Below are 70,735 nucleotides of genomic sequence, written 5' to 3'. Positions count from 1 at the left end.
CACGCGCCGTCGCCATTTGCGCCCAGGCAAAAGGTGGCAGCCTTGGGCTCTCAGGTGCCAATGATTGGGCCCCGTTAACACTTGCTTTCTGTCCTGGCACCTTTCCCAGGGAGGAATCTTCGTCCGTCTGGAAATCTGGCTTCAAAAATGGCACTGCCCAAACCCGCACAAGGTATACACCATCGAGCTTTGCGCCCAGGGAAATGGTGGCAGCCTTGGGCTCTCAGGTGCCAATGATGGTGCCCCATTCCCCCTATAAAAGGCACAATGGCTTTCTGTCCTGGCACCTTTTCCCAGGGAGGAATCTTCATCGGTTTGGAATTCTGGTCTGAGAATCGGCACTTTTCTGGACTCGCAAGTGGAACACACCATCGAGCTTTGCGTCCAGGGAAAAGGTGGCAGTCTTGGGCTCTCAGGTGCCAATGATGGGGCCCCATTACCTTTACAAAAAGCACAATGGCTTTCTGTCCTGGCACCTTTTCCCTGGGAGGAGTCTTCATTGGTCTGGAATTCTGGGCTGTAAAATGGCACTTTCTGGGACCAGCACGTGGCACGCACTGTCGTGCTTTGCGCCCAGGGAAAAGGAGGCAACCTCTGGCTCTCAGATGCCAATGACGGGCTCCCTTTAACACTAGAAATGGAACAATCGCTTTCTGTCCTGGGAGTCCTTTCCCTGGGAGGAGTCGTCATCCGTCTGGAATCCTGGGCTGAACAAAGCACTTTCTCTGACCTGCACGTGGCAGGCACCATCTAGCTTTGCGTCCAGGAAAAGGTGGCAGCCTTGGGCTCTCAGGTGCCAACGATGGGTCCCCGTTAACACTAGATAAATAACAGTCACTTTCTGTCCTGGCACCTTTTCCCAGGGAGGAATCTTCGTCCGTCTGGAAATCTGGGTTCAAAAATGGCACTGCCCAAACCCGCACAAGGTACACACCGTCGAGCTTTGCGCCCAGGGAAAAGGGGGCAGCCTTGGGCTCTCAGGTGCCAATGATGGTGCCCCATTCCCCCTACAAAAGGCACAATGGCTTTCTGTCCTGGCACCTTTTCCCAGGGAGGAATTTTCGTCCGTCTGGAATTCTGGTCTGAAAAACGGCACTTCCCCAGACCTGCAAGTGGAACGCACCGTCGAGCTTTGTGCCCAGGCAAATGGTGGCAGCCTTGGGCTCTCAGGTGCCAATGATGGGGCACCATTACCCCTAGAAAAAGAACAATCGCTTTCTGTCCTGGCACCTTTTCCCTGGGAGGAATCTTCAGTGGTCTGGAATTCTGGGCTGAAAACGGCTCTTTCCCTTACCCGCATGTGGCACGCACCGTCGAGCTTTGCGCCTAGGGAAAAGGTGGCAGCCCTGGGCTCTCAGCTGCCAATTTTGGGGCCCCATTAACCCTAGAAAAGGCACAATCGCTTTCTGGCCTGGCACCTTTTCCCAGGGAGAAATCTTCGCTGGCCTGGAATTCTGGGATGAGAAACGGCACATTCCCGGACTTGCAAGTGGCACGCACCGTCGACATTTGCGCCCAGGGAAAAGGGGGCAGTCTTGGGCTCTCAGGTGCCAATGATGGTGCCCCATTACCCCTACAAAAGGCACAATGGCTTTCTGTCCTGGCACCTTTTCCCAGGGAGGAATCTTCATCGGTTTGGAATTCTGGTCTGAGAATCGGCACTTTCCTGGACCCGCAAGTGGAACGCACCATCGAGCTTTGCGTCCAGGGAAAAGGTGGCAGTCTTGGGCTCTCAGGTGCCAATGATGGGGCCCCATTACCTTTACAAAAAGCACAATGGCTTTCTGTCCTGGCACCTTTTCCCTGGGAGGAGTCTTCATTGGTCTGGAATTCTGGGCTGTAAAATGGCACTTTCTGGGACCAGCACGTGGCACGCACTGTTGTGCTTTGCACCCAGGGAAAAGGAGGCAACCTCTGGCTCTCAGATGCCAATGACGGGCCCCCATTAACGCTAGAAATGGAGAAATCGCTTTCTGTCCTGGGAGCCCTTTCCCTGGGAGGAGTCGTCATCCGTCTGGCATCCTGGGCTGAACAAAGCACTTCCTCTGACCTGCACGTGGCAGGCACCATCTAGCTTTGCGCCCAGGGAAAAGGTGGCAGCCTTGGGCTTTCAGGTGCCAACGATGGGTCCCCGTTAACACTAGATAAATAACAGTCGCTTTCTGTCCTGGCACCTTTTCCCAGGGAGGAATCTTCGTCCGTCTGGAAATCTGGGTTCAAAAATGCCACTGCCCAAACCCGCACAAGGTACACACCGTCGAGCTTTGCGCCCAGGGAAAAGGGGGCAGCTTTGGGCTCTCAGGTGCCAATGATGGTGCCCCATTCCCCCTACAAAAGGCACAATGGCTTTCTGTCCTGGCACCTTTTCCCAGGGAGGAATTTTCGTCCGTCTGGAATTCTGGTCTGAAAAACGGCACTTCCCCGGACCTGCAAGTGGAACGCACCGTCGAGCTTTGTGCCCAGGCAAATGGTGGCAGCCTTGGGCTCTCAGGTGCCAATGATGGGGCACCATTACCCCTAGAAAAAGAACAATCGCTTTCTGTCCTGGCACCTTTTCCCTGGGAGGAATCTTCAGTGGTCTGGAATTCTGGGCTGAAAACGGCTCTTTCCCTTACCCGCATGTGGCACGCACCGTCGAGCTTTGCGCCTAGGGAAAAGGTGGCAGCCCTGGGCTCTCAGCTGCCAATTTTGGGGCCCCATTAACCCTAGAAAAGGCACAATCGCTTTCTGTCCTGGCACCTTTTCCCAGGGAGAAATCTTCGCTGGCCTGGAATTCTGGGATGAGAAACGGCACATTCCCGGACTTGCAAGTGGCACGCACCGTCGACATTTGCGCCCAGGGAAAAGGGGGCAGTCTTGGGCTCTCAGGTGCCAATGATGGTGCCCCATTACCCCTACAAAAGGCACAATGGCTTTCTGTCCTGGCACCTTTTCCCAGGGAGGAATCTTCATCGGTTTGGAATTCTGCTCTGAGAATCGGCACTTTCCTGGACCCGCAAGTGGAACGCACCATAAAGCTTTGCGTCCAGGGAAAAGGGGGCAGCTTTGGGCTCTCAGGTGCCAATGATGGTGCCCCATTCCCCCTACAAAAGGCACAATGGCTTTCTGTCCTGGCACCTTTTCCCAGGGAGGAATTTTCGTCCGTCTGGAATTCTGGTCTGAAAAACGGCACTTCCCCGGACCTGCAAGTGGAACGCACCGTCGAGCTTTGTGCCCAGGCAAATGGTGGCAGCCTTGGGCTCTCAGGTGCCAATGATGGGGCACCATTACCCCTAGAAAAAGAACAATCGCTTTCTGTCCTGGCACCTTTTCCCTGGGAGGAATCTTCAGTGGTCTGGAATTCTGGGCTGAAAACGGCTCTTTCCCTTACCCGCATGTGGCACGCACCGTCGAGCTTTGCGCCTAGGGAAAAGGTGGCAGCCCTGGGCTCTCAGCTGCCAATTTTGGGGCCCCATTAACCCTAGAAAAGGCACAATCGCTTTCTGTCCTGGCACCTTTTCCCAGGGAGAAATCTTCGCTGGCCTGGAATTCTGGGATGAGAAACGGCACATTCCCGGACTTGCAAGTGGCACGCACCGTCGACATTTGCGCCCAGGGAAAAGGGGGCAGTCTTGGGCTCTCAGGTGCCAATGATGGTGCCCCATTACCCCTACAAAAGGCACAATGGCTTTCTGTCCTGGCACCTTTTCCCAGGGAGGAATCTTCATCGGTTTGGAATTCTGCTCTGAGAATCGGCACTTTCCTGGACCCGCAAGTGGAACGCACCATCGAGCTTTGCGTCCAGGGAAAAGGTGGCAGTCTTGGGCTCTCAGGTGCCAATGATGGGGCCCAATTAGCATTACAAAAAGCACAATGGCTTTGTCTCCTGGTACCTTTTCCCTCTGAGGAATCTTCATAGGTCTGGAATTGTGGGCTGAAAAATGGCCCTTTCCCAGACCCGCACGTGGAACGCTCCGTCGAGCTTTGCGCCCAGGGAAAAGGTGGCAGCCTTTGGCTCTCAGGTGTCAATTGTGGGGCCCCATTAACCCTAGAAAAGGCACAATTGCTTTCTATCCAGGCACCTTTTCCCTGGGAGAAATCTTCATGGGCCTCGAATTCTGGGATGAGAAACTGCACATTCCGGGACCCGCAAGTGGCACGCACCATTGAGCTTTGCGCTCAGGGAAAAGGTTGCAGCCTTCGGCTCTCAGGTGTCAATGATGGAGCCCCATTAACCCTAGAAAAGGAACAATCGCTTTCTGTCCTGACACCTTTTCCCAGGGAGGAATCTTCATCGGTCTGGAATTCTGGAATGAGAAATGGCAATTTCCCGGACCCTCACGTAGCACGCATGGTCGAGCTTTGCGCCCAGGGTATAGGAGGCAACCTTGGGCTCTCAGGTGCCAATGATGGGGCCCGATTAACCCTAGAAATGGAACAATCACTTTCTGTCCTGGGAGCCTCTTCCCTGTGAGGAGTCTTCATCCGTCTGGAATTCAGAGCTGAAAAACGGCACTTTCCCGGACAAGAAAGTGGCACGTGTCGTTGATGTTTGCGCCCACGGAAAAGGTGGCAGCCTTGAACTCTGAGGTGCCAATGATGGGGCACCATTGACTCTAGGAAAGGACGATTCGATTTCTGACCTGGCACCTTTTCCCTGGGAGGAGTCTTCATTGGTCTGGAATTCTGGGGTGTAAAATGGCACTTTCTGGGACCAGCACGTGGCACGCACTGTTGTGCTTTGCACCCAGGGAAAAGGAGGCAACCTCTGGCTCTCAGATGCCAATGACGGGCCCCCATTAACGCTAGAAATGGAACAATCGCTTTCTGTCCTTGGAGCCCTTTCCCTGGGAGGAGTCGTCATCCGTCTGGCATCCTGGGCTGAACAAAGCACTTTCTCTGACCTGCACGTGGCAGGCACCATCTAGCTTTGCGCCCAGGGAAAAGGTGGCAGCCTTGGGCTCTCAGGTGCCAACGATGGGTCCCCGTTAACACTAGATAAATAACAGTCGCATTCTGTCCTGGCACCTTTTCCCTGGGAGGAATTTTCGTCCGTCTGGAATTCTGGTCTGAAAAACAGCACTTCCCCGGACCTGCAAGTGGAACGCACCATCGAGCTTTGTGCCCAGGCAAAAGGTGGCAGCCTTGGGCTCTCAGGTGCCAATGATGGGGCCCCATGACCCCTAGAAAAGAACAATTGCTTTCTGTCCTGGCACCTTTTCCCTGGGAGGAATCTTCAGTGGTCTGGAATTCTGGGCTGAAAACGGCTCTTTCCCTTACCCGCATGTGGCACGCACCGTCGAGCGTTGCGCCCAGGGAAAAGGTGGCAGCCCTGGGCTCTCAGCTGCCAATTTTGGGGCCCCATTAACCCTAGAAAAGGCACAATCGCTTTCTGGCCTGGCACCTTTTCCCAGGGAGAAATCTTCGTTGGCCTGGAATTCTGGGATGAGAAACGGCACATTCCCGGACTTGCAAGTGGCACGCGCCGTCGACATTTGCGCCCAGGGAAAAGGTGGCAGCCTTGCGCTCTCAGGTGCCAGAGATGGGGCCCCATTACCCCTAGAAAAGGCACAATGGCTTTCTGTCCTGACACCTTTTCCCAGAGAGGAATCGACTTCCGTCTGGAAATCTGCGTTGAAAAACGGCCCTTTCCCGGACCCGCACAGGGTATGCACCGTCGAGCTTTGCACCCAGGGAAAAGGTGGCAGCCTTGGGCTCTCAGGTGCCAATGATGTGGCCCAATTAGCATTACAAAATACACAATGGCTTTGTCTCCTGGTACCTTTTCCCTCTGAGGAATCTTCATAGGTCTGGAATTCTGGGCTGAAAAATGGCACTTTCCCGGACCCGCACGTGGAACGCTCCGTCGAGCTTTGCACCCAGGGAAAAGGTGGCAGCCTTGGGCTCTCAGGTGTCAATTTTGGGGTCCCATTAACCCTAGAAAAGGCACAATTGCTTTCTGCCCTGGCACCTTTTCCCTGGGAGAAATCTTCGTTGGCCTGGAATTCTGGGATGAGAAACAGCACATTCCTGGACTCGCAAGTGGCACGCACCGTCGAGCTTTGCGCTCAGGGAAAAGGTTGCAGCCTTGGGCTCTCAGGTGTCAATGATGGAGCCCCACTAACCCTAGAAAAAGAACAATCCCTTTCTGTCCTGACACCTTTTCCCAGGGAGGAATCTTCATCGGTCTGGAATTCTGGAATGAGAAACGGCAATTTCCCGGACCCTCACGTAGCACGCATGGTCGAGCTTTGCGCCCAGGGTATAGGAGGCAACCTTGGGCTCTCAGGTGCCAATGATGGGGCCCGATTAACTCTAGAAATGGAACAATCGCTTTCTGTCCTGGGAGACTCTTCCCTGTGAGGAGTCTTCATCCGTCTGGAATTCAGAGCTGAAAAACGGCACTTTCCCGGACAAGAAAGTGGCACGTGCCGTTGATGTTTACGCCCACGGAAAAGGTGGCAGCCTTGAACTCTGAGGTGCCAATGATGGGGCACCATTGACCCTAGGAAAGGACGATTCGATTTCTGACCTGGCACCTTTTCCCTGGGAGGAATTTTCGTCCGTCGGGAATTCTGGGCTGAAAAACGGCACTTCCCCGGACCTGCAAGTAGAACGCACCGTCGAGCTTTGTGCCCAGGCGAAAGGTGGCAGCCTTGGGCTCTCAGGTGCCAATGATGGGGCCCCATTACCCCTAGAAAAAGAACAATGGCTTTCTGTCCTGGCACCTTTTCCCAGGGAGGGATCTTCATCGGTTTGGAATTCTGGTCTGAGAATTGGCACTTTCCTGGACCCACAAGTGGAACGCACCATCGAGCTTTGCGCCCAGGGTATAGGAGGCAACCTTGGCCTCTCAGGTGCCAATGATGGGGCCCGATTAACCCTAGAAATGGAACAATCGCTTTCTGTCCTGGGAGCCTCTTCGCTGTGAGGAGTCTTCATCCGTCTGGAATTGAGGGCTGAAAAACGGCACTTCCCCGGACCTGCAAGTGGAACGCACCGTCGAGCTTTGTGCCCAGGCAAAAGGTGGCAGCCTTGGGCTCTCAGGTGCCAATGATGGGGCCCCATTACCCCTAGAAATAGAACAATGGCTTTCTGTCCTGGCACCTTTTCCCAGGGAGGGATTTTCATCGGTTTGGAATTCTGGTCTGAGAATCGGCACTTTCCTGGACCCGCAAGTGGAACGCACTGTTGAGCTTTGCGCCCAGGCAAAAGGTGGCAGCTTTGGGCTCTCAGGTGCCAAAGATGGGTCCCCGTTAACGCTAGATAAATAACAGTTGCTTTCTGTCCTGGCACCTTTTCCCAGGGAGGAATCTTCATCCGTCTGGAAATCTGGGTTCAAAATTGGCACTGCCCCAAACCCGCACAAGGTACACACCGTCGAGCTTTGCGCCCAGGGAAAAGGGGGCAGCCTTGGGCTCTCAGCTGCCAATGATGGTGCCCCATTACCCCTACAAAAGGCACAATGGCTTTCTGTCCGGACACCTTTTCCCAGGGAGGAATCTTCAGCGGTTTGGAATTCTGGTCTGAGAATCGGCACTTTCCTGGACCCGCAAGTGGAACGCACCATCGAGCTTTGCACCCAGGGAAAAGGTGGCAGCCTTGGGCTCTCAGGTGCCAATGATGGGGCCCAATTAGCATTACAAAATACACAATGGCTTTGTCTCCTGGTACCTTTTCCCTCTGAGGAATCTTCATAGGTCTGGAATTGTGGGCTGAAAAATGGCACTTTCCCAGACCCGCACGTGGAACGCTCCGTCGAGCTTTGCGCCCAGGGAAAAGGTGGCAGCCTTTGGCTCTCAGGTGTCAATTGTGGGGCCCCATTAACCCTAGAAAAGGCACAATTGCTTTCTGCCCTGGCACATCTTCCCTGGGAGAAATCTTCATGGGCCTCGAATTCTGGGATGAGAAACTGCACATTCCGGGACCCGCAAGTGGCACGCACCGTTGAGCTTTGCGCTCAGGGAAAAGGTTGCAGCCTTCGGCTCTCAGGTGTCAATGATGGAGCCCCATTAACCCTAGAAAAGGAACAATCGCTTTCTGTCCTGACACCTTTTCCCAGGGAGGAATCTTCATCGGTCTGGAATTCTGGAATGAGAAATGGCAATTTCCCGGACCCTCACGTAGCACGCATGGTCGAGCTTTGCGCCCAGGGTATAGGAGGCAACCTTGGGCTCTCAGGTGCCAGTGATGGGGCCCGATTAACCCTAGAAATGGAACAATCACTTTCTGTCCTGGGAGCCTCTTCCCTGTGAGGAGTCTTCATCCGTCTGGAATTCAGAGCTGAAAAACGGCACTTTCCCGGACAAGAAAGTGGCACGTGTCGTTGATGTTTGCGCCCACGGAAAAGGTGGCAGCCTTGAACTCTCAGGTGCCAATGATGGGGCACCATTGACTCTAGGAAAGGACGATTCGATTTCTGACCTGGCACCTTTTCCCTGGGAGGTGTCTTCGTCCGTCTGGAATTCTGGGCTGAAAAATGGCACGTCCCCGAACCCGCAAGTGGCACGCGCCGTCGACATTTGCGCCCAGGGAAAAGGTGGCAGCCTTGGGCTCTCAGGTGCCAATGATGGGGCCCCGTTAACACTAGAAAAATAACATTTGCTTTCTGTCCTGGCACCTTTTCCCAGGGAGGAATCTTCATCGGTTTGGAATTCTGGTCTGAGAATCGGCACTTTCCTGAACCCGCAAGTGGAACGCACCATCGAGCTTTGCGTCCAGGGAAAGGTGGCAGTCTTGGGCTCAGGTGCCAATGATGGGGCCACATTACCTTTACAAAAAGCACAATGGCTTTCTGTCCTGGCACCTTTTCCCTGGGAGGAGTCTTCATTGGTCTGGAATTCTGGGCTGTAAAATGGCACTTTCTGGGACCAGCACGTGGCACGCGCTGTCGTGCTTTGCGCCCAGGGAAAAGGAGGCAACCTCTGGCTCTCAGATGCCAATGACGGGCTCCCATTAACACTAGAAATGGAACAATCGCTTTCTGTCCTGGGAGCCCTTTCCCTGGGAGGAGTCGTCATCCGTCTGGAATCCTGGGCTGAACAAAGCACTTTCTCTGACCTGCACGTGGCAGGCACCATCTAGCTTTGCGTCCAGGAAAAGGTGGCAGCCTTGGGCTCTCAGGTGCCAACGATGGGTCCCCGTTAACACTAGATAAATAACAGTCGCTTTCTGTCCTGGCACCTTTTCCCAGGGAGAAATTTTCGTCCGTCTGGAATTCTGGTCTGAAAAACGGCACTTTCCTGGACCTGCAAGTGGAACGCACCGTCGAGCTTTGTGCCCAGGCAAATGGTGGCAGCCTTGGGCTCTCAGGTGCCAATGATGGGGCCCCATTACCCCTAGAAAAAGAACAATGGCTTTCTGTCCTGGCACCTTTTCCCTTGGAGGAATCTTCATTGGTCTGGAATTCTGGGCTGAAAACGGCTCTTTCCCTTACCCGCATGTGGCACGCACCGTCGAGCTTTGCGCCTAGGGAAAAGGTGGCAGCCCTGGGCTCTCAGCTGCCAATTTTGGGGCCCCATTAACCCTAGAAAAGGCACAATCGCTTTCTGTCCTGGCACCTTTTCCCAGGGAGAAATCTTCGCTGGCCTGGAATTCTGGGATGAGAAACGGCACATTCCCGGACTTGCAAGTGGCACGCACCGTCGACATTTGCGCCCAGGGAAAAGGGGGCAGTCTTGGGCTCTCAGGTGCCAATGATGGTGCCCCATTACCCCTACAAAAGGCACAATGGCTTTCTGTCCTGGCACCTTTTCCCAGGGAGGAATCTTCATCGGTTTGGAATTCTGGTCTGAGAATCGGCACTTTCCTGGACCCGCAAGTGGAACGCACCATCGAGCTTTGCGTCCAGGGAAAAGGTGGCAGCCTTGGGCTCTCAGGTGCCAATGATGGGGCCCCATTACCTTTACAAAAAGCACAATGGCTTTCTGTCCTGGCACCTTTTCCCTGGGAGGAGTCTTCATTGGTCTGGAGTTCTGGGCTGTTAAAATGGCACTTTCTGGGACTAGCACGTGGCACGCACTGTCGTGCTTTGCGCCCAGGGAAAAGGAGGAAACCTCTGGCTCTCAGATGCCAATGAGGGGCCCCCATTAACACTAGAAATGGAACAATCGCTTTCTGTCCTGGGAGCTTTTTCCCTGAGAGGAGTCGTCATCCGTCTGGAATCCTGGGCTGAACAAAGCACTTTCTCTGACCTGCACGTGGCAGGCACCATCTAGCTTTGCGCCCAGGGAAGAGGTGACAGCCTTGGGCTCTCAGGTGCCAATGATGGGTCCTCGTTAACACTAGATAAATAACAATCGCTTTCTGTCCTGGCACATTTTCCCTGGGAGGAATTTTCGTCCGTCTGGAATTCTGGGCTGAAAAACGGCACTTCCCCGGACCTGCAAGTGGAACGCACCGTCGTGCTTTGTCCCCAGGGAAAAGGTGGCAGCCTTGGGCTCTCAGGTGCCAATGATGGGGCCCCATTACTCCTAGAAAAAGAACAATTGCTTTCTGTGCTGGCACCTTTTCCCTTGGAGGAATCTTCATTGGTCTGGAATTCTGGGCTGAAAACGGCTCTTTCCCTTACCCGCATGTGGCACGCACCGTCGAGCTTTGCGCCCAGGGAAAAGGTGGCAGCCCTGGGCTCTCAGCTGCCAATTTTGGGGCCCCATTAACCCTAGAAAAGGCACAATCGCTTTCTGTCCTGGCACCTTTTCCCAGGGAGAAATCTTCGCTGGCCTGGAATTCTGGGATGAGAAACGGCACATTCCCGGACTTGCAAGTGGCACGCGCCGTCGACATTTGCGCCCAGTGAAAAGGTTGCAGCCTTGGGCTCTCAGGTGCCAAAGATGGGGCCCCATTACCCCTAGAAAAGGCACAATGGCTTTCTCTCCTGACACCTTTTCCCAGAGAGGAATCGACTTCTGTCTGGAATTCTGGGCTGAAAAACGTCCCTTTCCCGGACCCGCACAGGGTATGCACCGTCGAGCTTTGCACCCAGGGAAAAGGTGGCAGCCTTGGGCTCTCAGGTGCCAATGATGGGGCCCAATTAGCATTACAAAATACACAATGGCTTTGTCTCCTGGTACCTTTTCCCTCTGAGGAATCTTCATAGGTCTGGAATTGTGGGCTGAAAAATGGCACTTTCCCAGACCCGCACGTGGAACGCTCCGTCGAGCTTTGCGCCCAGGGAAAAGGTGGCAGCCTTTGGCTCTCAGGTGTCAATTGTGGGGCCCCATTAACCCTAGAAAAGGCACAATTGCTTTCTATCCAGGCACCTTTTCCCTGGGAGAAATCTTCATGGGCCTCGAATTCTGGGATGAGAAACTGCACATTCCGGGACCCGCAAGTGGCACGCACCGTTGAGCTTTGCGCTCAGGGAAAAGGTTGCAGCCTTCGGCTCTCAGGTGTCAATGATGGAGCCCCATTAACCCTAGAAAAGGAACAATCGCTTTCTGTCCTGACACCTTTTCCCAGGGAGGAATCTTCATCGGTCTGGAATTCTGGAATGAGAAATGGCAATTTCCCGGACCCTCACGTAGCACGCATGGTCGAGCTTTGCGCCCAGGGTATAGGAGGCAACCTTGGGCTCTCAGGTGCCAATGATGGGGCCCGATTAACCCTAGAAATGGAACAATCACTTTCTGTCCTGGGAGCCTCTTCCCTGTGAGGAGTCTTCATCCGTCTGGAATTCAGAGCTGAAAAACGGCACTTTCCCGGACAAGAAAGTGGCACGTGTCGTTGATGTTTGCGCCCACGGAAAAGGTGGCAGCCTTGAACTCTCAGGTGCCAATGATGGGGCACCATTGACTCTAGGAAAGGACGATTCGATTTCTGACCTGGCACCTTTTCCCTGGGAGGAGTCTTCATTGGTCTGGAGTTCTGGGCTGTTAAAATGGCACTTTCTGGGACCAGCACGTGGCACGCACTGTCGTGCTTTGCGCCCAGGGAAAAGGAGGCAACCTCTGGCTCTCAGATGCCAATGAGGGGCCCCCATTAACACTAGAAATGGAACAATCGCTTTCTGTCCTGGGAGCCCTTTCCCTGGGAGGAGTCGTCATCCGTCTGGAATCCTGGGCTGAACAAAGCACATTCTCTGACCTGCACGTGGCAGGCACCATCAAGCTTTGTGCCCAGGGAAAAGGTGGCAGCCTTGGGCTCTCAGGTGCCAATGATGGGGCCCCGTTAACACTAGAAAAATAACACTTGCTTTCTGTCCTGGCATTTTTTCCCAGGGAGGAATCTTCATCCGTCTGGAAATCTGGGTTCAAAAATGGCACTGCCCCAAACCCGCACAAGGTACACACCGTCGAGCTTTGCGCCCAGGGAAAAGGGGGCAGCCTTGGGCTCTCAGGTGCCAATGATGGTGCCCCATTACCCCTACAAAAGGCACAATGGGTTTCTGTCCTGGCACCTTTTCCCAGGGAGGAATCTTCATCGGTTTGGAATTCTGGTCTGAGAATCGGCACTTCCTGGACCCGCAAGTGGAACGCACCATCGAGCTTTGCGTCCAGGGAAAAGGTGGCAGTCTTGGGCTCTCAGGTGCCAATGATGGGGCCCCATTACCTTTACAAAAAGCACAATGGCTTTCTGTCCTGGCACCTTTTCCCTGGGAGGAGTCTTCATTGGTCTGGAATTCTGGGCTGTAAAATGGCACTTTCTGGGACCAGCACGTGGCACGCACTGTTGTGCTTTGCGCTCAGGGAAAAGGAGGCAACCTCTGGCTCTCAGATGCCAATGACGGGCCCCCATTAACACTAGAAATGGAACAATCGCTTTCTGTCCTGGGAGCCCTTTCCCTGGGAGGAATTTTCGTCCGTCTGGAATCCTGGGCTGAACAAAGCACTTTCTCTGACCTGCACGTGGCAGGCACCATCTAGCTTTGCGCCCAGGGAAAAGGTGGCAGCCTTGGGCTCTCAGGTGCCAACGATGGGTCCCCGTTAACACTAGATAAATAACAGTCGCTTTCTGTCCTGGCACCTTTTCCCTGGGAGGAATTTTCGTCCGTCTGGAATTCTGGGCTGAAAAACGGCACTTCCCCGGACCTGCAAGTGGAACGCACCGTCGAGCTTTGTGCCTAGGCAAAAGGTGGCAGCCTTGGGCTCTCAGGTGCCAATGATGGGGCCCCATTACCCCTAGAAAAGAACAATCACTTTCTGTCCTGGCACCTTTTCCCAGGGAGGAATCTTCATCGGTCTGAAATTCTGGAATGAGAAACGGCAATTTCCCGGACCCTCACGTAGCATGCATGGTCGAGCTTTGTGCCCAGGGTATAGGAGGCAACCTTGGGCTCTCAGGTGCCAATGATGGAGCCCGATTAACCCTAAAAATGGAACAATCGCTTTCTGTCCTGGGAGTCTCTTCCCTGTGAGGAGTCTTCATCCGTCTGGAATTGAGGGCTGAAAAACGGCACTTTCCCGGACAAGAAAGTGGTACGCGCCGTTGATGTTTGCGCCCACGGAAAAGGTGGCAGCCTTGAACTCTGACGTGCCAATGATGGGGCACCATTGACCCTAGAAAAGGACAATTCGATTTCTGACCTGGCACCTTTTCCCTGGGAGGTGTCTTCGTCCGTCTGGAATTCTGGGCTGAAAAATGGAACTTCACAGGACCCGCAAGTGGCACGCGCCGTCGACATTTGCGCCCAGGCAAAAGGTGGCAGCCTTGGGCTCTCAGGTGCCAATGATTGGGCCCCGTTAACACTTGCTTTCTGTCCTGGCACCTTTCCCAGGGAGGAATCTTCGTCCGTCTGGAAATCTGGCTTCAAAAATGGCACTGCCCAAACCCGCACAAGGTACGCACCGTCGAGCTTTGCGTCCAGGGAAAAGGTGGCAGCCTTGGGCTCTCAGCTGCCAATGATGGTGCCCCATTACCCCTACAAAAGGCACAATGGCTTTCTGTCCTGACACCTTTTCCCAGGGAGGAATCTTCAGCGGTTTTGAATTCTGCTCTGAGAATCGGCACTTTCCTGGACCCGCAAGTGGAACGCACCATCGAGCTTTGCGTCCAGGGAAAAGGTGGCAGTCTTGGGCTCTCAGGTGCCAATGATGGGTCCCCATTACCTTTACAAAAAGCACAATGGCTTTCTGTCCTGGCACCTTTTCCCTGGGAGGAGTCTTCATTGGTCTGGAATTCTGGGCTGTAAAATGGCACTTTCTGGAACCAGCACGTGGCACGCACTGTCGTGCTTTGCGCCCAGGGATAAGGAGGCAACCTCTGGCTCTCAGATGCCAATGACGGGCTCCCATTAACACTAGAAATGGAACAATCGCTTTCTGTCCTGGGAGCCCTTTCCCTGGGAGGAGTCGTCATCCGTCTGGAATCCTGGGCTGAAAAAAGCACTTTCTCTGACCTGCACGTGGCAGGCACCATCTAGCTTTGCGTCCAGGAAAAGGTGGCAGCCTTGGGCTCTCAGGTGCCAACGATGGGTCCCCGTTGACACTAGATAAATAACAGTCGCTTTCTGTCCTGGCACCTTTTCCCAGGGAGGAATCTTCGTCCGTCTGGAAATCTGGGTTCAAAAATGACACTGCCCAAACCCGCACAAGGTACACACCGTCGAGCTTTGCGCCCAGGGAAAAGGGGGCAGCCTTGGGCTCTCAGGTGCCAATGATGGTGCCCCATTCCCCCTACAAAAGGCACAATGGCTTTCTGTCCTGGCACCTTTTCCCAGGGAGGAATTTTCGTCCGTCTGGAATTCTGGTCTGAAAAACGGCACTTCCCCGGACCTGCAAGTGGAACGCACCGTCGAGCTTTGTGCCCAGGCAAATGGTGGCAGCCTTGGGCTCTCAGGTGCCAATGATGGGGCACCATTACCCCTAGAAAAAGAACAATCGCTTTCTGTCCTGGCACCTTTTCCCTGGGAGGAATCTTCAGTGGTCTGGAATTCTGGGCTGAAAACGGCTCTTTCCCTTACCCGCATGTGGCACGCACCGTCGAGCTTTGCGCCTAGGGAAAAGGTGGCAGCCCTGGGCTCTCAGCTGCCAATTTTGGGGCCCCATTAACCCTAGAAAAGGCACAATCGCTTTCTGTCCTGGCACCTTTTCCCAGGGAGAAATCTTCGCTGGCCTGGAATTCTGGGATGAGAAACGGCACATTCCCGGACTTGCAAGTGGCACGCACGGTCGACATTTGCGCCCAGGGAAAAGGGGGCAGTCTTGGGCTCTCAGGTGCCAATGATGGTGCCCCATTACCCCTACAAAAGGCACAATGGCTTTCTGTCCTGGCACCTTTTCCCAGGGAGGAATCTTCAGCGGTTTGGAATTCTGGTCTGAGAATCGGCACTTTCCTGGACCCGCAAGTGGAACGCACCATAAAGCTTTGCGTCCAGGGAAAAGGTGGAAGTCTTGGGCTCTCAGGTGCCAATGATGGGGCCCCATTACCTTTACAAAAAGCACAATGGCTTTCTGTCCTGGCACCTTTTCCCTGGGAGGATTCTTCATTGGTCTGGAATTCTGGGCTGTAAAATGGCACTTTCTGGGACCAGCACGTGGCACGCACTGTCGTGCTTTGCGCCCAGGGAAAAGGAGGCAACCTCTGGCTCTCAGATGCCAATGACGGGCTCCCATTAACACTAGAAATGGAACAATCGCTTTCTGTCCTGGGAGCCCTTTCCCTGGGAGGAGTCGTCATCCGTCTGGAATCCTGGGCTGAACAAAGCACTTTCTCTGACCTGCACGTGGCAGGCACCATCTAGCTTTGCGTCCAGGAAAAGGTGGCAGCCTTGGGCTCTCAGGTGCCAACGATGGGTCCCCGTTAACACTAGATAAATAACAGTCGCTTTCTGTCCTGGCACCTTTTCCCAGGGAGGAATCTTCGTCCGTCTGGAAATCTGGGTTCAAAAATGGCACTGCCCAAACCCTCACAAGGTACACACCGTCGAGCTTTGCGCCCAGGGAAATGGGGGCAGCCTTGGGCTCTCAGGTGCCAATGATGGTGCCCCATTCCCCCTACAAAAGGCACAATGGCTTTCTGTCCTGGCACCTTTTCCCAGGGAGGAATTTTCGTCCGTCTGGAATTCTGGTCTGAAAAACGGCACTTCCCCGGACCTGCAAGTGGAACGCACCGTCGAGCTTTGTGCCCAGGCAAATGGTGGCAGCCTTGGGCTCTCAGGTGCCAATGATGGGGCACCATTACCCCTAGAAAAAGAACAATCGCTTTCTGTCCTGGCACCTTTTCCCTGGGAGGAATCTTCAGTGGTCTGGAATTCTGGGCTGAAAACGGCTCTTTCCCTTACCCGCATGTGGCACGCACCGTCGAGCTTTGCGCCTAGGGAAAAGGTGGCAGCCCTGGGCTCTCAGCTGCCAATTTTGGGGCCCCATTAACCCTAGAAAAGGCACAATCGCTTTCTGTCCTGGCACCTTTTCCCAGGGAGAAATCTTCGCTGGCCTGGAATTCTGGGATGAGAAACGGCACATTCCCGGACTTGCAAGTGGCACGCACCGTCGACATTTGCGCCCAGGGAAAAGGGGGCAGTCTTGGGCTCTCAGGTGCCAATGATGGTGCCCCATTACCCCTACAAAAGGCACAATGGCTTTCTGTCCTGGCACCTTTTCCCAGGGAGGAATCTTCAGCGGTTTGGAATTCTGGTCTGAGAATCGGCACTTTCCTGGACCCGCAAGTGGCACGCACTGTTGTGCTTTGCGTCCAGGGAAAAGGAGGCAACCTCTGGCTCTCAGATGCCAATGACGGGCCCCCATTAACACTAGAAATGGAACAATCGCTTTCTGTCCTGGGAGTCCTTTCCCTGGGAGGAGTCGTCATCCGTCTGGAATTGAGGGCTGAAAAACGGCACTTTCCCGGACAAGAAAGTGGCACGTGCCGTTGATGTTTGCGCCCACGGAAAAGGTGGCAGCCTTGAACTCTGAGGTGCCAATGATGGGGCACCATTGACCCTAGGAAAGGACAATTCGATTTCTGACCTGGCACCTTTTCCCTGGGAGGTGTCTTCGTCCGTCTGGAATTCTGGGCTGAAAAATGGCACGTCCCCGAACCCGCAAGTGGCACGCGCCGTCGACATTTGCGCCCAGGCAAAAGGTGGCAGCCTTGGGCTCTCAGGTGCCAATGATGGGGCCCCGTTAACACTAGAAAAATAACATTTGCTTTCTGTCCTGGCACCTTTTCCCAGGGAGGAATCTTCATCCGTCTTGAAATCTGGGTTCAAAATTGGCACTGCCCCAAACCCGCACAAGGTACACACCGTCGAGCTTTGCGCCCAGGGAAAAGGGGGCAGCCTTGGGCTCTCAGGTGCCAATGATGGTGCGCCATTAACCCTAGAAAAGGCAGAATTCCTTTCTGTCCTGGCACCTTTTCCCTGGGAGAAATCTTCATCGGCCTGGAATTCTGGGATGAGAAACAGCACATTCCTGGACTCGCAAGTGGCACGCACCGTCGAGCTTTACGCTCAGGGAAAAGGTTGCAGCCTTGGGCTCTCAGGTGTCAATGATGGGTCCCCATTACTCCTAGAAAAGGAAAAATCGATTCCTGTCCTGGCATTTTTTCCCAGGGAGGAATCTTCATCGGTCTGGAATTCTGGAATGAGAAACGGCAATTTCCCGGACCCTCACGTAGCACGCATGGTCGAGCTTTGCGCCCAGGGTATAGGAGGCAACCTTGGGCTCTCAGGTGCCAATGATGGGGCCCGATTAACTCTAGAAATGGAACAATCGCTTTCTGTCCTGGGAGACTCTTCCCTGTGAGGAGTCTTCATCCGTCTGGAATTCAGAGCTGAAAAACGGCACTTTCCCAGACAAGAAAGTGGCACGTGCCGTTGATGTTTACGCCCACGGAAAAGGTGGCAGCCTTGAACTCTGAGGTGCCAATGATGGGGCACCATTGAACATAGGAAAGGACAATTCGATTTCTGACCTGGCACCTTTTCCCTGGGAGGAATTTTCATCCGTCGGGAATTCTGGGCTGAAAAACGGCACTTCCCCGGACCTGCAAGTAGAACGCACCGTCGAGCTTTGTGCCCAGGCAAAAGGTGGCAGCCTTGGGCTCTCAGGTGCCAATGATGGGGCCCCATTACCCCTAGAAAAAGAACAATGGCTTTCTGTCCTGGCACCTTTTCCCAGGGAGGGATTTTCTTCGGTTTGGAATTCTGGTCTGAGAATCGGCACTTTCCTGGACCCGCAAGTGGAACGCACCGTTGAGCTTTGCGCCCAGGCAAAAGGTGGCAGCCTTGGGCTCTCAGGTGCCAAAGATGGGTCCCCGTTAACGCTAGATAAATAACAGTTGCTTTCTGTCCTGGCACCTTTTCCCAGGGAGGAATCTTCATCCGTCTGGAAATCTGGGTTCAAAATTGGCACTGCCCCAAACCCGCACAAGGTACACACCGTCGAGCTTTGCGCCCAGGGAAAAGGGGGCAGCCTTGGGCTCTCAGCTGCCAATGATGGTGCCCCATTACCCCTACAAAAGGCACAATGGCTTTCTGTCCGGACACCTTTTCCCAGGGAGGAATCTTCATCGGTTTGGAATTCTGGTCTGAGAATCGGCACTTTCCTGGACCCGCAAGTGGAACGCACCATTGAGCTTTGCGCCCAGGCAAAAGGTGGCAGCCTTGGGCTCTCAGGTGCCAAAGATGGGTCCCCGTTAACGCTAGATAAATAACAGTTGCTTTCTGTCCTGGCACCTTTTCCCAGGGAGGAATCTTCGTCCGTCTTGAAATCTGGGTTCAAAAATGGTACTGCCCCAAACCCGCACAAGGTACACACCGTCGAGCTTTGCGCCCAGGGAAAAGGGGGCAGCCTTGGGCTCTCAGGTGCCAATGATGGTTCCCCATTACCCCTACAAAAGGCATAATGGCTTTCTGTCCTGGCACCTTTTCCCAGGGAGGAATCTTCAGCGGTTTGGAATTCTGGTCTGAGAATCGGCACTTTCCTGGACCCGCAAGTGGAACGCACCATCGAGCTTTGCGTCCAGGGAAAAGGTGGCAGTCTTGGGCTCTCAGGTGCCAATGATGGGTCCCCATTACCTTTACAAAAAGCACAATGGCTTTCTGTCCTGGCACCTTTTCCCTGGGAGGAGTCTTCATTGGTCTGGAATTCTGGGCTGTAAAATGGCACTTTCTGGGACCCGCAAGTGGAACGCTCCGTCGAGCTTCGCGCCCAGGGAAAAGGTGGCAGCCTTGGGCTCTCAGGTGTCAATTTTGGGGCCCCATTAACCCTAGAAAAGGCACAATTGCTTTCTGTCCTGGCACCTTTTCCCTGGGAGAAATCTTCATCGGCCTCGAATTCTGGGATGAGAAACAGCACATTCGCGGACCCACAAGTGGCACGCACCGTTGAGCTTTGCGCTCAGGGAAAAGGTTGCAGCCTTCGGCTCTCAGGTGTCAATGATGGAGCCCCATTAACCCTAGAAAAGGAACAATCGCTTTCTCTCCTGGCATCTTTTCCCAGGGAGGAATCTTCATCGGTCTGGAATTCTGGAATGAGAAACGGCAATTTCCCGGACCCTCACGTAGCACGCATGGTCGAGCTTTGCGCCCTGGGTATAGGAGGCAACCTTGGCCTCTCAGGTGCCAATGATGGGGTCCGATTAACCCTAGAAATGGAACAATCGCTTTCTGTCCTGGGAGCCTCTTCCCTGTGTGGAGTCTTCATCCGTCTGGAATTGAGGGCTGAAAAACGGCACTTTCCCGGACAAGAAAGTGGTACGTGCCATTGATGTTTGCGCCCACGGAAAAGGTGGACGCCTTGAACTCTCAGGTGCCAATGATGGGGCACCATTGACCCCAGGAAAGGACAATTCGATTTCTGACCTGGCACCTTTTCCCTGGGAGGTGTCTTCGTCCGTCTGGAATTCTGGGCTGAAAAATGGCACTTCCCTGGACCCGCAAGTGGCACGTGCAGTCGACATTTGTGCCCAGGCAAAAGGTGGCAGCCTTGGGCTCTCAGGTGCCAATGATGGGGCCCCGTTAACACTTGCTTTCTGTCCTGGCACCTTTTCCCAGGGAGGAATCTTCGTCCGTCTGGAAATCTGGGTTCAAAAATGGCACTGGCCCAAACCCGCACAAGGTACGCACCGTCGAGCTTTGCGCCCAGGGAAAAGGGGGCAGCCTTGGGCTCTCAGCTGCCAATGATGGTGCCCCATTACCCCTACAAAAGGCATAATGGCTTTCTGTCCTGGCACCTTTTCCCAGGGAGGAATGTTCAGCGGTTTGGAATTCTGGTCTGAGAATCGGCACTTTCCTGGACCCGCAAGTGGAACGCACCATCGAGCTTTGCGTCCAGGGAAAAGGTGGCAGTCTTGGGCTCTCAGGTGCCAATGATGGGGCCCCATTACCTTTACAAAAAGCACAATGGCTTTCTGTCCTGGCACCTTTTCCCTGGGAGGAATCTTCATCGGTCTGGAATTCTGGAATGAGAAACGGCAATTTCCCGGACCCTCACGTAGCACGCATGGTCGAGCTTTGCGCCCAGGGTCTAGGAGGCAGCCTTGGGCTCTCAGGTGCCAATGATGGGGCCCAATTAAACCTAGAAATGGAACAATCGCTTTCTGTCCTGGGAGCCTCTTCCCTGTGAGGAGTCTTCATCCGTTTGGAATTCAGAGCTGAAAAACGGCACTTTCCCAGACAAGAAAGTGGCACGTGCCGTTGATGTTTACGCCCACGGAAAAGGTGGTAGCCTTGAACTCTGAGGTGCCAATGATGGGGCACCATTGACCCTAGGAAAGGACAATTCGATTTCTGACCTGGCACCTTTTCCCTGGGAGGTGTCTTCGTCCGTCTGGAATTCTGGGCTGAAAAATGGCACGTCTCCGAACCCGCAAGTGGCACGCGCCGTCGACATTTGCGCTCAGGGAAAAGGTGGCAGTCTTGGGCTCTCAGGTGCCAATGATGGGGCCCCATTAACACTAGAAAAATAACATTTGCTTTCTGTCCTGGCACATTTTCCCAGGGAGGAATCTTCATCGGTCTGGAAATCTGGGTTCAAAAATGGCACTGCCCCAAACCCGCACAAGGTACACACCGTCGAGCTTTGCCCCCAGGGAAAAGGGGGCGGCCTTGGGCTCTCAGGTGCCAATGATGGTGCCCCATTCCCCCTAAAAAAGGCACAATGGCTTTCTGTCCTGGCACCTTTTCCCAGGGAGGAATCTTCATCGGTTTGGAATTCTGGTCTGAGAATCGGCACTTTCCTGGACCCGCAAGTGGAACGCACCATCGAGCTTTGCGTCCAGGGAAAAGGTGGCAGTCTTGGGCTCAGGTGCCAATGATGGGGCCCCATTACCTTTAGAAAAAGCACAATGGCTTTCTGTCCTGGCGCCTTTTCCCTGGGAGGAGTCTTCATTGGTCTGGAATTCTGGGCTGTAAAATGGCACTTTCTGGGACCAGCACGTGGCACACACTGTCGTGCTTTGCGCCCAGGGAAAAGGAGGCAACCTCTGGCTCTCAGAGGCCAATGAGGGGCCCCCATTAACACTAGAAATGGAACAATCGCTTTCTGTCCTGGGAGCCCTTTCCCTGGGAGGAGTCGTCATCCGTCTGGAATTGAGGGCTGAAAAACGGCACTTTCCCGGACAAGAAAGTGGCACGTGCCGTTGATGTTTGCGCCCACGGAAAAGGTGGCAGCCTTGGGCTCTCAGGTGCCAATGATGGGGCCCCGTTAACACTAGAAAAATAACAGTTGCTTTCTGTCCTGGCACCTTTTCCCAGGGAGGAATCGTCGTCCCTTTGGAAATCTGGGTTCAAAAATGGCACTGCCCAAACCCGCACAAGGTACACACCGTCGAGCTTTGCGCCCAGGGAAAAGGGGGCAGCCTTGAGCTCTCAGGTGCCAATGATGGTGCCCCATTACCCCTACAAAAGGCACAATGGCTTTCTGTCCTGGCACCTTTTCCCAGGGAGGAATCTTCATCGGTTTGGAATTCTGGTCTGAGAATCGGCACTTTCCTGGACTCGCAAGTGGAACGCACCATCGAGCTTTGCGTCCAGGGAAAAGGTGGCAGTCTTGGGCTCTCAGGTGCCAATGATGGGGCCCCATTACCTTTACACAAAGCACAATGGCTTTCTGTCCTGGCACCTTTTCCCTGGGAGGAGTCTTCATTGGTCTGGAATTCTGGGCTGTAAAATGGCACTTTCTGGGACCAGCACGTGGCACGCACTGTCGTGCTTTGCGCCCAGGGAAAAGGAGGTAACCTCTGGCTCTCAGATGCCAATGACAGGCCCCCATTAACACTAGAAATGGAACAATCGCTTTCTGTCCTGGGAGCCTTTTCCCTGGGAGGAGTTGTCATCCGTCTGGAATCCTGGGCTGAACAAAGCACTTTCTCTGACCTGCACGTGGCAGGCACCATCTAGCTTTGCGCCCAGGGAAAAGGTGGCAGCCTTGGGCTCTCAGGTGCCAACGATGGGTCCCCGTTAACACTAGATAAATAACAGTCGCTTTCTGTCCTGGCACCTTTTCCCTGGGAGGAATTTTCGTCCGTCTGGAATTCTGGGCTGAAAAACGGCACTTCCCCAGACCTGCAAGTGGAACGCACGGTCGAGCTTTGTGCCCAGGCAAAAGGTGGCAGCCTTGGGCTCTCAGGTGCCAATGATGGTGCCCCATTACCCTTAGAAAAGAACAATCGCTTTTTGTCCTGGCACCTTTTCCCTGGGAGGAGTCTTCAGTGGTCTGGAATTCTGGGCTGAAAACGGCTCTTGCCCGGACCCGCATGTGGCACGCACCGTCGAGCTTTGCGCCTAGGGAAAAGGTGGCAGCCCTGGGCTCTCAGCTGCCAATTTTGGGGCCCCATTAACCCTAGAAAAGGCACAATCGCTTTCTGTCCTGGCACCTTTTCCCAGGGAGAAATCTTCGTTGGCCTGGAATTCTGGGATGAGAAACGGCACATTCCCGGACTTGCAAGTGGCACGCGCCGTCGACATTTGAGCCCAGGGAAAAGGTGGCAGCCTTGCGCTCTCAGGTGCCAGAGATGGGGCCCCATTACCCCTACAAAAGGCACAATGGCTTTCTGTCCGGACACCTTTTCCAAGAGAGGAATGGACTTCCGTCTGGAATTCTGGGCTGAAAAACGGCACTTTCCCGGACCCGCAAGTGGAACGCACCATGGAGCTTTGCGTCCAGGGAAAAGGTGGCAGTCTTGGGCTTTCAGGTGCCAATGATGGGGCCCAATTAGCATTACAAAATACACAATGGCTTTGTCTCCTGGTACCTTTTCCCTCTGAGGAATCTTCATAGGTCTGGAATTCTGGGCTGAAAAATGGCACTTTCCAAGACCCGCACGTGGAACGCTCCGTTGAGCTTTGCGCCCAGGGAAAAGGTGGCAGCCTTGGGCTCTCAGCTGCCAAGTTTGGGGCCCCATTAACCCTAGAAAAGGCACAATTGCTTTCTGTCCTGGCACCTTTTCCCTGGGAGAAATCTTCATCGGCCTCGAATTCTGGGATGAGAAACAGCACATTCCTGGACCCGGAAGTGGCACGCACCGTTGAGCTTTGCGCTCAGGGAAAAGGTTGCCGCCTTCGGCTCTCAGGTGTCAATGATGGAGCCCCATTAACCCTAGAAAAGGAACAATCGCTTTCTGTCCTGGCACCTTTTCCCAGGGAGGAATCTTCATCGGTCTGGAATTCTGGAATGAGAAACGGCAATTTCCCGGACCCTCACGTAGCACGCATGGTCGAGCTTTGCGCCCTGGGTATAGGAGGCAACCTTGGCCTCTCAGGTGCCAATGATGGGGTCCGATTAACCCTAGAAATGGAACAATCGCTTTCTGTCCTGGGAGCCTCTTCCCTGTGTGGAGTCTTCATCCATCTGGAATTGAGGGCTGAAAAACGGCACTTTCCCGGACAAGAAAGTGGTACGCGCCATTGATGTTTGCGCCCACGGAAAAGGTGGACGCCTTGAACTCTGAGGTGCCAATGATGGGGCATCATTGACCCTAGGAAAGGACAATTCGATTTCTGACCTGGCACCTTTTCCCTGGGAGGTGTCTTCGTCCGTCTGGAATTCTGGGCTGAAAAATGGCACTTCCCCGGACCCGCAAGTGGCACGTGCCGTCGACATTTGTGCCCAGGCAAAAGGTGGCAGCCTTGGGCTCTCAGGTGCCAATGATTGGGCCCCGTTAACACTTGCTTTCTGTCTTGGCACCTTTTCCCAGGGAGGAATCTTCGTCCGTCTAGAAATCTGGGCTGAAAAACGGCACTTCCCCGGACCTGCAAGTGGAACGCACCGTCGAGCTTTGTGCCCAGGCAAAAGGTGGCAGCCTTGGGCTCTCAGGTGCCAATGATGGGGCCCCATTACCCCTAGAAAAAGAACAATCGCTTTCTGTCCTGGCACCTTTTCCCAGGGAGGGATCTTCATCGGTTTGGAATTCTGGTCTGAGAATCGGCATTTTCCTGGACCCGCAAGTGGAACGCACCGTCGAGCTTTGAGCCTAGGCAAAAGGTGGCAGCCTTGGGCTCTCAGGTGCCAATGATAGGGCCCCATTACCCCTAGAAAAAGAACAATCGCTTTCTGTCCTGGCACCTTTTCCCTGGGAGGAGTCTTCATTGGTCTGGAATTCTGGGCTGAAAACGGCTCTTTCCCGGACCCGCATGTGGCACGCACCTTCGAGCTTTGCGCCCAGGGAAAAGGTGGCAGCCCTGGGCTCTCAGCTGCCAATTTTTGGGCCCCATTAACCCTAGAAAAGGCACAATCGCTTTCTGTCCTGGCACCTTTTCCCAGGGAGAAATCTTCGTTGGCCTGGAATTCTGGGATGAGAAACGGCACATTCCCGGACTTGCAAGTGGCACGTGCCGTCGACATTTGCGCCCAGGGAAAAGGTGGCAGCCTTGGGCTCTCAGGTGCCAGAGATGGAGCCCCATTACCCCTACAAAAGGCACAATGGCTTTCTGTCCGGACACCTTTTCCAAGAGAGGAATCGACTTCCGTCTGGAATTCTGGGCTGAAAAACGGCCCTTTCCCGGACCCGCACAGGGTATGCACCGTCGAGCTTTGCACCCAGGGAAAAGGTGGCAGCCTTGGGCTCTCAGGTGCCAATGATGGGGCCCAATTAGCATTACAAAATACACAATGGCTTTGTCTCCTGGTACCTTTTCCCTCTGAGGAATCTTCATAGGTCTGGAATTGTGGGCTGAAAAATGGCACTTTCCGGGACCCGCACGTGGAACGCTCCGTCGAGCTTTGCGCCCAGGGAAAAGGTGGCAGCCTTGGGCTCTCAGGTGTCAATTTTGGGGCCCCATTAACCCTAGAAAAGGCACAATTGCTTTCTGCCCTGGCACCTTTTCCCTGGGAGAAATCTTCATCGGCCTCGAATTCTGGGATGAGAAACAGCACATTCCTGGACCCGGAAGTGGCACGCACCGTTGAGCTTTGCGCTCAGGGAAAAGGTTGCAGCCTTCGGCTCTCAGGTGTCAATGATGGAGCCCCATTAACCCTAGAAAAGGAACAATCGCTTTCTCTCCTGGCATCTTTTCCCAGGGAGGAATCTTCATCGGTCTGGAATTCTGGAATGAGAAACGGCAATTTCCCGGACCCTCACGTAGCACGCATGGTCGAGCTTTGCGCCCTGGGTATAGGAGGCAACCTTGGCCTCTCAGGTGCCAATGATGGGGTCCGATTAACCCTAGAAATGGAACAATCGCTTTCTGTCCTGGGAGCCTCTTCCCTGTGTGGAGTCTTCATCCGTCTGGAATTGAGGGCTGAAAAACGGCACTTTCCCGGACAAGAAAGTGGTACGCGCCATTGATGTTTGCGCTCACGGAAAAGGTGGCAGCCTTGAACTCTGAGGTGCCAATGATGGGGCACCATTGACCCTAGGAAAGGACAATTCGATTTCTGACCTGGCACCTTTTCCCTGGGAGGTGTCTTCGTCCGTCTGGAATTCTGGGCTGAAAAATGGCACTTCCCCGGACCCGCAAGTGGCACGTGCCGTCGACATTTGTGCCCAGGCAAAAGGTGGCAGCCTTGGGCTCTCAGGTGCCAATGATGGGGCCCCGTTAACACTTGCTTTCTGTCCTGGCACCTTTTCCCAGGGAGGAATCTTCGTCCGTCTGGAAATCTGGCTTCAAAAACGGCACTGGCCCAAACCCGCACAAGGTGCGCACCGTCGAGCTTTGCGCCCAGGGAAAAGGTGGCAGCCTTGGGCTCTCAGGTGCCAATGATGGTGCCCCATTACCCCTACAAAAGGCACAATGGCTTTCTGTCCTGGCACCTTTTCCCAGGGAGGAATCTTCATCGGTTTGGAATTCTGGTCTGAGAATCGGCACTTTCCTGGACCCGCAAGTGGCACGCACTGTTGTGCTTTGCGTCCAGGGAAAAGGAGGCAACCTCTGGCTCTCAGATGCCAATGACGGGCCCCCATTAACACTAGAAATGGAACAATCGCTTTCTGTCCTGGGAGTCCTTTCCCTGGGAGGAGTCGTCATCCGTCTGGAATTGAGGGCTGAAAAACGGCACTTTCCCGGACAAGAAAGTGGCACGTGCCGTTGATGTTTGCGCCCACGGAAAAGGTGGCAGCCTTGAACTCTGAGGTGCCAATGATGGGGCACCATTGACCCTAGGAAAGGACAATTCGATTTCTGACCTGGCACCTTTTCCCTGGGAGGTGTCTTCGTCCGTCTGGAATTCTGGGCTGAAAAATGGCACGTCCCCGAACCCGCAAGTGGCACGCGCCGTCGACATTTGCGCCCAGGCAAAAGGTGGCAGCCTTGGGCTCTCAGGTGCCAATGATGGGGCCCCGTTAACACTAGAAAAATAACATTTGCTTTCTGTCCTGGCACCTTTTCCCAGGGAGGAATCTTCATCCGTCTTGAAATCTGGGTTCAAAATTGGCACTGCCCCAAACCCGCACAAGGTACACACCGTCGAGCTTTGCGCCCAGGGAAAAGGGGGCAGCCTTGGGCTCTCAGGTGCCAATGATGGTGCGCCATTACCCCTACAAAAGGCACAATGGCTTTCTGTCCTGGCACCTTTTCCCAGGGAGGAATCTTCATTGGTTTGGAATTCTGGTCTGAGAATCGGCACTTTCCTGGACCCGCAAGTGGAACACACCGTCGAGCTTTGTGCCCAGGCAAATGGTGGCAGCCTTGGGCTCTCAGGTGCCAATGATGGGGCCCCATTACCCCTAGAAAAAGAACAATGGCTTTCTGTCCTGGCACCTTTTCCCTGGGAGGAATCTTCAGTGGTCTGGAATTCTGGGCTGAAAACGGCTCTTTCCCTTACCCGCATGTGGCACGCACCGTCGAGCTTTGCGCCTAGGGAAAAGGTGGCAGCCCTGGGCTCTCAGCTGCCAATTTTGGGGCCCCATTAAGCCTAGAAAAGGCACAATGGCTTTCTGTCCTGACACCTTTTCCCAGAGAGGAATCGACTTCCGTCTGGAATTCTGGGCTGAAAAACGGCCCTTTCTCGGACCCGCACAGGGTATGCATCGTCGAGCTTTGCACCCAGGGAAAAGGTGGCAGCCTTGGGCTCTCAGGTGCCAATGATGGGGCCCAATTAGCATTACAAAATACACAATGGCTTTGTCTCCTGGTACCTTTTCCCTCTGAGGAATCTTCATAGGTCTGGAATTCTGGGCTGAAAAATGGCACTTTCCGGGACCCGCACGTGGAACGCTCCATCGAGCTTTGCGCCCAGGGAAAAGGTGGCAGCCTTGGGCTCTCAGGTGTCAATTGTGGGGCCCCATTAACCCTAGAAAAGGCACAATTGCTTTCTATCCAGGCACCTTTTCCCTGGGAGAAATCTTCATCGGCCTGGAATTCTGGGATGAGAAACAGCACATTCCTGGACCCGCAAGTGGCACGCACCGTTGAGCTTTGCGCTCAGGGAAAAGGTTGCCGCCTTGGTCTCTCAGGTGTCAATGATGGAGCCCCATTAACCCTAGAAAAGGAACAATCGCTTTCTCTCCTGGCACCTTTTCCCAGGGAGGAATCTTCATCGGTCTGGAATTCTGGAATGAGAAACGGCAATTTCCCGGACCCTCACGTAGCACGCATGGTCGAGCTTTGCGCCCTGGGTATAGGAGGCAACCTTGGCCTCTCAGGTGCCAATGATGGGGTCCGATTAACCCTAGAAATGGAACAATCGCTTTCTGTCCTGGGAGCCTCTTCCCTGTGTGGAGTCTTCATCCATCTGGAATTGAGGGCTGAAAAACGGCACTTTCCCGGACAAGAAAGTGGTACGCGCCATTGATGTTTGCGCCCACGGAAAAGGTGGACGCCTTGAACTCTGAGGTGCCAATGATGGGGCATCATTGACCCTAGGAAAGGACAATTCGATTTCTGACCTGGCACCTTTTCCCTGGGAGGTGTCTTCGTCCGTCTGGAATTCTGGGCTGAAAAATGGCACGTCCCCGAACCCGCAAGTGGCACGCGCCGTCGACATTTCCGCTCAGGGAAAAGGTGGCAGTCTTGGGCTCTCAGGTGCCAATGATGGGGCCCCATTAACACTAGAAAAATAACATTTGCTTTCTGTCCTGGCACATTTTCCCAGGGAGGAATCTTCATCGGTCTGGAAATCTGGGTTCAAAAATGGCACTGCCCCAAACCCGCACAAGGTACACACCGTCGAGCTTTGCCCCCAGGGAAAAGGGGGCAGCCTTGGGCTCTCAGGTGCCAATGATGGTGCCCCATTCCCCCTAAAAAAGGCACAATGGCTTTCTGTCCTGGCACCTTTTCCCAGGGAGGAATCTTCATCGGTTTGGAATTCTGGTCTGAGAATCGGCACTTTCCTGGACCCGCAAGTGGAACGCACCATGGAGCTTTGCGTCCAGGGAAAAGGTGGCAGTCTTGGGCTCTCAGGTGCCAATGATGGGGCCCCATTACCTTTACAAAAAGCACAATGGCTTTCTGTCCTGGCACCTTTTCCCTGGGAGGAGTCTTCATTGGTCTGGAATTCTGGGCTGTAAAATGGCACTTTCTGGGACCAGCACGTGGCACGCACTGTCGTGCTTTGCGCCCAGGGAAAAGGAGGTAACCTCTGGCTCTCAGATGCCAATGACAGGCCCCCATTAACACTAGAAATGGAACAATCGCTTTCTGTCCTGGGAGCCTTTTCCCTGGGAGGAGTCGTCATCCGTCTGGAATCCTGGGCTGAACAAAGCACTTTCTCTGACCTGCACGTGGCAGGCACCATCTAGCTTTGCGCCCAGGGAAAAGGTGGCAGCCTTGGGCTCTCAGGTGCCAACGATGGGTCCCCGTTAACACTAGATAAATAACAGTCGCTTTCTGTCCTGGCACCTTTTCCCTGGGAGGAATTTTCGTCCGTCTGGAATTCTGGGCTGAAAAACGGCACTTCCCCAGACCTGCAAGTGGAACGCACGGTCGAGCTTTGTGCCCAGGCAAAAGGTGGCAGCCTTGGGCTCTCAGGTGCCAATGATGGTGCCCCATTACCCTTATAAAAGAACAATCGCTTTTTGTCCTGGCACCTTTTCCCTGGGAGGAGTCTTCAGTGGTCTGGAATTCTGGGCTGAAAACGGCTCTTGCCCGGACCCGCATGTGGCACGCACCGTCGAGCTTTGCGCCTAGGGAAAAGGTGGCAGCCCTGGGCTCTCAGCTGCCAATTTTGGGGCCCCATTAACCCTAGAAAAGGCACAATCGCTTTCTGTCCTGGCACCTTTTCCCAGGGAGAAATCTTCGTTGGCCTGGAATTCTGGGATGAGAAACGGCACATTCCCGGACTTGCAAGTGGCACGCGCCGTCGACATTTGTGCCCAGGGAAAAGGTGGCAGCCTTGGGCTCTCAGGTGCCAGAGATGGGGCCCCATTACCCCTACAAAAGGCACAATGGCTTTCTGTCCGGACACCTTTTCCAAGAGAGGAATGGACTTCCGTCTGGAATTCTGGGCTGAAAAACGGCACTTTCCCGGACCCGCAAGTGGAACGCACCATGGAGCTTTGCGTCCAGGGAAAAGGTGGCAGTCTTGGGCTTTCAGGTGCCAATGATGGGGCCCAATTAGCATTACAAAATACACAATGGCTTTGTCTCCTGGTACCTTTTCCCTCTGAGGAATCTTCATAGGTCTGGAATTCTGGGCTGAAAAATGGCACTTTCCAAGACCCGCACGTGGAACGCTCCGTTGAGCTTTGCGCCCAGGGAAAAGGTGGCAGCCTTGGGCTCTCAGCTGCCAAGTTTGGGGCCCCATTAACCCTAGAAAAGGCACAATTGCTTTCTGTCCTGGCACCTTTTCCCTGGGAGAAATCTTCATCGGCCTCGAATTCTGGGATGAGAAACAGCACATTCCTGGACCCGCAAGCGGCACGCACCGTTGAGCTTTGCGCTCAGGGAAAAGGTTGCCGCCTTCGGCTCTCAGGTGTCAATGATGGAGCCCCATTAACCCTAGAAAAGGAACAATCGCTTTCTGTCCTGGCACCTTTTCCCAGGGAGGAATCTTCATCGGTCTGGAATTCTGGAATGAGAAACGGCAATTTCCCGGACCCTCACGTAGCACGCATGGTCGAGCTTTGCGCCCTGGGTATAGGAGGCAACCTTGGCCTCTCAGGTGCCAATGATGGGGTCCGATTAACCCTAGAAATGGAACAATCGCTTTCTGTCCTGGGAGCCTCTTCCCTGTGTGGAGTCTTCATCCATCTGGAATTGAGGGCTGAAAAACGGCACTTTCCCGGACAAGAAAGTGGTACGCGCCATTGATGTTTGCGCCCACGGAAAAGGTGGACGCCTTGAACTCTGAGGTGCCAATGATGGGGCATCATTGACCCTAGGAAAGGACAATTCGATTTCTGACCTGGCACCTTTTCCCTGGGAGGTGTCTTCGTCCGTCTGGAATTCTGGGCTGAAAAATGGCACTTCCCCGGACCCGCAAGTGGCACGTGCCGTCGACATTTGTGCCCAGGCAAAAGGTGGCAGCCTTGGGCTCTCAGGTGCCAATGATTGGGCCCCGTTAACACTTGCTTTCTGTCTTGGCACCTTTTCCCAGGGAGGAATCTTCGTCCGTCTAGAAATCTGGGCTGAAAAACGGCACTTCCCCGGACCTGCAAGTGGAACGCACCGTCGAGCTTTGTGCCCAGGCAAAAGGTGGCAGCCTTGGGCTCTCAGGTGCCAATGATGGGGCCCCATTACCCCTAGAAAAAGAACAATCGCTTTCTGTCCTGGCACCTTTTCCCAGGGAGGGATCTTCATCGGTTTGGAATTCTGGTCTGAGAATCGGCATTTTCCTGGACCCGCAAGTGGAACGCACCGTCGAGCTTTGAGCCTAGGCAAAAGGTGGCAGCCTTGGGCTCTCAGGTGCCAATGATAGGGCCCCATTACCCCTAGAAAAAGAACAATCGCTTTCTGTCCTGGCACCTTTTCCCTGGGAGGAGTCTTCATTGGTCTGGAATTCTGGGCTGAAAACGGCTCTTTCCCGGACCCGCATGTGGCTTGCACCTTCGAGCTTTGCGCCCAGGGAAAAGGTGGCAGCCCTGGGCTCTCAGCTGCCAATTTTTGGGCCCCATTAACCCTAGAAAAGGCACAATCGCTTTCTGTCCTGGCACCTTTTCCCAGGGAGAAATCTTCGTTGGCCTGGAATTCTGGGATGAGAAACGGCACATTCCCGGACTTGCAAGTGGCACGTGCCGTCGACATTTGCGCCCAGGGAAAAGGTGGCAGCCTTGGGCTCTCAGGTGCCAGAGATGGAGCCCCATTACCCCTACAAAAGGCACAATGGCTTTCTGTCCGGACACCTTTTCCAAGAGAGGAATCGACTTCCGTCTGGAATTCTGGGCTGAAAAACGGCCCTTTCCCGGACCCGCACAGGGTATGCACCGTCGAGCTTTGCACCCAGGGAAAAGGTGGCAGCCTTGGGCTCTCAGGTGCCAATGATGGGGCCCAATTAGCATTACAAAATACACAATGGCTTTGTCTCCTGGTACCTTTTCCCTCTGAGGAATCTTCATAGGTCTGGAATTGTGGGCTGAAAAATGGCACTTTCCGGGACCCGCACGTGGAACGCTCCGTCGAGCTTTGCGCCCAGGGAAAAGGTGGCAGCCTTGGGCTCTCAGGTGTCAATTTTGGGGCCCCATTAACCCTAGAAAAGGCACAATTGCTTTCTGCCCTGGCACCTTTTCCCTGGGAGAAATCTTCATCGGCCTCGAATTCTGGGATGAGAAACAGCACATTCCTGGACCCGCAAGTGGCACGCACCGTTGAGCTTTGCGCTCAGGGAAAAGGTTGCAGCCTTCGGCTCTCAGGTGTCAATGATGGAGCCCCATTAACCCTAGAAAAGGAACAATCGCTTTCTCTCCTGGCATCTTTTCCCAGGGAGGAATCTTCATCGGTCTGGAATTCTGGAATGAGAAACGGCAATTTCCCGGACCCTCACGTAGCACGCATGGTCGAGCTTTGCGCCCTGGGTATAGGAGGCAACCTTGGCCTCTCAGGTGCCAATGATGGGGTCCGATTAACCCTAGAAATGGAACAATCGCTTTCTGTCCTGGGAGCCTCTTCCCTGTGTGGAGTCTTCATCCGTCTGGAATTGAGGGCTGAAAAACGGCACTTTCCCGGACAAGAAAGTGGTACGCGCCATTGATGTTTGCGCTCACGGAAAAGGTGGCAGCCTTGAACTCTGAGGTGCCAATGATGGGGCACCATTGACCCTAGGAAAGGACAATTCGATTTCTGACCTGGCACCTTTTCCCTGGGAGGTGTCTTCGTCCGTCTGGAATTCTGGGCTGAAAAATGGCACTTCCCCGGACCCGCAAGTGGCACGTGCCGTCGACATTTGTGCCCAGGCAAAAGGTGGCAGCCTTGGGCTCTCAGGTGCCAATGATGGGGCCCCGTTAACACTTGCTTTCTGTCCTGGCACCTTTTCCCAGGGAGGAATCTTCGTCCGTCTGGAAATCTGGCTTCAAAAACGGCACTGGCCCAAACCCGCACAAGGTGCGCACCGTCGAGCTTTGCGCCCAGGGAAAAGGGGGCAGCCTTGGGCTCTCAGGTGCCAATGATGGTGCCCCATTACCCCTACAAAAGGCACAATGGCTTTCTGTCCTGGCACCTTTTCCCAGGGAGGAATCTTCATCGGTTTGGAATTCTGGTCTGAGAATCGGCACTTTCCTGGACCCGCAAGTGGCACGCACTGTTGTGCTTTGCGTCCAGGGAAAAGGAGGCAACCTCTGGCTCTCAGATGCCAATGACGGGCCCCCATTAACACTAGAAATGGAACAATCGCTTTCTGTCCTGGGAGTCCTTTCCCTGGGAGGAGTCGTCATCCGTCTGGAATTGAGGGCTGAAAAACGGCACTTTCCCGGACAAGAAAGTGGCACGTGCCGTTGATGTTTGCGCCCACGGAAAAGGTGGCAGCCTTGAACTCTCAGGTGCCAATGATGGGGCACCATTGACCCTAGGAAAGGACAATTCGATTTCTGACCTGGCACCTTTTCCCTGGGAGGTGTCTTCGTCCGTCTGGAATTCTGGGCTGAAAAATGGCACGTCCCCGAACCCGCAAGTGGCACGCGCCGTCGACATTTGCGCCCAGGCAAAAGGTGGCAGCCTTGGGCTCTCAGGTGCCAATGATGGGGCCCCGTTAACACTAGAAAAATAACATTTGCTTTCTGTCCTGGCACCTTTTCCCAGGGAGGAATCTTCATCCGTCTTGAAATCTGGGTTCAAAATTGGCACTGCCCCAAACCCGCACAAGGTACACACCGTCGAGCTTTGCGCCCAGGGAAAAGGGGGCAGCCTTGGGCTCTCAGGTGCCAATGATGGTGCGCCATTACCCCTACAAAAGGCACAATGGCTTTCTGTCCTGGCACCTTTTCCCAGGGAGGAATCTTCATTGGTTTGGAATTCTGGTCTGAGAATCGGCACTTTCCTGGACCCGCAAGTGGAACACACCGTCGAGCTTTGTGCCCAGGCAAATGGTGGCAGCCTTGGGCTCTCAGGTGCCAATGATGGGGCCCCATTACCCCTAGAAAAAGAACAATGGCTTTCTGTCCTGGCACCTTTTCCCTGGGAGGAATCTTCAGTGGTCTGGAATTCTGGGCTGAAAACGGCTCTTTCCCTTACCCGCATGTGGCACGCACCGTCGAGCTTTGCGCCTAGGGAAAAGGTGGCAGCCCTGGGCTCTCAGCTGCCAATTTTGGGGCCCCATTAAGCCTAGAAAAGGCACAATGGCTTTCTGTCCTGACACCTTTTCCCAGAGAGGAATCGACTTCCGTCTGGAATTCTGGGCTGAAAAACGGCCCTTTCTCGGACCCGCACAGGGTATGCATCGTCGAGCTTTGCACCCAGGGAAAAGGTGGCAGCCTTGGGCTCTCAGGTGCCAATGATGGGGCCCAATTAGCATTACAAAATACACAATGGCTTTGTCTCCTGGTACCTTTTCCCTCTGAGGAATCTTCATAGGTCTGGAATTCTGGGCTGAAAAATGGCACTTTCCGGGACCCGCACGTGGAACGCTCCATCGAGCTTTGCGCCCAGGGAAAAGGTGGCAGCCTTGGGCTCTCAGGTGTCAATTGTGGGGCCCCATTAACCCTAGAAAAGGCACAATTGCTTTCTATCCAGGCACCTTTTCCCTGGGAGAAATCTTCATCGGCCTGGAATTCTGGGATGAGAAACAGCACATTCCTGGACCCGCAAGTGGCACGCACCGTTGAGCTTTGCGCTCAGGGAAAAGGTTGCCGCCTTCGGCTCTCAGGTGTCAATGATGGAGCCCCATTAACCCTAGAAAAGGAACAATCGCTTTCTCTCCTGGCACCTTTTCCCAGGGAGGAATCTTCATCGGTCTGGAATTCTGGAATGAGAAACGGCAATTTCCCGGACCCTCACGTAGCACGCATGGTCGAGCTTTGCGCCCTGGGTATAGGAGGCAACCTTGGCCTCTCAGGTGCCAATGATGGGGTCCGATTAACCCTAGAAATGGAACAATCGCTTTCTGTCCTGGGAGCCTCTTCCCTGTGTGGAGTCTTCATCCATCTGGAATTGAGGGCTGAAAAACGGCACTTTCCCGGACAAGAAAGTGGTACGCGCCATTGATGTTTGCGCCCACGGAAAAGGTGGACGCCTTGAACTCTGAGGTGCCAATGATGGGGCATCATTGACCCTAGGAAAGGACAATTCGATTTCTGACCTGGCACCTTTTCCCTGGGAGGTGTCTTCGTCCGTCTGGAATTCTGGGCTGAAAAATGGCACTTCCCCGGACCCGCAAGTGGCACGTGCCGTCGACATTTGTGCCCAGGCAAAAGGTGGCAGCCTTGGGCTCTCAGGTGCCAATGATGGGGCCCCGTTAACACTTGCTTTCTGTCTTGGCACCTTTTCCCAGGGAGGAATCTTCGTCCGTCTGGAAATCTGGGCTGAAAAACGGCACTTCCCCGGACCTGCAAGTGGAACGCACCGTCGAGCTTTGTGCCCAGGCAAAAGGTGGCAGCCTTGGGCTCTCAGGTGCCAATGATGGGGCCCCATTACCCCTAGAAAAAGAACAATCGCTTTCTGTCCTGGCACCTTTTCCCAGGGAGGGATCTTCATCGGTTTGGAATTCTGGTCTGAGAATCGGCATTTTCCTGGACCCGCAAGTGGAACGCACCGTCGAGCTTTGAGCCTAGGCAAAAGGTGGCAGCCTTGGGCTCTCAGGTGCCAATGATAGGGCCCCATTACCCCTAGAAAAAGAACAATCGCTTTCTGTCCTGGCACCTTTTCCCTGGGAGGAGTCTTCATTGGTCTGGAATTCTGGGCTGAAAACGGCTCTTTCCCGGACCCGCATGTGGCACGCACCTTCGAGCTTTGCGCCCAGGGAAAAGGTGGCAGCCCTGGGCTCTCAGCTGCCAATTTTTGGGCCCCATTAACCCTAGAAAAGGCACAATCGCTTTCTGTCCTGGCACCTTTTCCCAGGGAGAAATCTTCGTTGGCCTGGAATTCTGGGATGAGAAACGGCACATTCCCGGACTTGCAAGTGGCACGTGCCTTCGACATTTGCGCCCAGGGAAAAGGTGGCAGCCTTGGGCTCTCAGGTGCCAGAGATGGAGCCCCATTACCCCTACAAAAGGCACAATGGCTTTCTGTCCGGACACCTTTTCCAAGAGAGGAATCGACTTCCGTCTGGAATTCTGGGCTGAAAAACGGCCCTTTCCCGGACCCGCACAGGGTATGCACCGTCGAGCTTTGCACCCAGGGAAAAGGTGGCAGCCTTGGGCTCTCAGGTGCCAATGATGGGGCCCAATTAGCATTCCAAAATACACAATGGCTTTGTCTCCTGGTACCTTTTCCCTCTGAGGAATCTTCATAGGTCTGGAATTGTGGGCTGAAAAATGGCACTTTCCGGGACCCGCACGTGGAACGCTCCGTCGAGCTTTGCGCCCAGGGAAAAGGTGGCAGCCTTGGGCTCTCAGGTGTCAATTTTGGGGCCCCATTAACCCTAGAAAAGGCACAATTGCTTTCTGCCCTGGCACCTTTTCCCTGGGAGAAATCTTCATCGGCCTCGAATTCTGGGATGAGAAACAGCACATTCCTGGACCCACAAGTGGCACGCACCGTTGAGCTTTGCGCTCAGGGAAAAGGTTGCAGCCTTCGGCTCTCAGGTGTCAATGATGGAGCCCCATTAACCCTAGAAAAGGAACAATCGCTTTCTCTCCTGGCATCTTTTCCCAGGGAGGAATCTTCATCGGTCTGGAATTCTGGAATGAGAAACGGCAATTTCCCGGACCCTCACGTAGCACGCATGGTCGAGCTTTGCGCCCTGGGTATAGGAGGCAACCTTGGCCTCTCAGGTGCCAATGATGGGGTCCGATTAACCCTAGAAATGGAACAATCGCTTTCTGTCCTGGGAGCCTCTTCCCTGTGTGGAGTCTTCATCCGTCTGGAATTGAGGGCTGAAAAACGGCACTTTCCCGGACAAGAAAGTGGTACGCGCCATTGATGTTTGCGCTCACGGAAAAGGTGGCAGCCTTGAACTCTGAGGTGCCAATGATGGGGCACCATTGACCCTAGGAAAGGACAATTCGATTTCTGACCTGGCACCTTTTCCCTGGGAGGTGTCTTCGTCCGTCTGGAATTCTGGGCTGAAAAATGGCACTTCCCCGGACCCGCAAGTGGCACGTGCCGTCGACATTTGTGCCCAGGCAAAAGGTGGCAGCCTTGGGCTCTCAGGTGCCAATGATGGGGCCCCGTTAACACTTGCTTTCTGTCCTGGCACCTTTTCCCAGGGAGGAATCTTCGTCCGTCTGGAAATCTGGCTTCAAAAACGGCACTGGCCCAAACCCGCACAAGGTGCGCACCGTCGAGCTTTGCGCCCAGGGAAAAGGGGGCAGCCTTGGGCTCTCAGGTGCCAATGATGGTGCCCCATTACCCCTACAAAAGGCACAATGGCTTTCTGTCCTGGCACCTTTTCCCAGGGAGGAATCTTCATCGGTTTGGAATTCTGGTCTGAGAATCGGCACTTTCCTGGACCCGCAAGTGGCACGCACTGTTGTGCTTTGCGTCCAGGGAAAAGGAGGCAACCTCTGGCTCTCAGATGCCAATGACGGGCCCCCATTAACACTAGAAATGGAACAATCGCTTTCTGTCCTGGGAGTCCTTTCCCTGGGAGGAGTCGTCATCCGTCTGGAATTGAGGGCTGAAAAACGGCACTTTCCCGGACAAGAAAGTGGCACGTGCCGTTGATGTTTGCGCCCACGGAAAAGGTGGCAGCCTTGAACTCTGAGGTGCCAATGATGGGGCACCATTGACCCAAGGAAAGGACAATTCGATTTCTGACCTGGCACCTTTTCCCTGGGAGGTGTCTTCGTCCGTCTGGAATTCTGGGCTGAAAAATGGCACGTCCCCGAACCCGCAAGTGGCACGCGCCGTCGACATTTGCGCCCAGGCAAAAGGTGGCAGCCTTGGGCTCTCAGGTGCCAATGATGGGGCCCCGTTAACACTAGAAAAATAACATTTGCTTTCTGTCCTGGCACCTTTTCCCAGGGAGGAATCTTCATCCGTCTTGAAATCTGGGTTCAAAATTGGCACTGCCCCAAACCCGCACAAGGTACACACCGTCGAGCTTTGCGCCCAGGGAAAAGGGGGCAGCCTTGGGCTCTCAGGTGCCAATGATGGTGCGCCATTACCCCTACAAAAGGCACAATGGCTTTCTGTCCTGGCACCTTTTCCCAGGGAGGAATCTTCATCGGTTTGGAATTCTGGTCTGAGAATCGGCACTTTCCTGGACCCGCAAGTGGAACACACCGTCGAGCTTTGTGCCCAGGCAAATGGTGGCAGCCTTGGGCTCTCAGGTGCCAATGATGGGGCCCCATTACCCCTAGAAAAAGAACAATCGCTTTCTGTCCTGGCACCTTTTCCCTGGGAGGAATCTTCAGTGGTCTGGAATTCTGGGCTGAAAACGGCTCTTTCCCTTACCCGCATGTGGCACGCACCGTCGAGCTTTGCGCCTAGGGAAAAGGTGGCAGCCCTGGGCTCTCAGCTGCCAATTTTGGGGCCCCATTAACCCTAGAAAAGGCACAATCGCTTTCTGTCCTGGCACCTTTTCCCAGGGAGAAATCTTCGCTGGCCTGGAATTCTGGGATGAGAAACGGCACATTCCCGGACTTGCAAGTGGCACGCGCCGTCGACATTTGCGCCCAGGGAAAAGGTGGCAGCCTTGGGCTCTCAGGTGCCAAAGATGAGGCCCCATTACCCCTAGAAAAGGCACAATGGCTTTTTGTCCTGACACCTTTTCCCAGAGAGGAATGGACTTCCGTCTGGAATTCTGGGCTGAAAAACGGCCCTTTCTCGGACCCGCACAGGGTATGCATCGTCGAGCTTTGCACCCAGGGAAAAGGTGGCAGCCTTGGGCTCTCAGGTGCCAATGATGGGGCCCAATTAGCATTACAAAATACACAATGGCTTTGTCTCCTGGTACCTTTTCCCTCTGAGGAATCTTCATAGGTCTGGAATTCTGGGCTGAAAAATGGCACTTTCCGGGACCCGCACGTGGAACGCTCCATCGAGCTTTGCGCCCAGGGAAAAGGTGGCAGCCTTTGGCTCTCAGGTGTCAATTGTGGGGCCCCATTAACCCTAGAAAAGGCACAATTGCTTTCTATCCAGGCACCTTTTCCCTGGGAGAAATCTTCATGGGCCTCGAATTCTGGGATGAGAAACTGCACATTCCGGGACCCGCAAGTGGCACGCACCGTTGAGCTTTGCGCTCAGGGAAAAGGTTGCAGCCTTCGGCTCTCAGGTGTCAATGATGGAGCCCCATTAACCCTAGAAAAGGAACAATCGCTTTCTGTCCTGACACCTTTTCCCAGGGAGGAATCTTCATCGGTCTGGAATTCTGGAATGAGAAATGGCAATTTCCCGGACCCTCACGTAGCACGCATGGTCGAGCTTTGCGCCCAGGGTATAGGAGGCAACCTTGGGCTCTCAGGTGCCAATGATGGGGCCCGATTAACCCTAGAAATGGAACAATCGCTTTCTGTCCTGGGAGCCTCTTCCCTGTGAGGAGTCTTCATCCGTCTGGAATTCAGAGCTGAAAAACGGCACTTTCCCGGACAAGAAAGTGGCACGTGTCGTTGATGTTTGCGCCCACGGAAAAGGTGGCAGCCTTGAACTCTCAGGTGCCAATGATGGGGCACCATTGACTCTAGGAAAGGACGATTCGATTTCTGACCTGGCACCTTTTCCCTGGGAGGAGTCTTCATTGGTCTGGAATTCTGGGCTGTTAAAATGGCACTTTCTGGGACCAGCACGTGGCACGCACTGTCGTGCTTTGCGCCCAGGGAAAAGGAGGCAACCTCTGGCTCTCAGATGCCAATGAGGGGCCCCCATTAACACTAGAAATGGAACAATCGCTTTCTGTCCTGGGAGCCCTTTCCCTGGGAGGAGTCGTCATCCGTCTGGAATCCTGGGCTGAACAAAGCACTTTCTCTGACCTGCACGTGGCAGGCACCATCAAGCTTTGTGCCCAGGGAAAAGGTGGCAGCCTTGGGCTCTCAGGTGCCAATGATGGGGCCCCGTTAACACTAGAAAAATAACACTTGCTTTCTGTCCTGGCACCTTTTCCCAGGGAGGAATCTTCATCCGTCTGGAAATCTGGGTTCAAAATTGGCACTGCCCCAAACCCGCACAAGGTACACACCGTCGAGCTTTGCGCCCAGGGAAAAGGGGGCAGCCTTGGGCTCTCAGGTGCCAATGATGGTGCCCCATTACCCCTACAAAAGGCACAATGGCTTTCTGTCCTGGCACCTTTTCCCAGGGAGGAATCTTCATCGGTTTGGAATTCTGGTCTGAGAATCGGCACTTCCTGGACCCGCAAGTGGAACGCACCATCGAGCTTTGCGTCCAGGGAAAAGGTGGCAGTCTTGGGCTCTCAGGTGCCAATGATGGGGCCCCATTACCTTTACAAAAAGCACAATGGCTTTCTGTCCTGGCACCTTTTCCCTGGGAGGAGTCTTCATTGGTCTGGAATTCTGGGCTGTAAAATGGCACTTTCTGGGACCAGCACGTGGCACGCACTGTTGTGCTTTGCGCTCAGGGAAAAGGAGGCAACCTCTGGCTCTCAGATGCCAATGACGGGCCCCCATTAACACTAGAAATGGAACAATCGCTTTCTGTCCTGGGAGCCCTTTCCCTGGGAGGAATTTTCGTCCGTCTGGAATCCTGGGCTGAACAAAGCACTTTCTCTGACCTGCACGTGGCAGGCACCATCTAGCTTTGCGCGCAGGGAAAAGGTGGCAGCCTTGGGCTCTCAGGTGCCAACGATGGGTCCCCGTTAACACTAGATAAATAACAGTCGCTTTCTGTCCTGGCACCTTTTCCCTGGGAGGAATTTTCGTCCGTCTGGAATTCTGGGCTGAAAAACGGCACTTCCCCGGACCTGCAAGTGGAACGCACCGTCGAGCTTTGTGCCTAGGCAAAAGGTGGCAGCCTTGGGCTCTCAGGTGCCAATGATGGGGCCCCATTACCCCTAGAAAAGAACAATCGCTTTCTGTCCTGGCACCTTTTCCCAGGGAGGAATCTTCATCGGTCTGAAATTCTGGAATGAGAAACGGCAATTTCCCGGACCCTCACGTAGCATGCATGGTCGAGCTTTGTGCCCAGGGTATAGGAGGCAACCTTGGGCTCTCAGGTGCCAATGATGGAGCCCGATTAACCCTAAAAATGGAACAATCGCTTTCTGTCCTGGGAGTCTCTTCCCTGTGAGGAGTCTTCATCCGTCTGGAATTGAGGGCTGAAAAACGGCACTTTCCCGGACAAGAAAGTGGTACGCGCTGTTGATGTTTGCGCCCACGGAAAAGGTGGCAGCCTTGAACTCTGACGTGCCAATGATGGGGCACCATTGACCCTAGAAAAGGACAATTCGATTTCTGACCTGGCACCTTTTCCCTGGGAGGTGTCTTCGTCCGTCTGGAATTCTGGGCTGAAAAATGGAACTTCCCAGGACCCGCAAGTGGCACGCGCCGTCGCCATTTGCGCCCAGGCAAAAGGTGGCAGCCTTGGGCTCTCAGGTGCCAATGATTGGGCCCCGTTAACACTTGCTTTCTGTCCTGGCACCTTTTCCCAGGGAGGAATCTTCGTCCGTCTGGAAATCTGGGATCAAAAATGGCACTGCCCCAAACCCGCACAAGGTACGCACCGTCGAGCTTTGCGCCCAGGGAAAAGGTGGCAGCCTTGGGCTCTCAGCTGCCAATGATGGTGCCCCATTACCCCTACAAAAGGCACAATGGCTTTCTGTCCTGACACCTTTTCCCAGGGAGGAATCTTCAGCGGTTTTGAATTCTGCTCTGAGAATCGGCACTTTCCTGGACCCGCAAGTGGAACGCACCATCGAGCTTTGCGTCCAGGGAAAAGGTGGCAGTCTTGGGCTCTCAGGTGCCAATGATGGGTCCCCATTACCTTTACAAAAAGCACAATGGCTTTCTGTCCTGGCACCTTTTCCCTGGGAGGAGTCTTCATTGGTCTGGAATTCTGGGCTGTAAAATGGCACTTTCTGGGACCAGCACGTGGCACGCACTGTCGTGCTTTGCGCCCAGGGAAAAGGAGGCAACCTCTGGCTCTCAGATGCCAATGACGGGCTCCCATTAACACTAGAAATGGAACAATCGCTTTCTGTCCTGGGAGCCCTTTCCCTGGGAGGAGTCGTCATCCGTCTGGAATCCTGGGCTGAAAAAAGCACTTTCTCTGACCTGCACGTGGCAGGCACCATCTAGCTTTGCGTCCAGGAAAAGGTGGCAGCCTTGGGCTCTCAGGTGCCAACGATGGGTCCCCGTTAACACTAGATAAATAACAGTCGCTTTCTGTCCTGGCACCTTTTCCCAGGGAGGAATCTTCGTCCGTCTGGAAATCTGGGTTCAAAAATGACACTGCCCAAACCCGCACAAGGTACACACCGTCGAGCTTTGCGCCCAGGGAAAAGGGGGCAGCCTTGGGCTCTCAGGTGCCAATGATGGTGCCCAATTCCCCCTACAAAAGGCACAATGGCTTTCTGTCCTGGCACCTTTTCCCAGGGAGGAATTTTCGTCCGTCTGGAATTCTGGTCTGAAAAACGGCACTTCCCCGGACCTGCAAGTGGAACGCACCGTCGAGCTTTGTGCCCAGGCAAATGGTGGCAGCCTTGGGCTCTCAGGTGCCAATGATGGGGCACCATTACCCCTAGAAAAAGAACAATCGCTTTCTGTCCTGGCACCTTTTCCCTGGGAGGAATCTTCATTGGTCTGGAATTCTGGGCTGAAAACGGCTCTTTCCCTTACCCGCATGTGGCACGCACCGTCGAGCTTTGCGCCTAGGGAAAAGGTGGCAGCCCTGGGCTCTCAGCTGCCAATTTTGGGGCCCCATTAACCCTAGAAAAGGCACAATCGCTTTCTGTCCTGGCACCTTTTCCCAGGGAGAAATCTTCGCTGGCCTGGAATTCTGGGATGAGAAACGGCACATTCCTGGACTTGCAAGTGGCACGCACCGTCGACATTTGCGCCCAGGGAAAAGGGGTAGTCTTGGGCTCTCAGGTGCCAATGATGGTGCCCCATTACCCCTACAAAAGGCACAATGGCTTTCTGTCCTGGCACCTTTTCCCAGGGAGGAATCTTCAGCGGTTTGGAATTCTGGTCTGAGAATCGGCACTTTCCTGGACCCGCAAGTGGAACGCACCATCGAGCTTTGCGTCCAGGGAAAAGGTGGAAGTCTTGGGCTCTCAGGTGCCAATGATGGGGCCCCATTACCTTTACAAAAAGCACAATGGCTTTCTGTCCTGGCACCTTTTCCCTGGGAGGAGTCTTCATTGGTCTGGAATTCTGGGCTGTAAAATGGCACTTTCTGGGACCAGCACGTGGCACGCACTGTCGTGCTTTGCGCCCAGGGAAAAGGAGGCAACCTCTGGCTCTCAGATGCCAATGACGGGCTCCCATTAACACTAGAAATGGAACAATCGCTTTCTGTCCTGGGAGCCCTTTCCCTGGGAGGAGTCGTCATCCGTCTGGAATCCTGGGCTGAACAAAGCACTTTCTCTGACCTGCACGTGGCAGGCACCATCTAGCTTTGCGTCCAGGAAAAGGTGGCAGCCTTGGGCTCTCAGGTGCCAACGATGGGTCCCCGTTAACACTAGATAAATAACAGTCGCTTTCTGTCCTGGCACCTTTTCCCAGGGAGGAATCTTCGTCCGTCTGGAAATCTGGGTTCAAAAATGGCACTGCCCAAACCCTCACAAGGTACACACCGTCGAGCTTTGCGCCCAGGGAAAAGGGGGCAGCCTTGGGCTCTCAGGTGCCAATGATGGTGCCCCATTCCCCCTACAAAAGGCACAATGGCTTTCTGTCCTGGCACCTTTTCCCAGGGAGGAATCTTCATCGGTTTGGAATTCTGGTCTGAGAATCGGCACTTTCCCGGACCCGCAAGTGGAACGCACCGTCGAGCTTTGTGCCCAGGCAAATGGTGGCAGCCTTGGGCTCTCAGGTGCCAATGATGGGGCCCCATTACCCCTAGAAAAAGAACAATCGCTTTCTGTCCTGGCACCTTTTCCCTGGGAGGAATCTTCATTGGTCTGGAATTCTGGGCTGAAAACGGCTCTTTCCCTTACCCGCATGTGGCACGCACCGTCGAGCTTTGCGCCTAGGGAAAAGGTGGCAGCCCTGGGCTCTCAGCTGCCAATTTTGGGGCCCCATTAACCCTAGAAAAGGCACAATCGCTTTCTGTCCTGGCACCTTTTCCCAGGGAGAAATCTTCGCTGGCCTGGAATTCTGGGTTGAGAAACGGCACATTCCTGGACTTGCAAGTGGCACGCACCGTCGACATTTGCGCCCAGGGAAAAGGGGGCAGTCTTGGGCTCTCAGGTGCCAATGATGGTGCCCCATTACCCCTAGAAAAGGCACAATGGCTTTCTGTCCTGGCACCTTTTCCCAGGGAGGAATCTTCATCGGTTTGGAATTCTGCTCTGAGAATCGGCACTTTCCTGGACCCGCAAGTGGAACGCACCATCGAGCTTTGCGTCCAGGGAAAAGGTGGAAGTCTTGGGCTCTCAGGTGCCAATGATGGGGCCCCATTACCTTTACAAAAAGCACAATGGCTTTCTGTCCTGGCACCTTTTCCCTGGGAGGAGTCTTCATTGGTCTGGAATTCTGGGCTGTAAAATGGCACTTTCTGGGACCAGCACGTGGCACGCACTGTCGTGCTTTGCGCCCAGGGAAAAGGAGGCAACCTCTGGCTCTCAGATGCCAATGACGGGCTCCCATTAACACTAGAAATGGAACAATCGCTTTCTGTCCTGGGAGCCCTTTCCCTGGGAGGAGTCGTCATCCGTCTGGAATCCTGGGCTGAACAAAGCACTTTCTCTGACCTGCACGTGGCAGGCACCATCTAGCTTTGCGTCCAGGAAAAGGTGGCAGCCTTGGGCTCTCAGGTGCCAACGATGGGTCCCCGTTAACACTAGATAAATAACAGTCGCTTTCTGTCCTGGCACCTTTTCCCAGGGAGGAATCTTCGTCCGTCTGGAAATCTGGGTTCAAAAATGGCACTGCCCAAACCCTCACAAGGTACACACCGTCGAGCTTTGCGCCCAGGGAAAAGGGGGCAGTCTTGGGCTCTCAGGTGCCAATGATGGTGCCCCATTCCCCCTACAAAAGGCACAATGGCTTTCTGTCCTGGCACCTTTTCCCAGGGAGGAATCTTCATCGGTTTGGAATTCTGGTCTGAGAATCGGCACTTTCCTGGACCCGCAAGTGGAGCGCACCATCGAGCTTTGCGTCCAGGGAAATGGGGGCAGTCTTGGGCTCTCAGGTGCCAAAGATGAGGCCCCATTACCCCTAGAAAAGGCACAATGGCTTTCTGTCCTGACACCTTTTCCCAGAGAGGAATCGACTTCCGTCTGGAAATCTGCGCTGAAAAACGGCCCTTTCCTGGACCCGCACAGGGTATGCACCGTCGAGCTTTGCACCCAGGGAAAAGGTGGCAGCCTTGGGCTCTCAGGTGCCAATGATGGGGCCCAATTAGCATTACAAAATACACAATGGCTTTTTCTCCTGGTACCTTTTCCCTCTGAGGAATCTTCATAGGTCTGGAATTGTGGGCTGAAAAATGGCACTTTCCCAGACCCGCACGTGGAACGCTCCGTCGAGCTTTGCGCCCAGGGAAAAGGTGGCAGCCTTGGGCTCTCAGGTGTCAATTATGGGGCCCCATTAACCCTAGAAAAGGCAGAATTCCTTTCTGTCCTGGCACCTTTTCCCTGGGAGAAATCTTCATCGGCCTCGAATTCTGGGATGAGAAACAGCACATTCCTTGACCCACAAGTGGCACGCACCGTCGAGCTTTGCGCTCAGGGAAAAGGTTGCAGCCTTGGGCTCTCAGGTGTCAATGATGGGTCCCCATTACTCCTAGAAAAGGAAAAATCGATTCCTGTCCTGGCATTTTTTCGCAGGGAGGAATCTTCATCGGTCTGGAATTCTGGAATGAGAAACGGCAATTTCCCGGACCCTCACGTAGCACGCATGGTCGAGCTTTGCGCCCAGGGTATAGGAGGCAACCTTGGGCTCTCAGGTGCCAATGATGGGGCCCGATTAACTCTAGAAATGGAACAATCGCTTTCTGTCCTGGGAGCCTCTTCCCTGTGAGGAGTCTTCATCCGTCTGGAATTCAGAGCTGAAAAACGGCACTTTCCCAGACAAGAAAGTGGCACGTGCCGTTGATGTTTACGCCCACGGAAAAGGTGGCAGCCTTGAACTCTGAGGTGCCAATGATGGGGCACCATTGACCCTAGGAAAGGACAATTCGATTTCTGACCTGGCACCTTTTCCCTGGGAGGAATTTTCGTCCGTCGGGAATTCTGGGCTGAAAAACGGCACTTCCCCGGACCTGCAAGTGGAACGCACCGTCGAGCTTTGTGCCCAGGCAAAAGGTGGCAGCCTTGGGCTCTCAGGTGCCAATGATGGGGCCCCATTACCCCTAGAAAAAGAACAATGGCTTTCTGTCCTGGCACCTTTTCCCAGGGAGGGATTTTCATCGGTTTGGAATTCTGGTCTGAGAATCGGCACTTTCCTGGACCCGCAAGTGGAACGCACCGTTGAGCTTTGCGCCCAGGCAAAAGGTGGCAGCCTTGGGCTCTCAGGTGCCAAAGATGGGTCCCCGTTAACGCTAGATAAATAACAGTTGCTTTCTGTCCTGGCACCTTTTCCCAGGGAGGAATCTTCATCCGTCTGGAAATCTGGGTTCAAAATTGGCACTGCCCCAAACCCGCACAAGGTACACACCGTCGAGCTTTGCGCCCAGGGAAAAGGGGGCAGCCTTGGGCTCTCAGCTGCCAATGATGGTGCCCCATTACCCCTACAAAAGGCACAATGGCTTTCTGTCCGGACACCTTTTCCCAGGGAGGAATCTTCAGCGGTTTGGAATTCTGGTCTGAGAATCGGCACTTTCCTGGACCCGCAAGTGGAACGCACCATCGAGCTTTGCGTCCAGGGAAAAGGTGGCAGTCTTGGGCTCTCAGGTGCCAATGATGGGGCCCCATTACCTTTACAAAAAGCACAATGGCTTTCAGTCCTGGCACCTTTTCCCTGGGAGGAGTCTTCATTGGTCTGGAATTCTGGGCTGTAAAATGGCACTTTCTGGGACCCGCAAGTGGAACGCTCCGTCGAGCTTTGCGCCCAGGGAAAAGGTGGCAGCCTTGGGCTCTCAGGTGTCAATTTTGGGGCCCCATTAACCCTAGAAAAGGCACAATTGCTTTCTGTCCTGGCACCTTTTCCCTGGGAGAAATCTTCATCGGCCTCGAATTCTGGGATGAGAAACAGCACATTCCCGGACCCACAAGTGGCACGCACCGTTGAGCTTTGCGCTCAGGGAAAAGGTTGCAGCCTTCGGCTCTCAGGTGTCAATGATGGAGCCCCATTAACCCTAGAAAAGGAACAATCGCTTTCTCTCCTGGCATCTTTTCCCAGGGAGGAATCTTCATCGGTCTGGAATTCTGGAATGAGAAACGGCAATTTCCCGGACCCTCACGTAGCACGCATGGTCGAGCTTTGCGCCCTGGGTATAGGAGGCAACCTTGGCCTCTCAGGTGCCAATGATGGGGTCCGATTAACCCTAGAAATGGAACAATCGCTTTCTGTCCTGGGAGCCTCTTCCCTGTGTGGAGTCTTCATCCGTCTGGAATTGAGGGCTGAAAAACGGCACTTTCCCGGACAAGAAAGTGGTACGTGCCATTGATGTTTGCGCCCACGGAAAAGGTGGACGCCTTGAACTCTCAGGTGCCAATGATGGGGCACCATTGACCCTAGGAAAGGACAATTGGATTTCTGACCTGGCACCTTTTCCCTGGGAGGTGTCTTCGTCCGTCTGGAATTCTGGGCTGAAAAATGGCACTTCCCCGGACCCGCAAGTGGCACGTGCAGTCGACATTTGTGCCCAGGCAAAAGGTGGCAGCCTTGGGCTCTCAGGTGCCAATGATGGGGCCCCGTTAACACTTGCTTTCTGTCCTGGCACCTTTTCCCAGGGAGGAATCTTCGTCCGTCTGGAAATCTGGCTTCAAAAATGGCACTGGCCCAAACCCGCACAAGGTACGCACCGTCGAGCTTTGCGCCCAGGGAAAGGGGGGCAGCCTTGGGCTCTCAGCTGCCAATGATGGTGCCCCATTACCCCTACAAAAGGCACAATGGCTTTCTGTCCTGGCACCTTTTCCCAGGGAGGAATGTTCAGCGGTTTGGAATTCTGCTCTGAGAATCGGCACTTTCCTGGACCCGCAAGTGGAACGCACCATCGAGCTTTGCGTCCAGGGAAAAGGTGGCAGTCTTGGGCTCTCAGGTGCCAATGATGGGGCCCCATTACCTTTACAAAAAGCACAATGGCTTTCTGTCCTGGCACCTTTTCCCTGGGAGGAATCTTCATCGGTCTGGAATTCTGGAATGAGAAACGGCAATTTCCCGGACCCTCACGTAGCACGCATGGTCGAGCTTTGCGCCCAGGGTCTAGGAGGCAGCCTTGGGCTCTCAGGTGCCAATGATGGGGCCCAATTAAACCTAGAAATGGAACAATCGCTTTCTGTCCTGGGAGCCTCTTCCCTGTGAGGAGTCTTCATCCGTTTGGAATTCAGAGCTGAAAAACGGCACTTTCCCAGACAAGAAAGTGGCACGTGCCGTTGATGTTTACGCCCAGGGAAAAGGTGGTAGCCTTGAACTCTGAGGTGCCAATGATGGGGCACCATTGACCCTAGGAAAGGACAATTCGATTTCTGACCTGGCACCTTTTCCCTGGGAGGTGTCTTCGTCCGTCTGGAATTCTGGGCTGAAAAATGGCACGTCCCCGAACCCGCAAGTGGCACGCGCCGTCGACATTTGCGCTCAGGGAAAAGGTGGCAGTCTTGGGCTCTCAGGTGCCAATGATGGGGCCCCATTAACACTAGAAAAATAACATTTGCTTTCTGTCCTGGCACATTTTCCCAGGGAGGAATCTTCATCGGTCTGGAAATCTGGGTTCAAAAATGGCACTGCCCCAAACCCGCACAAGGTACACACCGTCGAGCTTTGCCCCCAGGGAAAAGGGGGCGGCCTTGGGCTCTCAGGTGCCAATGATGGTGCCCCATTCCCCCTAAAAAAGGCACAATGGCTTTCTGTCCTGGCACCTTTTCCCAGGGAGGAATCTTCATCGGTTTGGAATTCTGGTCTGAGAATCGGCACTTTCCTGGACCCGCAAGTGGAACGGACCATGGAGCTTTGCGTCCAGGGAAAAGGTGGCAGTCTTGGGCTCAGGTGCCAATGATGGGGCCCCATTACCTTTACAAAAAGCACAATGGCTTTCTGTCCTGGCGCCTTTTCCCTGGGAGGAGTCTTCATTGGTCTGGAATTCTGGGCTGTAAAATGGCACTTTCTGGGACCAGCACGTGGCACACACTGTCGTGCTTTGCGCCCAGGGAAAAGGAGGCAACCTCTGGCTCTCAGAGGCCAATGAGGGGCCCCCATTAACACTAGAAATGGAACAATCGCTTTCTGTCCTGGGAGCCCTTTCCCTGGGAGGAGTCGTCATCCGTCTGGAATTGAGGGCTGAAAAACGGCACTTTCCCGGACAAGAAAGTGGCACGTGCCGTTGATGTTTGCGCCCAGGCAAAAGGTGGCAGCCTTGGGCTCTCAGGTGCCAATGATGGGGCCCCGTTAACACTAGAAAAATAACAGTTGCTTTCTGTCCTGGCACCTTTTCCCAGGGAGGAATCGTCGTCCCTCTGGAAATCTGGGTTCAAAAATGGCACTGCCCAAACCCGCACAAGGTACACACCGTCGAGCTTTGCGCCCAGGGAAAAGGGGGCAGCCTTGAGCTCTCAGGTGCCAATGATGGTGCCCCATTACCCCTACAAAAGGCACAATGGCTTTCTGTCCTGGCACCTTTTCCCAGGGAGGAATCTTCATCGGTTTGGAATTCTGCTCTGAGAATCGGCACTTTCCTGGACCCGCAAGTGGAACGCACCATCGAGCTTTGCGTCCAGGGAAAAGGTGGCAGTCTTGGGCTCTCAGGTGCCAATGATGGGGCCCCATTACCTTTACAAAAAGCACAATGGCTTTCTGTCCTGGCACCTTTTCCCTGGGAGGAGTCTTCATTGGTCTGGAATTCTGGGCTGTAAAATGGCACTTTCTGGGACCAGCACGTGGCACGCACTGTCGTGCTTTGCGCCCAGGGAAAAGGAGGCAACCTCTGGCTCTCAGATGCCAATGACGGGCCCCCATTAACACTAGAAATGGAACAATCGCTTTCTGTCCTGGGAGCCTTTTCCCTGGGAGGAGTCGTCATCCGTCTGGAATTCAGAGCTGAAAAACGGCACTTTCCCAGACAAGAAAGTGGCACGTGCCGTTGATGTTTACGCCCACGGAAAAGGTGGTAGCCTTGAACTCTGAGGTGCCAATGATGGGGCACCATTGACCCTAGGAAAGGACAATTCGATTTCTGACCTGGCACCTTTTCCCTGGGAGGTGTCTTCGTCCGTCTGGAATTCTGGGCTGAAAAATGGCACGTCCCCGAACCCGCAAGTGGCACGCGCCGTCGACATTTGCGCTCAGGGAAAAGGTGGCAGTCTTGGGCTCTCAGGTGCCAATGATGGGGCCCCATTAACACTAGAAAAATAACATTTGCTTTCTGTCCTGGCACATTTTCCCAGGGAGGAATCTTCATCGGTCTGGAAATCTGGGTTCAAAAATGGCACTGCCCCAAACCCGCACAAGGTACACACCGTCGAGCTTTGCCCCCAGGGAAAAGGGGGCAGCCTTGGGCTCTCAGGTGCCAATGATGGTGCCCCATTCCCCCTAAAAAAGGCACAATGGCTTTCTGTCCTGGCACCTTTTCCCAGGGAGGAATCTTCATCGGTTTGGAATTCTGGTCTGAGAATCGGCACTTTCCTGGACCCGCAAGTGGAACGCACCATGGAGCTTTGCGTCCAGGGAAAAGGTGGCAGTCTTGGGCTCAGGTGCCAATGATGGGGCCCCATTACCTTTACAAAAAGCACAATGGCTTTCTGTCCTGGCGCCTTTTCCCTGGGAGGAGTCTTCATTGGTCTGGAATTCTGGGCTGTAAAATGGCACTTTCTGGGACCAGCACGTGGCACACACTGTCGTGCTTTGCGCCCAGGGAAAAGGAGGCAACCTCTGGCTCTCAGAGGCCAATGAGGGGCCCCCATTAACACTAGAAATGGAACAATCGCTTTCTGTCCTGGGAGCCCTTTCCCTGGGAGGAGTCGTCATCCGTCTGGAATTGAGGGCTGAAAAACGGCACTTTCCCGGACAAGAAAGTGGCACGTGCCGTTGATGTTTGCGCCCACGGAAAAGGTGGCAGCCTTGGGCTCTCAGGTGCCAATGATGGGGCCCCGTTAACACTAGAAAAATAACAGTTGCTTTCTGTCCTGGCACCTTTTCCCAGGGAGGAATCGTCGTCCCTTTGGAAATCTGGGTTCAAAAATGGCACTGCCCAAACCCGCACAAGGTACACACCCTCGAGCTTTGCGCCCAGGGAAAAGGGGGCAGCCTTGAGCTCTCAGGTGCCAATGATGGTGCCCCATTACCCCTACAAAAGGCACAATGGCTTTCTGTCCTGGCACCTTTTCCCAGGGAGGAATCTTCATCGGTTTGGAATTCTGGTCTGAGAATCGGCACTTTCCTGGACTCGCAAGTGGAACGGACCATGGAGCTTTGCGTCCAGGGAAAAGGTGGCAGTCTTGGGCTCTCAGGTGCCAATGATGGGGCCCCATTACCTTTACAAAAAGCACAATGGCTTTCTGTCCTGGCACCTTTTCCCTGGGAGGAGTCTTCATTGGTCTGGAATTCTGGGCTGTAAAATGGCACTTTCTGGGACCAGCACGTGGCACGCACTGTCGTGCTTTGCGCCCAGGGAAAAGGAGGTAACCTCTGGCTCTCAGATGCCAATGACGGGCCCCCATTAACACTAGAAATGGAACAATCGCTTTCTGTCCTGGGAGCCTTTTCCCTGGGAGGAGTCGTCATCCGTCTGGAATCCTGGGCTGAACAAAGCACTTTCTCTGACCTGCACGTGGCAGGCACCATCTAGCTTTGCGCCCAGGGAAAAGGTGGCAGCCTTGGGCTCTCAGGTGCCAACGATGGGTCCCCGTTAACACTAGATAAATAACAGTCGCTTTCTGTCCTGGCACCTTTTCCCTGGGAGGAATTTTCGTCCGTCTGGAATTCTGGGCTGAAAAACGGCACTTCCCCAGACCTGCAAGTGGAACGCACGGTCGAGCTTTGTGCCCAGGCAAAAGGTGGCAGCCTTGGGCTCTCAGGTGCCAATGATGGTGCCCCATTACCCTTAGAAAAGAACAACCGCTTTTTGTCCTGGCACCTTTTCCCTGGGAGGAGTCTTCAGTGGTCTGGAATTCTGGGCTGAAAACGGCTCTTGCCCGGACCCGCATGTGGCACGCACCGTCGAGCTTTGCGCCTAGGGAAAAGGTGGCAGCCCTGGGCTCTCAGCTGCCAATTTTGGGGCCCCATTAACCCTAGAAAAGGCACAATCGCTTTCTGTCCTGGCACCTTTTCCCAGGGAGAAATCTTCGTTGGCCTGGAATTCTGGGATGAGAAACGGCACATTCCCGGACTTGCAAGTGGCACGCGCCGTCGACATTTGCGCCCAGGGAAAAGGTGGCAGCCTTGGGCTCTCAGGTGCCAGAGATGGGGCCCCATTACCCCTACAAAAGGCACAATGGCTTTCTGTCCGGACACCTTTTCCAAGAGAGGAATCGACTTCCGTCTGGAATTCTGGGCTGAAAAACGGCACTTTCCTGGACCCGCAAGTGGAACGCACCATGGAGCTTTGCGTCCAGGGAAAAAGTGGCAGTCTTGGGCTCTCAGGTGCCAATGATGGGGCCCAATTAGCATTACAAAATACACAATGGCTTTGTCTCCTGGTACCTTTTCCCTCTGAGGAATCTTCATAGGTCTGGAATTCTGGGCTGAAAAATGGCACTTTCCAAGACCCGCACGTGGAACGCTCCGTTGAGCTTTGCGCCCAGGGAAAGGTGGCAGCCTTGGGCTCTCAGGTGTCAATTTTGGGGCCCCATTAACCCTAGAAAAGGCACAATTGCTTTCTGTCCTGGCACCTTTTCCCTGGGAGAAATCTTCATCGGCCTGGAATTCTGGGATGAGAAACAGCACATTCCTGGACCCGCAAGCGGCACGCACCGTTGAGCTTTGCGCTCAGGGAAAAGGTTGCAGCCTTCGGCTCTCAGGTGTCAATGATGGAGCCCCATTAACCCTAGAAAAGGAACAATCGCTTTCTGTCCTGGCACCTTTTCCCAGGGAGGAATCTTCATCGGTCTGGAATTCTGGAATGAGAAACGGCAATTTCCCGGACCCTCACGTAGCACGCATGGTCGAGCTTTGCGCCCTGGGTATAGGAGGCAACCTTGGCCTCTCAGGTGCCAATGATGGGGTCCGATTAACCCTAGAAATGGAACAATCGCTTTCTGTCCTGGGAGCCTCTTCCCTGTGTGGAGTCTTCATCCATCTGGAATTGAGGGCTGAAAAACGGCACTTTCCCGGACAAGAAAGTGGTACGCACCATTGATGTTTGCGCCCACGGAAAAGGTGGACGCCTTGAACTCTGAGGTGCCAATGATGGGGCATCATTGACCCTAGGAAAGGACAATTCGATTTCTGACCTGGCACCTTTTCCCTGGGAGGTGTTTTCGTCCGTCTGGAATTCTGGGCTGAAAAATGGCACTTCCCCGGACCCGCAAGTGGCACGTGCCGTCGACATTTGTGCCCAGGCAAAAGGTGGCAGCCTTGGGCTCTCAGGTGCCAATGATTGGGCCCCGTTAACCCTTGCTTTCTGTCTTGGCACCTTTTCCCAGGGAGGAATCTTCGTCCGTCTGGAAATCTGGCTTCAAAAACGGCACTGGCCCAAACCCGCACAAGGTGCGCACCGTCGAGCTTTGCGCCCAGGGAAAAGGGGGCAGCCTTGGGCTCTCAGGTGCCAATGATGGTGCCCCATTACCCCTACAAAAGGCACAATGGCTTTCTGTCCTGGCACCTTTTCCCAGGGAGGAATCTTCATCGGTTTGGAATTCTGGTCTGAGAATCGGCACTTTCCTGGACCCGCAAGTGGCACGCACTGTTGTGCTTTGCGTCCAGGGAAAAGGAGGCAACCTCTGGCTCTCAGATGCCAATGACGGGCCCCCATTAACACTGGAAATGGAACAATCGCTTTCTGTCCTGGGAGTCCTTTCCCTGGGAGGAGTCGTCATCCGTCTGGAATTGAGGGCTGAAAAACGGCACTTTCCCGGACAAGAAAGTGGCACGTGCCGTTGATGTTTGCGCCCACGGAAAAGGTGGCAGCCTTGAACTCTCAGGTGCCAATGATGGGGCACCATTGACCCTAGGAAAGGACAATTCGATTTCTGACCTGGCACCTTTTCCCTGGGAGGTGTCTTCGTCCGTCTGGAATTCTGGGCTGAAAAATGGCACGTCCCCGAACCCGCAAGTGGCATGCGCCGTCGACATTTGCGCCCAGGCAAAAGGTGGCAGCCTTGGGCTCTCAGGTGCCAATGATGGGGCCCCGTTAACACTAGAAAAATAACATTTGCTTTCTGTCCTGGCACCTTTTCCCAGGGAGAAATCTTCATCCGTCTTGAAATCTGGGTTCAAAATTGGCACTGCCCCAAACCCGCACAAGGTACACACCGTCGAGCTTTGCGCCCAGGGAAAAGGGGGCAGCCTTGGGCTCTCAGGTGCCAATGATGGTGCGCCATTACCCCTACAAAAGGCACAATGGCTTTCTGTCCTGGCACCTTTTCCCAGGGAGGAATCTTCATCGGTTTGGAATTCTGGTCTGAGAATCGGCACTTTCCTGGACCCACAAGTGGAACACACCGTCGAGCTTTGTGCCCAGGCAAAAGGTGGCAGCCTTGGGCTCTCAGGTGCCAATGATGGGGCCCCATTACCCCTAGAAAAAGAACAATCGCTTTCTGTCCTGGCACCTTTTCCCTGGGAGGAATCTTCAGTGGTCTGGAATTCTGGGCTGAAAACGGCTCTTTCCCTTACCCGCATGTGGCACGCACCGTCGAGCTTTGCGCCTAGGGAAAAGGTGGCAGCCCTGGGCTCTCAGCTGCCAATTTTGGGGCCCCATTAACCCTAGAAAAGGCACAATCGCTTTCTGTCCTGGCACCTTTTCCCAGGGAGAAATCTTCGCTGGCCTGGAATTCTGGGATGAGAAACGGCACATTCCCGGACTTGCAAGTGGCACGCGCCGTCGACATTTGCGCCCAGGGAAAAGGTGGCAGCCTTGGGCTCTCAGGTGCCAAAGATGAGGCCCCATTACCCCTAGAAAAGGCACAATGGCTTTCTGTCCTGACACCTTTTCCCAGAGAGGAATCGACTTCCGTCTGGAATTCTGGGCTGAAAAACGGCCCTTTCTCGGACCCGCACAGGGTATGCATCGTCGAGCTTTGCACCCAGGGAAAAGGTGGCAGCCTTGGGCTCTCAGGTGCCAATGATGGGGCCCAATTAGCATTACAAAATACACAATGGCTTTGTCTCCTGGTACCTTTTCCCTCTGAGGAATCTTCATAGGTCTGGAATTGTGGGCTGAAAAATGGCACTTTCCGGGACCCGCAAGTGGAACGCTTCGTCGAGCTTTGCGCCCAGGGAAAAGGTGGCAGCCTTGGGCTCTCAGGTGTCAATTTTGGGGCCCCATTAACCCTAGAAAAGGCACAATTGCTTTCTGTCCTGGCACATCTTTTCCCTGGGAGAAATCTTCATCGGCCTCGAATTCTGGGATGAGAAACAGCACATTCCTGGACTCGCAAGTGGCACGCACCGTCGAGCTTTGCGCTCAGGGAAAAGGTTGCAGCCTTGGGCTCTCAGGTGTCAATGATGGGTCCCCATTACTCCTAGAAAAGGAGAAATGGATTCCTGTCCTGGCACCTTTTCCCAGGGAGGAATCTTCATCGGTCTGGAATTCTGGAATGAGAAACGGCAATTTCCCGGACCCTCACGTAGCACGCATGGTCGAGCTTTGCACCCAGGGTATAGGAGGCAACCTTGGCCTCTCAGGTGCCAATGATGGGGCCCGATTAACCCTAGAAATGGAACAATCGCTTTCTGTCCTGGGAGCCTCTTCGCTGTGAGGAGTCTTCATCCGTCTGGAATTGAGGGCTGAAAAACGGCACTTCCCCGGACCCGCAAGTGGAACGCACCGTCGAGCTTTGTGCCCAGGCAAAAGGTGGCAGCCTTGGGCTCTCAGGTGCCAATGATGGGGCCCCATTACCCCTAGAAAAAGAACAATGGCTTTCTGTCCTGGCACCTTTTCCCAGGGAGGGATTTTCATCAGTTTGGAATTCTGGTCTGAGAATCGGCACTTTCCTGGACCCGCAAGTGGAACGCACCGTTGAGCTTTGCGTCCAGGCAAAAGGTGGCAGCCTTGGGCTCTCAGGTGCCAAAGATGGGTCCCCGTTAACACTAGATAAATAACAGTTGCTTTCTGTCCTGGCACCTTTTCCCAGGGAGGAATCTTCATCCGTCTGGAAATCTGGGTTCAAAATTGGCACTGCCCCAAACCCGCACAAGGTACACACCGTCGAGCTTTGCGCCCAGGGAAAAGGTGGCAGCCTTGGGCTCTCAGGTGCCAATGATGGTGCCCCATTACCCCTACAAAAGGCACAATGGCTTTCTGTCCGGACACCTTTTCCCAGGGAGGAATCTTCATCAGTTTGGAATTCTGGTCTGAGAATCGGCACTTTCCTGGACCCGCAAGTGGAACGCACCATCGAGCTTTGCACCCAGGCAAAAGGTGGCAGTCTTGGGCTCTCAGGTGCCAATGATGGGGCCCCATTACCTTTACAAAAAGCACAATGGCTTTCTGTCCTGGCACCTTTTCCCTGGGAGGAGTCTTCATTGGTCTGGAATTCTGGGCTGTAAAATGGCACTTTCTGGGACCCGCAAGTGGAACGCTCCGTCGAGCTTTGCGCCCAGGGAAAAGGTGGCAGCCTTGGGCTCTCAGGTGTCAATTTTGGGGCCCCATTAACCCTAGAAAAGGCACAATTGCTTTCTGTCCTGGCACCTTTTCCCTGGGAGAAATCTTCATCGGCCTCGAATTCTGGGATGAGAAACAGCACATTCCTAGACCCACAAGTGGCACGCACCGTTGAGCTTTGCGCTCAGGGAAAAGGTTGCAGCCTTCGGCTCTCAGGTGTCAATGATGGAGCCCCATTAACCCTAGAAAAGGAACAATCGCTTTCTGTCCTGACACCTTTTCCCAGGGAGGAATCTTCATCGGTCTGGAATTCTGGAATGAGAAACGGCAATTTCCCGGACCCTCACGTAGCACGCATGGTCGAGCTTTGCGCCCTGGGTATAGGAGGCAACCTTGGCCTCTCAGGTGCCAATGATGGGGTCCGATTAACCCTAGAAATGGAACAATCGCTTTCTGTCCTGGGAGCCTCTTCCCTGTGTGGAGTCTTCATCCGTCTGGAATTGAGGGCTGAAAAACGGCACTTTCCCGGACAAGAAAGTGGTACGTGCCATTGATGTTTGTGCCCACAGAAAAGGTGGCAGCCTTGAACTCTGAGGTGCCAATGATGGGGCACCATTGACCCTAGGAAAGGACAATTGGATTTCTGACCTGGCACCTTTTCCCTGGGAGGTGTCTTTGTCCGTCTGGAATTCTGGGCTGAAAAATGGCACTTCCCCGGACCCGCAAGTGGCACCCGCCGTCGACATTTGCGCCCAGGCAAAAGGTGGCAGCCTTGGGCTCTCAGGTGCCAATGATGGGGCCCCGTTAACACTAGAAAAATCACACGTGCTTTCTGTCCTGGCACCTTTTCCCAGGGAGGAATCTTCGTCCGTCTGGAAATCTGGGTTCAAAAATGGCACTGCCCCAAACCCGCACAAGGTACACACCGTCGAGCTTTGCGCCCGGGGAAAAGGGGGCAGCCTTGAGCTCTCAGCTGCCAATGATGGTGTCCCATTACCCCTACAAAAGGCACAATGGGTTTCTGTCCTGGCACCTTTTCCCAGGGAGGAATCTTCATCGGTTTGGAATTCTGGTCTGAGAATCGGCACTTTCCTGGACCCGCAAGTGGAACGCACCATCGAGCTTTGCGTCCAGGGAAAAGGTGGCAGTCTTGGGCTCTCAGGTGCCAATGATGGGGCCCCATTACCTTTACAAAAAGCACAATGGCTTTCTGTCCTGGCACCTTTTCCCTGGGAGGAATCTTCATTGGTCTGGAATTCTGGGCTGTAAAATGGCACTTTCTGGGACCAGCACGTGGCACGCACTGTCGTGCTTTGCGCCCAGGGAAAAGGAGGCAACCTCTGGCTCTCAGATGCCAATGACGGGCCCCCATTAACACTAGAAATGGAACAATCGCTTTCTGTCCTGGGAGCCCTTTCCCTGGGAGGAGTTGTCATCCGTCTGGAATCCTGGGCTGAACAAAGCACTTTCTCTGACCTGCACGTGGCAGGCACCATCCAGCTTTGCGCCCAGGGAAAAGGTGGCAGCCTTGGGCTCTCAGGTGCCAAAGATGAGGCCCCATTACCCCTAGAAAAGGCACAATGGCTTTCTGTCCTGACACCTTTTCCCAGAGAGGAATCGACTTCCGTCTGGAATTCTGGGCTGAAAAACGGCCCTTTCCCGGACCCGCACAGGGTATGCACCGTCGAGCTTTGCACCCAGGGAAAAGGTGGCAGCCTTGGGGTCTCAGGTGCCAATGATGGGGCCCAATTAGCATTACAAAATACACAATGGCTTTGTCTCCTGGTACCTTTTCCCTCTGAGGAATCTTCATAGGTCTGGAATTCTGGGCTGAAAAATGGCACTTTCCCGGACCCGCACGTGGAACGCTCCGTCGAGCTTTGCGCCCAGGGAAAAGGTGGCAGCCTTGGGCTCTCAGGTGTCAATTTTGGGGCCCCATTAACCCTAGAAAAGGCACAATTGCTTTCTGTCCTGGCACCTTTTCCCTGGGAGAAATCTTTATCGGCCTCGAATTCTGGGATGAGAAACAGCACATTCCTGGACCCGCAAGTGGCACGCACCGTTGAGCTTTGCGCTCTGGGAAAAGGTTGCAGCCTTGGTCTCTCAGGTGTCAATGATGGAGCCCCATTAACCCTAGAAAAGGAACAATCGCTTTCTGTCCTTGCACCTTTTCCCAGGGAGGAATCTCCATCGGTCTGGAATTCTGGAATGAGAAACGGCAATTTCCCGGACCCTCACGTAGCACGCATGGTCGAGCTTTGCGCCCAGGGTATAGGAGGCAACCTTGGCCTCTCAGGTGCCAATGATGGAGCCGGATTAACCCTAGAAATGGAACAATCGCTTTCTGTCCTGGGAGACTCTTCCCTGTGAGGAGTCTTCATCCGTCTGGAATTGAGGGCTGAAAAACGGCACTTTCCCGGACAAGAAAGTGGCACGTGCCGTTGATGTTTGCGCCCACGGAAAAGGTGGACGCCTTGAACTCTCAGGTGCCAATGATGGGGCACCATTGACCCTAGGAAAGGACAATTCGATTTCTGACCTGGCACCTTTTCCCTGGGAGGTGTCTTCGTCCGTCTGGAATTCTGGGCTGAAAAATGGCACGTCCCCGAACCCGCAAGTGGCACGCGCCGTCGACATTTGCGCCCAGGCAAAAGGTGGCAGCCTTGGGCTCTCAGGTGCCAATGATGGGGCCCCGTTAACATTAGAAAAATAACAGTTGCTTTCTGTCCTGGCACCTTTTCCCAGGGAGGAATCTTCATCCGTCTGGAAATCTGGGTTCAAAATTGGCACTGCCCCAAACCCGCACAAGGTACACACCGTCGAGCTTTGCGCCCAGGGAAAAGGGGGCAGCCTTGGGCTCTCAGCTGCCAATGATGGTGCCCCATTACCCCTACAAAAGGCACAATGGCTTTCTGTCCTGGCACCTTTTCCCAGGGAGGAATCTTCATCGGTTTGGAATTCTGGTCTGAGAATCGGCACTTTCCTGGACCCGCAAGTGGAACGCACCATGGAGCTTTGCGTCCAGGGAAAAGGTGGCAGTCTTGGGCTCTCAGGTGCCAATGATGGGGCCCCATTACCTTTACAAAAAGCACAATGGCTTTCTGTCCTGGCACATTTTCCCTGGGAGGAGTCTTCATTGGTCTGGAATTCTGGGCTGTAAAATGGCACTTTCTGGGACCAGCACGTGGCACGCACTGTTGTGCTTTGCGCCCAGGGAAAAGGAGGCAACCTCTGGCTCTCAGATGCCAATGAGGGGCCCCCATTAACACTAGAAATGGAACAATCGCTTTCTGTCCTGGGAGCCTTTTCCCTGGGAGGAGTTGTCATCCGTCTGGAATCCTGGGCTGAACAAAGCACTTTCTCTGACCTGCACGAGGCAGGCAGCATCTAGCTTTGCGCCCAGGGAAAAGGTGGCAGCCTTGGGCTCTCAGGTGCCAACGATGGGTCCCCATTAACACTAGATAAATAACAATCGCTTTCTGTCCTGGCACCTTTTCCCAGGGAGGAATTTTCGTCCGTCTGGAATTCTGGTCTGAAAAACGGCACTTCCCCGGACCTGCAAGTGGAACGCACCGTCGAGCTTTGTGCCCAGGGAAAAGGTGGCAGCCTTGGGCTCTCAGGTGCCAATGATGGGGCCCCATTACCCCTAGAAAAAGAACAATCGCTTTCTGTCCTGGCACCTTTTCCCAGGGAGGGATCTTCATCGGTTTGGAATTCTGGTCTGAGAATCGGCATTTTCCTGGACCCGCAAGTGGAACACACCGTCGAGCTTTGAGCCTAGGCAAAAGGTGGCAGCCTTGGGCTCTCAGGTGCCAATGATGGGGCCCCATTACCCCTAGAAAAAGAACAATCGCTTTCTGTCCTGGCACCTTTTCCCTGGGAGGATTCTTCATTGGTCTGGAATTCTGGGCTGAAAACGGCTCTTGCCCTTACCCGCATGTGGCACGCACCTTCGAGCTTTGCGCCTATGGAAAAGGTGGCAGCCCTGGGCTCTCAGCTGCCAATTTTGGGACCCCATTAACCCTAGAAAAGGCACAATCGCTTTCTGTCCTGGCACCTTTTCCCAGGGAGAAATCTTCGCTGGCCTGGAATTCTGGGATGAGAAACGGCACATTCCCGGACTTGCAAGTGGCACGCGCTGTCGGCATTTGCGCCCAGGGAAAAGGTGGCAGCCTTGGGGTCTCAGGTGCCAAAGATGAGGCCCCATTACCCCTAGAAAAGGCACAATGGCTTTCTGTCCTGACACCTTTTCCCAGAGAGGAATCGACTTCCGTCTGGAATTCTGGGCTGAAAAACGGCCCTTTCCCGGACCCGCACAGGGTATGCACCGTCGAGCTTTGCACCCAGGGAAAAGGTGGCAGCCTTGGGCTCTCAGGTGCCAATGATGGGGCCCAATTAGCATTACAAAATACACAATGGCTTTGTCTCCTGGTACCTTTTCCCTCTGAGGAATCTTCATAGGTCTGGAATTGTGGGCTGAAAAATGGCACTTTCCCGGACCCGCACGTGGAACGCTCCGTCGAGCTTTGCGCCCAGGGAAAAGGTGGCAGCCTTGGGCTCTCAGGTGTCAATTTTGGGGCCCCATTAACCCTAGAAAAAGCACAATTGCTTTCTGTCCTGGCACCTTTTCCCTGGGAGAAATCTTCATCGGCCTCGAATTCTGGGATGAGAAACAGCACATTCCTGGACTCACAAGTGGCACGCACCGTCGAGCTTTGCGCTCAGGGAAAAGGTTGCAGCCTTCGGCTCTCAGGTGTCAATGATGGGTCCCCATTACTCCTAGAAAAGGAGAAATGGATTCCTGTCCTGGCACCTTTTCCCAGGGAGGAATCTTCATCGGTCTGGAATTCTGGAATGAGAAACGGCAATTTCCCGGACCCTCACGTAGCACGCATGGTCGAGCTTTGCACCCAGGGTATAGGAGGCAACCTTGGCCTCTCAGGTGCCAATGATGGGGCCCGATTAACCCTAGAAATGGAACAATCGCTTTCTGTCCTGGGAGCCTCTTCGCTGTGAGGAGTCTTCATCCGTCTGGAATTGAGGGCTGAAAAACGGCACTTCCCCGGACCCGCAAGTGGAACGCACCGTCGAGCTTTGTGCCCAGGCAAAAGGTGGCAGCCTTGGGCTCTCAGGTGCCAATGATGGGGCCCCATTACCCCTAGAAAAAGAACAATGGCTTTCTGTCCTGGCACCTTTTCCCAGGGAGGGATTTTCATCAGTTTGGAATTCTGGTCTGAGAATCGGCACTTTCCTGGACCCGCAAGTGGAACGCACCGTTGAGCTTTGCGTCCAGGCAAAAGGTGGCAGCCTTGGGCTCTCAGGTGCCAAAGATGGGTCCCCGTTAACACTAGATAAATAACAGTTGCTTTCTGTCCTGGCACCTTTTCCCAGGGAGGAATCTTCATCCGTCTGGAAATCTGGGTTCAAAATTGGCACTGCCCCAAACCCGCACAAGGTACACACCGTCGAGCTTTGCGCCCAGGGAAAAGGGGGCAGCCTTGGGCTCTCAGGTGCCAATGATGGTGCCCCATTACCCCTACAAAAGGCACAATGGCTTTCTGTCCTGGCACCTTTTCCCAGGGAGGAATCTTCATCAGTTTGGAATTCTGGTCTGAGAATCGGCACTTTCCTGGACCCGCAAGTGGAACGCACCATCGAGCTTTGCGTCCAGGGAAAAGGTGGCAGTCTTGGGCTCTCAGGTGCCAATGATGGGGCCCCATTACCTTTACAAAAAGCACAATGGCTTTCTGTCCTGGCACATTTTCCCTGGGAGGAGTCTTCATTGGTCTGGAATTCTGGGCTGTAAAATGGCACTTTCTGGGACCCGCAAGTGGAACGCTCCGTCGAGCTTCGCGCCCAGGGAAAAGGTGGCAGCCTTGGGCTCTCAGGTGTCAATTTTGGGGCCCCATTAACCCTAGAAAAGGCACAATTGCTTTCTGTCCTGGCACCTTTTCCCTGGGAGAAATCTTCATCGGCCTCGAATTCTGGGATGAGAAACAGCACATTCCTAGACCCACAAGTGGCACGCACCGTTGAGCTTTGCGCTCAGGGAAAAGGTTGCAGCCTTCGGCTCTCAGGTGTCAATGATGGAGCCCCATTAACCCTAGAAAAGGAACAATCGCCTTCTGTCCTGACACCTTTTCCCAGGGAGGAATCTTCATCGGTCTGGAATTCTGGAATGAGAAACGGCAATTTCCCGGACCCTCACGTAGCACGCATGGTCGAGCTTTGCGCCCTGGGTATAGGAGGCAACCTTGGCCTCTCAGGTGCCAATGATGGGGTCCGATTAACCCTAGAAATGGAACAATCGCTTTCTGTCCTGGGAGCCTCTTCCCTGTGTGGAGTCTTCATCCGTCTGGAATTGAGGGCTGAAAAACGGCACTTTCCCGGACAAGAAAGTGGTACGCGCCATTGATGTTTGCGCCCACGGAAAAGGTGGCAGCCTTGAACTCTGAGGTGCCAATGATGGGGCACCATTGACCCTAGGAAAGGACAATTCGATTTCTGACCTGGCACATTTTCCCTGGGAGGTGTCTTCGTCCGTCTGGAATTCTGGGCTGAAAAATGGCACTTCCCCGGACCCGCAAGTGGCACGTGCCGTCGACATTTGTGCCCAGGCAAAAGGTGGCAGCCTTGGGCTCTCAGGTGCCAATGATGGGGCCCCGTTAACACTTGCTTTCTGTCCTGGCACCTTTTCCCAGGGAGGAATCTTCGTCCGTCTGGAAATCTGGCTTCAAAAACGGCACTGGCCCAAACCCGCACAAGGTGCGCACCGTCGAGCTTTGCCCCCAGGGAAAAGGGGGCAGCCTTGGGCTCTCAGGTGCCAATGATGGTGCCCCATTACCCCTACAAAAGGCACAATGGCTTTCTGTCCTGGCACCTTTTCCCAGGGAGGAATCTTCATCGGTTTGGAATTCTGGTCTGAGAATCGGCACTTTCCTGGACCCGCAAGTGGAACGCACCATCGAGCTTTGCGTCCAGGGAAAAGGTGGCAGTCTTGGGCTCTCAGGTGCCAATGATGGTGCCCCATTACCTTTACAAAAAGCACAATGGCTTTCTGTCCTGGCACCTTTTCCCTGGGAGGAGTCTTCATTGGTCTGGAATTCTGGGCTGTAAAATGGCACTTTCTGGGACCAGCACGTGGCACGCACTGTTGTGCTTTGCGCCCAGGGAAAAGGAGGCAACCTCTGGCTCTCAGATGCCAATGACGGGCCCCCATTACACTAGAAATGGAACAATCGCTTTCTGTCCTGGGAGTCCTTTCCCTGGGAGTAGTCGTCATCCGTCTGGAATTGAGGGCTGAAAAACGGCACTTTCCCGGACAAGAAAGTGGCACGTGCCGTTGATGTTTGCGCCCACGGAAAAGGTGGCAGCCTTGAACTCTCAGGTGCCAATGATGGGGCACCATTGACCCTAGGAAAGGACGATTCGATTTCTGACCTGGCACCTTTTCCCTGGGAGGTGTCTTCGTCCGTCTGGAATTCTGGGCTGAAAAATGGCACTTCCCCGAACTCGCAAGTGGCACGCGCCGTCGACATTTGCGCCCAGTCAAAAGGTGGCAGCCTTGGGCTCTCAGGTGCCAATGATGGGGCCCCGTTAACACTAGAAAAATAACATTTGCTTTCTGTCCTGGCACCTTTTCCCAGGGAGGAATCTTCGTCCGTCTTGAAATCTGGGTTCAAAATTGGCACTGCCCCAAACCCGCACAAGGTACACACCGTCGAGCTTTGCGCCCAGGGAAAAGGGGGCAGCCTTGGGCTCTCAGGTGCCAATGATGGTGACCCATTACCCCTACAAAAGGCACAATGGCTTTCTGTCCTGGCACCTTTTCCCAGGGAGGAATCTTCATCGGTTTGGAATTCTGGTCTGAGAATCGGCACTTTCCTGGACCCGCAAGTGGAACACACCGTCGAGCTTTGTGCCCAGGCAAATGGTGGCAGCCTTGGGCTCTCAGGTGCCAATGATGGGGCCCCATTACCCCTAGAAAAAGAACAATCGCTTTCTGTCCTGGCACCTTTTCCCTGGGAGGAATCTTCAGTGGTCTGGAATTCTGGGCTGAAAACGGCTCTTTCCCTTACCCGCATGTGGCACGCACCGTCGAGCTTTGCGCCTAGGGAAAAGGTGGCAGCCCTGGGCTCTCAGCTGCCAATTTTGGGGCCCCATTAACCCTAGAAAAGGCACAATCGCTTTCTGTCCTGGCACCTTTTCCCAGGGAGAAATCTTCGCTGGCCTGGAATTCTGGGATGAGAAACGGCACATTCCCGGACTTGCAAGTGGCACGCGCTGTCGGCATTTGCGCCCAGGGAAAAGGTGGCAGCCTTGGGCTCTCAGGTGCCAAAGATGAGGCCCCATTACCCCTACAAAAGGCACAATGGCTTTCTGTCCTGACACCTTTTCCCAGAGAGGAATCGACTTCCGTCTGGAATTCTGGGCTGAAAAACGGCCCTTTCTCGGACCAGCACAGGGTATGCATCGTCGAGCTTTGCACCCAGGGAAAAGGTGGCAGCCTTGGGCTCTCAGGTGCCAATGATGGGGCCCAATTAGCATTACAAAATACACAATGGCTTTGTCTCCTGGTACCTTTTCCCTCTGAGGAATCTTCATAGGTCTGGAATTCTGGGCTGAAAAATGGCACTTTCCGGGACCCGCACGTGGAACGCTCCATCGAGCTTTGCGCCCAGGGAAAAGGTGGCAGCCTTGGGCTCTCAGGTGTCCATTTTGGGGCCCCATTAACCCTAGAAAAGGCACAATTGCTTTCTGCCCTGGCACATCTTCCCTGGGAGAAATCTTCATCGGCCTCGAATTCTGGGATGAGAAACAGCACATTCCTGGACCCGCAAGTGGCACGCACCGTTGAGCTTTGCGCTCAGGGAAAAGGTTGCAGTCTTCGGCTCTCAGGTGTCAATGATGGAGCCCCATTAACCCTAGAAAAGGAACAATCGCTTTCTGTCCTGGCACCTTTTCCCAGGGAGGAATCTTCATCGGTCTGGAATTCTGGAATGAGAAACGGCAATTTCCCGGACCCTCACGTAGCACGCATGGTGGAGCTTTGCGCCCAGGGTATAGGAGGCAACCTTGGGCTCTCAGGTGCCAATGATAGAGCCCGATTAACCCTAGAAATGGAACAATTGCTTTCTTTCCTGGGAGCCTCTTCGCTGTGAGGAGTCTTCATCCGTCTGGAATTGAGGGCTGAAAAACGGCACTTTCCCGGACAAGAAAGTGGTACGCGCCGTTGATGTTCGCGCCCACGGAAAAGGTGGCAGCCTTGAACTCTGAGGTGCCAATGATAAGGCACTATTGACCCTAGAAAAGGACAATTCGATTTCTGACCTGGCACCTTTTCCCTGGGAGGTGTCTTTGTCCGTCTGGAATTCTGGGCTGAAAAATGGCACTTCCCCGGACCCGCAAGTGGCACCCGCCGTCGACATTTGCGCCCAGGCAAAAGGTGGCAGCCTTGGGCTCTCAGGTGCCAATGATGGGGCCCTGTTAACGCTAGAAAAATCACACATGCTTTCTGTCCTGGCACCTTTTCCCAGGGAGGAATCTTCGTCCGTCTGGAAATCTGGGTTCAAAAATGGCACTGCCCCAAACCCGCACAAGGTACACACCGTCAAGCTTTGCGCCCGGGGAAAAGGGGGCAGCCTTGAGCTCTCAGCTGCCAATGATGGTGTCCCATTACCCCTACAAAAGGCACAATGGGTTTCTGTCCTGGCACCTTTTCCCAGGGAGGAATCTTCATCGGTTTGGAATTCTGGTCTGAGAATCGGCACTTTCCTGGACCCGCAAGTGGAACGCACCATCGAGCTTTGCGTCCAGGGAAAAGGTGGCAGTCTTGGGCTCTCAGGTGCCAATGATGGGGCCCCATTACCTTTACAAAAAGCACAATGGCTTTCTGTCCTGGCACCTTTTCCCTGGGAGGAATCTTCATTGGTCTGGAATTCTGGGCTGTAAAATGGCACTTTCTGGGACCAGCACGTGGCACGCACTGTTGTGCTTTGCGCCCAGGGAAAAGGAGGCAACCTCTGGCTCTCAGATGCCAATGAGGGGCCCCCATTAACACTAGAAATGGAACAATCGCTTTCTGTCCTGGGAGCCCTTTCCCTGGGAGGAGTTGTCATCCGTCTGGAATCCTGGGCTGAACAAAGCACTTTCTCTGACCTGCACGTGGCAGGCACCATCCAGCTTTGCGCCCAGGGAAAAGGTGGCAGCCTTGGGCTCTCAGGTGCCAAAGATGAGGCCCCATTACCCCTACAAAAGGCACAATGGCTTTCTGTCCTGACACCTTTTCCCAGAGAGGAATCGACTTCCGTCTGGAATTCTGGGCTGAAAAACCGCCCTTTCCCGGACCCGCACAGGGTATGCACCGTCGAGCTTTGCACCCAGGGAAAAGGTGGCAGCCTTGGGCTCTCAGGTGCCAATGATGGGGCCCAATTAGCATTACAAAATACACAATGGCTTTGTCTCCTGGTACCTTTTCCCTCTGAGGAATCTTCATAGGTCTGGAATTCTGGGCTGAAAAATGGCACTTTCCCGGACCCGCACGTGGAACGCTCCGTCGAGCTTTGCGCCCAGGGAAAAGGTGGCAGCCTTGGGCTCTCAGGTGTCAATTTTGGGGCCCCATTAACCCTAGAAAAGGCACAATTGCTTTCTGTCCTGGCACCTTTTCCCTGGGAGAAATCTTCATCGGCCTCGAATTCTGGGATGAGAAACAGCACATTCCTGGACCCGCAAGTGGCACGCACCGTCGAGCTTTGCGCTCAGGGAAAAGGTTGCAGCCTTCGGCTCTCAGGTGTCAATGATGGGTCCCCATTACTCCTAGAAAAGGAGAAATGGATTCCTGTCCTGGCACCTTTTCCCAGGGAGGAATCTTCATCGGTCTGGAATTCTGGAATGAGAAACGGCAATTTCCCGGACCCTCACGTAGCACGCATGGTCGAGCTTTGCGCCCAGGGTATAGGAGGCAACCTTGGGCTCTCAGGTGCCAATGATGGAGCCAGATTAACCCTAGAAATGGAACAATCGCTTTCTGTCCTGGGAGACTCTTCCCTGTGAGGAGTCTTCATCCGTCTGGAATTGAGGGCTGAAAAACGGCACTTTCCCGGACAAGAAAGTGGCACGTGCCGTTGATGTTTGCGCCCACGGAAAAGGTGGCAGCCTTGAACTCTCAGGTGCCAATGATGGGGCACCATTGACCCTAGGAAAGGACAATTCGATTTCTGACCTGGCACCTTTTCCCTGGGAGGTGTCTTCGTCCGTCTGGAATTCTGGGCTGAAAAATGGCACGTCCCCGAACCCGCAAGTGGCACGCGCCGTCGACATTTGCGCCCAGGCAAAAGGTGGCAGCCTTGGGCTCTCAGGTGCCAATGATGGGGCCCCGTTAACACTAGAAAAATAACATTTGCTTTCTGTCCTGGCACATTTTCCCAGGGAGGAATCTTCATCGGTCTGGAAATCTGGGTTCAAAATTGGCACTGCCCCAAACCCGCACAAGGTACACACCGTCGAGCTTTGCGCCCAGGGAAAAGGGGGCAGCCTTGGGCTCTCAGGTGCCAATGATGGTGCCCCATTACCCCTACAAAAGGCACAATGGCTTTCTGTCCTGGCACCTTTTCCCAGGGAGGAATCTTCATCGGTTTGGAATTCTGGTCTGAGAATCGGCACTTTCCTGGACCCGCAAGTGGAACGCACCATCGAGCTTTGCGTCCAGGGAAAAGGTGGCAGTCTTGGGCTCTCAGGTGCCAATGATGGGGCCCCATTACCTTTACAAAAAGCACAATGGCTTTCTGTCCTGGCACATTTTCCCTGGGAGGAGTCTTCATTGGTCTGGAATTCTGGGCTGTAAAATGGCACTTTCTGGGACCAGCACGTGGCACGCACTGTTGTGCTTTGCGCCCAGGGAAAAGGAGGCAACCTCTGGCTCTCAGATGCCAATGAGGGGCCCCCATTAACACTAGAAATGGAACAATCGCTTTCTGTCCTGGGAGCCTTTTCCCTGGGAGGAGTCGTCATCCGTCTGGAATCCTGGGCTGAACAAAGCACTTTCTCTGACCTGCACGAGGCAGGCACCATCTAGCTTTGCGCCCAGGGAAAAGGTGGCAGCCTTGGGCTCTCAGGTGCCAACGATGGGTCCCCGTTAACACTAGATAAATAACAATCGCTTTCTGTCCTGGCACCTTTTCCCAGGGAGGAATTTTCGTCCGTCTGGAATTCTGGTCTGAAAAACGGCACTTCCCCGGACCTGCAAGTGGAACGCACCGTCGAGCTTTGTGCCCAGGCAAAAGGTGGCAGCCTTGGGCTCTCAGGTGCCAATGATGGGGCCCCATTACCCCTAGAAAAAGAACAATCGCTTTCTGTCCTGGCACCTTTTCCCAGGGAGGGATCTTCATCGGTTTGGAATTCTGGTCTGAGAATCGGCATTTTCCTGGACCCGCAAGTGGAACACACCGTCGAGCTTTGAGCCTAGGCAAAAGGTGGCAGCCTTGGGCTCTCAGGTGCCAATGATGGGGCCCCATTACCCCTAGAAAAAGAACAATCGCTTTCTGTCCTGGCACCTTTTCCCTGGGAGGAGTCTTCATTGGTCTGGAATTCTGGGCTGAAAACGGCTCTTGCCCTTACCCGCATGTGGCACGCACCTTCGAGCTTTGCGCCTATGGAAAAGGTGGCAGCCCTGGGCTCTCAGCTGCCAATTTTGGGACCCCATTAACCCTAGAAAAGGCACAATCGCTTTCTGTCCTGGCACCTTTTCCCAGGGAGAAATCTTCGCTGGCCTGGAATTCTGGGATGAGAAACGGCACATTCCCGGACTTGCAAGTGGCACGCGCTGTCGGCATTTGCGCCCAGGGAAAAGGTGGCAGCCTTGGGGTCTCAGGTGCCAAAGATGAGGCCCCATTACCCCTAGAAAAGGCACAATGGCTTTCTGTCCTGACACCTTTTCCCAGAGAGGAATCGACTTCCGTCTGGAATTCTGGGCTGAAAAACGGCCCTTTCCCGGACCCGCACAGGGTATGCACCGTCGAGCTTTGCACCCAGGGAAAAGGTGGCAGCCTTGGGCTCTCAGGTGCCAATGATGGGGCCCAATTAGCATTACAAAATACACAATGGCTTTGTCTCCTGGTACCTTTTCCCTCTGAGGAATCTTCATAGGTCTGGAATTGTGGGCTGAAAAATGGCACTTTCCCGGATCCGCAAGTGGAACGCTCCGTCGAGCTTTGCGCCCAGGGAAAAGGTGGCAGCCTTGGGCTCTCAGGTGTCAATTTTGGGGCCCCATTAACCCTAGAAAAGGCACAATTGCTTTCTGTCCTGGCATCTTTTCCCTGGGAGAAATCTTCATCGGCCTCGAATTCTGGGATGAGAAACAGCACATTCCTGGACTCGCAAGTGGCACGCACCGTCGAGCTTTGCGCTCAGGGAAAAGGTTGCAGCCTTCGGCTCTCAGGTGTCAATGATGGGTCCCCATTACTCCTAGAAAAGGAGAAATGGATTCCTGTCCTGGCACCTTTTCCCAGGGAGGAATCTTCATCGGTCTGGAATTCTGGAATGAGAAACGGCAATTTCCCGGACCCTCACGTAGCACGCATGGTCGAGCTTTGCGCCCAGGGTATAGGAGGCAACCTTGGGCTCTCAGGTGCCAATGATGGGGCCCGATTAACCCTAGAAATGGAACAATCGCTTTCTGTCCTGGGAGCCTCTTCGCTGTGAGGAGTCTTCATCCGTCTGGAATTGAGGGCTGAAAAACGGCACTTCCCCGGACCCGCAAGTGGAACGCACCGTCGAGCTTTGTGCCCAGGCAAAAGGTGGCAGCCTTGGGCTCTCAGGTGCCAATGATGGGGCCCCATTACCCCTAGAAAAAGAACAATGGCTTTCTGTCCTGGCACCTTTTCCCAGGGAGGGATTTTCATCGGTTTGGAATTCTGGTCTGAGAATCGGCACTTTCCTGGACCCGCAAGTGGAACGCACCGTTGAGCTTTGCGTCCAGGCAAAAGGTGGCAGCCTTGGGCTCTCAGGTGCCAA

Source organism: Pithys albifrons, chromosome 34, assembly GCF_047495875.1.
Source record: "Pithys albifrons albifrons isolate INPA30051 chromosome 34, PitAlb_v1, whole genome shotgun sequence".
NCBI lineage: Eukaryota > Metazoa > Chordata > Aves > Passeriformes > Thamnophilidae > Pithys > Pithys albifrons.
Note: the sequence above shows the minus strand (reverse complement) of the source record.